General features: G+C 34.4%; 2 protein-coding genes across 7 annotated transcripts; one reads left to right on the top strand and one right to left on the bottom strand.

Annotated features, from left to right (window-relative positions):
* Nucleotides 1-5,759: 5,759 nt before the first annotated feature.
* On the bottom strand, nt 5,760-10,980 carry LOC147406229 (ESCRT-related protein CHMP1B). Of its 3 annotated transcripts, none has more exons than XR_015176367.1 (2): nt 7,171-10,817; nt 5,760-7,098 (listed from the first exon to the last, which is right to left on the bottom strand). XR_015176367.1 is itself a non-coding variant. In XM_086434196.1 (2 exons), the coding sequence occupies exon 2, from the start codon at nt 10,562-10,564 to the stop codon at nt 9,953-9,955; it is 612 nt and encodes a 203-aa protein (XP_086290322.1). In that variant the 5' UTR covers nt 10,565-10,675; nt 10,826-10,980; the 3' UTR covers nt 5,760-9,952. The 3 variants fall into 3 exon arrangements, 2 of the variants coding, with proteins under 2 accessions (XP_086290322.1, XP_086290323.1); XM_086434196.1 differs by adding an exon at nt 10,826-10,980 and having other exon boundaries at nt 5,760-10,675; XM_086434197.1 differs by adding an exon at nt 10,826-10,975 and having other exon boundaries at nt 5,760-10,702.
* Nucleotides 10,981-29,302: 18,322 nt separating this feature from the next.
* On the top strand, nt 29,303-51,831 carry LOC147406228 (2-oxoglutarate (2OG) and Fe(II)-dependent oxygenase superfamily protein). Of its 4 annotated transcripts, XR_015176365.1 has the most exons (10): nt 29,309-29,939; nt 33,945-33,992; nt 37,530-37,706; nt 37,813-37,963; nt 38,062-38,148; nt 43,188-43,312; nt 49,315-49,433; nt 50,274-50,385; nt 51,325-51,498; nt 51,582-51,831. XR_015176365.1 is itself a non-coding variant. In XM_086434193.1 (9 exons), the coding sequence occupies exons 1-9, from the start codon at nt 29,619-29,621 to the stop codon at nt 51,370-51,372; spliced, it is 1,188 nt and encodes a 395-aa protein (XP_086290319.1). In that variant the 5' UTR covers nt 29,309-29,618; the 3' UTR covers nt 51,373-51,831. The 4 variants fall into 4 exon arrangements, 2 of the variants coding, with proteins under 2 accessions (XP_086290320.1, XP_086290319.1); XR_015176366.1 differs by having other exon boundaries at nt 29,303-29,939; nt 49,325-49,433; nt 51,325-51,831; XM_086434193.1 differs by having other exon boundaries at nt 51,325-51,831.
* Nucleotides 51,832-72,089: the final 20,258 nt, after the last annotated feature.

The following is a 72,089-nucleotide window of genomic DNA, read 5'->3' as shown; positions in this document are numbered from 1 at the left end:
GTAAACTATCAAAAGATTTAAGGATGTCAATTTTGGTACAAAAAATTTGAGAGAGAGATTGAAAATGCATATTACAAACCATTTTGTCAGCTAACAAAATGTTATCTTGGATTTTCCTTCTTTTCACAAAAGTAGATTCGTTAGGACTAATAATGCTAGGAAGCCAAATAGATAATCTATTAGCAAATTTTTTTTGAGATAATCCTACATAGGAAATTGCAAAGCGAGATTGGTCTGCACCTTTCGAGGGTGTTGGCATTCAGCTCTTTTGGGATAAAACAAATAAGTGTAGCATTAACCTCTTTCAATAGCTTGCAATGAGTGAAAAATTCAGCACAACGTTTATGACATCCTCCCCAATATGGGGTATAGAATTCAACATGAAACCTGTCTAGGCCAGGGGATTTGTTAATTGAAGAATTGAACACCACATATTTGATTTCCTCCCTAGAAACTGGGGTTGATAAAAAATCAGAGAGATTTTCATCAAGCTTAAATTTGAAAGGGATTTGAGGGCAAGGAGGAGAAGAACGCACCTTAAAAAGATTGGAGAAAAATTTAGAAGCCAGTTTCCCATAAGTTCTTCAATTGTTTAATTGCACCATTGGTCATTGATCAGACTAGTCATTCCATTGATGGCTAAGTTAGACTTGATAGAGGAATAAAAGAATCTTGTGTTACTATCTCCCTCCTTTAGCCACTAAATTATGAATTTCTAACGAAAGAACTCCTCAACGGCTAACTCGTTCTGGTAATTCTTTACTGAAATGTACTCCTGTTGTGCATAATCATAATTTTTGGATCTTGCTTTGAACATCATGAAGACTAGTCAGGACCATGATTTTCCGGTCATTTAAACGCCTAAAAGAATTTCGATTCCAAGTTCTTAAAGCAAATTTCACTAAAAGAAGTGGTTACAATTTTAAACATTGGATTGACAATAACTAGAGTTGACCACACTCTTACAATTAATTCTCTTATCCCAGGTTGCTCAATCCAGGCAACAAAAAAATGTTAAGATCTTAGGACCATTACCTCTACTTTCAGGAAATCTAAATCGAATAGGGGAGTGATCAGAAACTCCAATTGGAAGATAGTCTAGAGTCATGTGTAGGAAAGCAAATAACTAAACCGAATTAATCAAAGCTCTATCCAATCAACTGAGAATCCGCTCTGAAGTTGTAGCCTTGTTACTCCAAGAAAACAAGTCGTCATTAGTTTTGAGATCCATTAAACCACAACTATCAATACAAGAATTAAAAGCATTCATCGCTCATTTGGAAGTCGTGCGTCCACCATTTTTTTGATTCTGGAATTTGAGAATATTGAGATCTCCCAAAACTATCCAAGGTCGATTTGTGTTAATCAGAGAAAAATCCATAAAGAAGTCCGAGCAGAAATTAAATTCTCAACGTATACAAAAGAGGCTTCGAACTCAAATCCATCCCTTAATTTTCTAATAAAATAATGAATCATATGGGAATTTTCATAGAGTTTTTCAAGTTTGAAAATAAGTAGGTTCCAACCAACCTAGACTCTTCCACAGTAATGAGAAGCATAATAATCAACAAAGTACCATTACTTCAAAATAGACTTGTGGAACCTAGAAGATTTGTTAATTTCCACTTTAGTTTCACAAATACCCATCAAATTGATCTTCTCCCATGAAATCAAATCCTTCATTTATTGTCATGGTTAAGACCACCAACATTCCACATAGAGACTTAACATTAATTATGAGAAGGAAGATGGGAGTGGCCCTTCAAATTCGATTTTTTCAACCAGGTAGTTATAGAAGATTCCACAAGAACCATGGCAGTTTTTTTCCTTTAAGCCTTTGATGACTTAATTTTGGCTTGTTTATCTAGTGGACAAGAAGAAGCTTTTGTCGAGGTGTCATCTGGGTTGGATTGGGGTTCAAAATTTGATTTCGTGGACTGATTTCCCATAACAGATTTATCCTTATTTTCTAGGTCATCAATTGGCTTGTTAAAAATCTCCAAATATGCAAAAGGATTATCCATTTTCATAAAGTTCCACAAAGATAGAAACTTCAAGATTTTTACCCTTGAAGGTGGTCAAAACTAACAGTGAAGAAGTTTGTGCATTCAAAGTTGCCACATTATGAGAGAAGAAATCGCACGCACAGATATCTGAACTTGCAGGTATCCCAACAGCTTGCTCTTTTGAAATCTCATCCAACAAAAAGGGATTAGTTGCCTTCGCACCGGAAAACTTGACTTGAGCTGTTACATTATCCAACACCGTATCAGTGTTGCAAGTCTGATCAACAATCGAAGAGGGTGCATCCATCTTATCATGGGAAGTGTCAGTTTGATTAGAAGATGAATGAGAAATTACCAAAATCTGATTAGACTTTTTCCTCCTTAGTAGCTACAAGGGGTTTAGATTTTGGACATTGTGGTCAAATGAAGAGCAATCCTGACATGGAGAAGGTTTCCATTCTTAGATTATTCTTTGTAATGTAAATAAGTTCGTCCATCATCTCTCTCCAAACTCCAAAGAGATAGATTCAGGATAAGTACATGATATGAGCATACCCAAGTCTAGATTTAATCGTTGTTTGGTCATCCATGTGAAGCGGTGTACCAAACGTACTATCAAAACCAGAGTCACCTGAAGTGGATCACCTATTAAAGAAAACAATATAGCAAAAGGGGTAAGAGCATTTGAAGTAAAAAAACGAAAAGAAAAGAAACTAGCACGAAGACATATGGGTAATATGTCTCTTCCTCTTGTGAGAAACAAGAAGATGTGATCCCCTTGGTCCCTTCTTTGAGTTCCTCTCTCTAGAAAAAATGGTAGTTCTTTTTCTTGAAACCCTCAATTTCTTAGGTATATCATGTTAGGTCTAATGGTAAAACCTTCAAGTGTAAGAGAAAATAACGAATTTAGTATCATGTGATATTGATGTAGAATTTATTATTATTAAGGGTTCATGTGTGTTTTTATCCCTCTTTTGAGAAAATATTTTCGATTTGTTCAATTCTAAAAAAGAATAAATTATGAATAATTTGAAAAAATACCAAAAAGTCATGAATGTTTATGAAGAGTTGAATTGGATAGAAGTTTTTATCGTTTCTTATATCATTCAAAAAAAAAAAAAAATTTGTGTATAATTCGTGAATTATTTAAGTAATTACAATGGAGTGGATGCCTTAAACCATTATGTATTTGGCCATGATCACATATGAGTAAGAAAAATGCTCTCCCTACTAAATTAGTATGCGAGTGTTGGATTGTGCATGGAAAATTACATTTTCATGTTTTGATTGGATTTCCCCTTACTATGTAACTTTGTGGCATCCAAAAACATTATCCCATGCCATAGTCTTGTAGAGGACAAAATTCTATATACTCAGAAGAAAGAGAAAGAAATAGTGTCATGTTTCACCAATATTGATTATTTTAAGAAAATATTTCTTTGCAGATGTTTAGTTCATCATTGTTGTGAATGTAATTTTTTTTTAAAACCAATGAATATTCTTAGACATGCAGCCTTATCTCACTTTTGACACTAACCTGAGTATCATGTTGGACAATCCAATCATACAATGATCATAGGGACCAAATTCACAAGATTTTTTTTTCAATTTGAAGTCGTTTATTCTTAATTAAATGACTTGAAATTAAAATATATGGACAATCTATTTAGAAAATAAATGTTGGATCACAACAATTATCAATGTTGGAATTGAATGGTTTTAAAGTGTGAAGTACCTACTATTGAATTTTTTGTAAAATAAATAAAAATAAATTAGAAAATCAAAGATTTTTTTAATTGGATGGGAATAACTTAATAGATCACATTACCAATCATGGGATAATTCCCAAAGAAGTTATAACTCTTTTAACTCTAACCAACGCTTTTAAGGCATTGGTTCAATTTTGCTTATTGGCAGCTCATTTTTTAACACCTCTTTGAAATAATGGGAACTTTTTATTATTTATATATTAGAGTTGATCCAAGTAAATAAAAAACCTTCACTTCTAATTTATTCTCAAGTAAAAATTGTGAGATTCTCGAGTTTAAAAACATCCAATCAATTACGTTTAAATTATTCTCATAATTTATTATTTGTGAGATATATTAAAAGAGAGTACCTAATATTTTTGAGTTCGTTATAAACAGAGATTGGAGTGCTACCCTCTTTATTATAGATTATTATATCTTGGGAGATAGACATTTGCGAACTGTTGACATCGGAACAGGGGTAAAATCTGTTTTAAGGACATCATGTTCAATGTAAAGCCTTGACTTAAGTTTGTTTCTACAAATCGATAAGTTCTTTTAACTTATATATTTTTTTCTCTCCTAATATATAATTAGGATTCGACCTAACTTCTCATTTAATTCTGTACTTAACTTATTTCTTAATAAAACTGATTTGCACCCTATAGATATATCAATGTCGCAGTTCATAACACAAAATTCAAAATATCTTCAGAGCATTTTTTATTTAAGTCGGGATGGATCCTTACTACTCATGTAAAATGCTCGTAAAGAAACATGCAATCCGGCCTTAATAAGAGTGCACTGCAAACACTACACATTACGAGTTGTTCAGTGTATATATATATTAAAGCGCTCTCACCCAACCCAATTATTAACTACTTGGTCACATGCTTTACCACCAACCCCAACTCCATCACCACCCCATAACAAAATCTTATACTTTCACAATTTTAAAAGCCCTGAAGAGAAGAGGGCAGATGACCTTTCGGAATGATTAAAAGTCAGTAAAATTGTTGGGGACTACTTAGTCGTGTTGTATGATAATTCCACCAACACAAGTGCGTGTAGATGGGCACTCTGTACATTGAAGGCATTTCTTCGTTCCACCCTTGGATAAACTTTTCTGTAAATTGTCAGGGTTACTGGAAAAAAAAAACAGGGGCCCACATTTGAATTCTCTAATAAGTTGGTCTATCTGATTAATTAGATTATCAAACCTCTTCTATATATGCATGTGTTGAAATCTTTCCCATTTATCCCTATAAAATGGTATCACATTTTGGGGCTTCCAGTCTTTTTCTTTGGGATCAGATACAAATAATAATTATATATATATGGGATGGGTTCCGTAGACAACATGTTTTGTCCTATATGGTCTAAAAGCTTCGGAATGAGCTGATTTTTTGTGAGGATAGTCTCTATGGTGAGGGGATCATTCTCACAAAAAATCATCCCATTCTGAAATTAATAGCCCCATTTTACAAGTTGATGAATCATGGACCATTCATTTTTACCCTTTAGTTTGTAACCACTTTTCATAGGGTTAGAAGTTTTAGAATCGGCTGATTTTTTGTGAGGATAATGTCATCATCATACAGATCATCCTGACAAAAAATCAGCCCATTGCAAAACCTGTTTGCCATATAGGACAAAACGTTGTCTATGAATGCTACCATATACATAAAAGAAATTCCTGTTTCCATCTGTTCAGGTTTCTTGATAAACAGTCTTATCGATTCCATCTTTGGTTCTTCCAAGCTCTGTATGAGAGTTATTCTCAGCTAACCACACCATGAAAGCATAGCATAGATGGAACTACTTGTGAACCCCAAAGAAAAGTAGTCAAATAGTCCAAAGTGGGAAAAAAGAAACATTATGTTTCTCAACTACATGTTTTTGAGAGAAAGTGAGAAAGAGATATTGTTGATACGAACAAGCACGCTAGTGATCCAGTTTGCTGAGATTTGTCCCAAGTCCAAGACCATATGGGAATGCCTCAGTAGACCAAAATATAAAATCCTTGATTGGACAAATTGTTCCTGTCTAGCAGGCCATTAAAACTTGGGAACTCAACCATAAGAGGGTATCACCCCAACCCAAAAATTCCAAACATCCGTAAACACTTACCCAACAAAACCAATATCCTGAGTAAAAGATTTTTGACGAATAAAACCTCCTGAACTTTTTGTGGAACAGATCTTCCATTTACAAGCATCCTCCAACTCCACATTAGCTAGTGAGAGTCGATGCAAGCGACTAAACTCCCAATCATTGAAAGCTCTACAAAACCCAAATCCCATCTCCACTCCCCTCATCTAAATTGTTTGAAACTGGAGACAAGAAGACCTTTCTTTGTAGAAATGGAGTAAAAGGTCGGGAACTCATCCATTGGAGGGGCAACGACCAGACCAATCGTCCTCCAAAAACCTTACTATTTTCCCTTTTCCTGCCTGAAACTAAATCCTCAATCTGAATAAAGGAAGAACTTTCAAGATCCCTTTCCATACCCCACAGTCGTGCAACTCCCGAGCCTTTCCACTCTGCAACCCAAAGCCATCAGTCCTAAACCTTGCCACAATGATGTTTCTCCAGAGACTACCAACCTCAACCGCAAAGCCACTTCATCAATAAGGAAAAATTCACCAGCCCCAACCTATTAACACCAAGGCCACGCCACCCCTATTATTTGCCTTGGCAATGCACTTCAAGTTCACAAGGTGATGCTTCCTATTTCCCACCTTATCATGCCACTAGAAATCTTGAAAAAACTTATCCAATCTATGTTCCACCTTCCTTGGCATTGAGAACAAAGAAAGAAAATATACCAAAAGGTTAGAAAGCACGCTCTTAATAAAGGTAAGCTTACCGCACTTTTAGAGATAATTCGTTTGCCAGGAAGCCAATCTCCTACCAACTCTCTTCAACAATGGGTCCCAAATGGCCAAGCTTCAATATGGTGCTTCCAGAGGTAATCCATGGTAAGAAGATGGAAACCTGTCCACCTGATGGCCCAAGGAAGCCGCCAAACAATGCCACATTCTAAACCTTCCCAACCGCAAAGACTTTGCTCTTTCTCAAGTTCACCAGGAACCCAAACATTGCTTCAAAACAACATAAAATAACACCTAGCTTTCTCATCTGCTACAAAGATGCATCAAGGAAAAGTAAGGTGTCATTGGTAAACTGCAGGTGCAAGACCATGGGTCCTCTTTTGACCCAACTGCGAAGCCACTTAAGTCCCATTCTCCACCCCTCTCGCCAACAAATGCCCAAGAACCTCTACTGCAATAATGAACAAGAATGGAGAAAGCGGATCCCCTTGCCTCAGGCCCCTTGAATTCCTGAAAAAGCCATAAGGAGTTCCATTAACAAGAATCGAGAAGGAAGGGGAGGAAATGCATTTCATAACTCACTGGATCCATCTCTTCCCAAAACTCATCCTCCCCAACATGTGTTCCAAGAGATCCTTTCCAGACCACCCCCGCCTTCCTTGCTTTCAATCTGGAGTTGAACAATAAGCACCCCATTCAAAATCTATCTACCTTCAATGAAAACTCTTTGACTTGGCCCAATCAACCCATGAAGCACTCCTTTTGAGGCTATTAGTCAGCATTTCTAAAATGATCTTGTAAGTTACACCCACCAAGCTAATGAAAAGGAATCCCTATAAAACTCCTGAACAACCAGCAACAGATCCTCTTTAAAAATCTCCCAACATGCCTAACAGAATTCCATGGAGAAGCCATCAGGTCCAGGGGCTTTGTCGCCTGCCACACCTCATCTTCCTCAAAGATTAGAATTTTTCTCCAAAAAATATGTTCAGTGGTAGCCCCCCTTCAAAGATAAGCTATCAAGCATTTAAAGAATCTTAAATCTTAATGCCAACATCCAACATCATTTGACCTCTTCAGAAAACCAACCAACAGAAACAATTTGGGGCACTGAAAACATATTACCATGCTTGAAGGTTGCAGACATAACAGTTAGGGCTCTTCTTACTCGGCATGTCAGAAATGTACCAATGCCTTACATACACCGATGAGAGGTCAATTTAAATAGGATCAAGGGCTATGTAAGATCATTGGCCCGCTGTAAAATATTTACTTTCCAAAGTCACACATAGATACATTTCAAAACCAGAAACAGAAAGAGACCAACACAGTCACAATATATGTAATATTTGCTGCTTAATCTGCCATGCATAACTGGTGTATAGAAACAGAAAGGATCTCTCCAAGAAATCACAAAAATGTTTCAAAGTTTGAAAGCACAGACCAATCCTATCTAGCCAGAATGTGGAGTGAGTGTAGTTGTGCTTCCAAAATGCTATTGTGGTATCAACACACACAAGTCTTTTACTTATAAAAAATAAAAATAAAAACACACAACTTTAGCGAACTTAGCAAGGTGGCACCTTCAACTTATAATACATAAGCTACTATTTATTATCTAAACAACTATTTGCGATTTAATTTGAACAGGTTCATTGTGGATAATTGAAGAGATGACACATTTTCTCACCGGTTATTGGAACAAAAAGAAGAGAAAAAAAGAAAGAAACATCAGATGCCCAGGGAACCATGTCTAGAGCTGATTCAGGCCAGCATTTCAAAAGCCTCAAAAGAACAAAAACAAGATCTACAGTGGGTATCACCGAGAAGAACCGAACTAAGGGATCCTATATATATAAGAATTGGGAAGTTGTGATATGGTATACAAAACCCAAAGTTCTGCTGGTTTAATGAAATAACACCATCCTCGGTGAGTTATCACTGAAAGGTAAACAAATTTGTTTCTTGGTGTTTGAGGTTGCAAGCAAAGGATGGAAATTTAATTTCACTCTTTTAAGAAATGGAAAGATTTCTTGAGCAATGATGAAGGGGAAAAGTGGTGCTTGTGGACGATGATCTAGAGCCCAGTAATATCTTTTCATCTAATTCAAACAGAGTTTTTTCAATTCTCTTTAACTCATTATCTTAGTTTTTTGTTGTAAAACTGGATTCAGGACCCAAAAAAGAGAAACCTTGAACCTTAGTTTTCTATTTTTTCTCCTTTGGAGTCATTGTAAATGGTTGTCTAATTGGAGAAGGAAAGAACAGCAGGTTGAGGCAAATTGGGAAAGAAAAATTGGGATTGAAAGAACATGTGTTCTGAATGGGAGTGGCATTTCAGAATTTCAAAGTGTATTATAAGCACAGTCACCACTCCTTCAAACCAAATGAGTGGGACCACTGTCCTTGTGGCGATTTCTGATTGTCAATAATAATCAAGCACTCATCCCAGACCAGAATGACATAAGCCAGATAGTTTGAGATAGAGTCAATGACTCCACATCATTTACAAGTTATAACTGATCCAAAGTGAAATATTCACTCTAAGTACTGAGCACACACTTAGAAAGCATTTCACAACCAACCGAGAGGACCAAACATTATCACAAAGTACCTAAGATATGAATATCAAGATTTATTACGGAAATATTAGAAACAATACAAGAAAACCACAAGCCCTACAGGCCAAGATGACCTTCCAAGACTAAGGGAGAATGTACAACAGTCAAACAATAAGTTTCTAAACCCTACACTGTTTAAAAAGAAAAGACCAATTAAATAGCACACTTTCAATATTGATAATTGTAGCTTGTTCACGAGTTTTCTTTCCTTCATGTACCCTTCTATTTCTATACTCGTAGATTGTGTTTATCAAATTGGATCATACAATTATTAGGCAAGGTTTGGTACAAGTTAGGGTCTGAAAAAAACCCAATCCAATAAGATATTAGACTAAATCTGCAAAACACCCACCCTGATCTGATCCAAATCGATCCATGAACAGCCCTAATCACAATACCTCAATCTTGCATCCAACATTCAACATGGTAACATAAAAGAGAGATCTAGAAAAGTTAAACAAAGCATTCAGAAATTACATTCCAATGCCCTAATTTAAAATTGCTGCTAATTAGGAAAAAAAATGAAGGAATTTGAGGATAGCCCTACATTTTTTGAGGAATTCAACAAACATCAAACAATAAATTCGCTAAACCCAATATTTATTTTGCACAAACACTTCATAGATGGAAATCTATTACTATAAATTATCGATAGTTATATCATCCAAATCCAATCCACATAAATCTCCACAGATTATACACATTACATAGAAAATATCCAAAAACCCAAATTCTCAAATTCCTTACCCTCTTGCCTTCAACTCGGCAAGGCGCCTCGACAGATCCTCCTCGTCGGCCTTTTCCGTCGTAGCAGTCGGAATCGAATGCGCTGCCGCCTGCGGAAGTCCCACTGAAACCTCCAACCCGTAATCATCTGCCACCTGTTGCATTAAACTGTTCACCTCTCCTTCAGGCGTAGACAGAGACGTACTTCCAGCCATAGAGCTCTCCATGAACTCGGCCTGAACCTCCATATTAACAAACTGCTTCTCAAACTGATCCATCGTTTCCGACATCTTCTGCAAATTTCCAGTTGTGAGAGACGATTCAAGGGATTTAACGATCGAACCCATGGATTTGCTGATTGTGGTCATCTTAGCTTGCGTGTCGAGACGAGAGACCACGGCATCGAGACGTGATGCAAGGCGGAGGTAGTTCATCTGCTCGCTACGCTTGCGGATAGCGTTCTCTGCGTAGATTCGAGCTCCATCCATGTTTCCCTTCTCGATCGCTTTCTTGACCTTGAGTTTCTCGGATTTCTCTTCTTTCTCGCACTTGCGAGATTGGCGTTGAAGGCTTTTCGAGGTGAATTTGAGTTCCATGATCTGGTTCATGAGCTTCTCTGTGTTTCCCATTGGAGGCAGATTGGATCGGATCGAGCGATTGAAGAGTTTGGGATGCAAATAGCGAGGTGGAATAGATTCACAGGAGTTGCAACTCCAACTCCCAACTGTTTGCGTTTTAACCTTTAGGACATATATAATTATAAAGCCCTAAAAAAGTTAAAACATGATACGATTCCAGCTATAGATTAGAAAGAAAAAATGAAAGAAAATTGGAGAAAGATAAAAACCCTAGATTTCGGGTGGAAAGATACGAGAGATTAGAAGACTAACCTGCTTGGGATTAAGATGGTTTCGAACACACAAAACTGTCTGGAGAAGTGCCTTACTTTAGATTTCTATTCTTTTGTTATGTGGTGCTCTCTGTCTAAGGTACGCGCATATACGCGCAATGCGCGACGTAAAAAAAATGAGTGGCGAATTTTAGGTCAGATAGGGGAATTTTAGGCGTAAGAATTGACGTTTATTCTGTGGAACCCCATTTAACATAACATTTGGCTCCAAAAGTTTAAAAAAATGACAAAAATAAATAACGAGAATGATTGGAATATAATTCGAGTTTACACTTCTGAAAATTTTCAAAAATGTGTTTATAGATATTAAAATTTTCGTAATGCTCGTATACACATGTTGTGAGAATAACCCAATCTTTTTAAGATTGATTATTTTTATATACCATTTTTTTAAAATCACAAACATTAACTTTCATCTTTAAACTTATATAATATTTTGTAAATTAAGTGTGTGATACTTGAATGACTGTTTATCAAATATTTAAGTTTTATTACAAATCAAAGACATTTGGATACTTTTTTTCTTTAATGGGTAAGTTAGATTTGAACCCACGACCTCTAAGTTGTTTTACTATATGTCAAACCAAATGAGCTATAGGTCTAAGCCCCCGAATACTTGGATTTTTACACATATATTTATTATACATTTTAATTCTTATTATAAAATAGTATAGAATAAATTTAAGACTAAGAATATAATGACTTTTTTATGACTAGTAAATTGTATGTGGATATATGTTTTTTTATATGAAGATAAAATTATTTATTTTTATAATTTTTAAAAATATTTTATGACAGCAAATTGAACATTTTATTATACAAAACTTAAATGTTTGAGAAACAGTAATGCTCGTATACACATGTTGGAAGAACAACCCAATTTTTTAATATTGATTATTTTTATGTCTCATTTTTTTAGATCACAAACATTGATTTTTGTAAACATGAAATGTTCACATGAACCTCAATGCTACATTGTTTGGAATCGCCACCATTCTTTTATGAAAATGGGTGTGAATGAGCACCCGAATCAATTTTTTTGAAAATCATTTTTCTCATGGCATTGTAGTAATTCTCATGTTTGGAAAGGGCAAGGTCTACCTAAAATCTAGGTAAGAAAGTCCGATTAGAGGATGGGGAAGGTGTTAGGCATCCCATCCTCTCCACCAAAGGTGGTTACTCTGCTTGGCCATTTTATTTTGTAAAAATTTAAGAAAATAAATACTAAAATGCATAAGAATGCATGACAAGAGTGGTGTGTGCATTAAAGTAAAATGTCCCCCTTTTAAAGGGTTTTGATTTCAAAGTGACATTAAAGGCATTCTATGGAAAAGAATGACCCATGTAGTCACATTAAATTTATGAATATGAATGTAGGTTTGAGCTTTTAGAGAGACCCCATGTTGGAGTTCCATTGAGGCCACAACCTTGATGCATGTATGTATGGCTAAAAACTTAGTGTTTCACCCCATCAAGAAGGCGACACATCTCTTCATCATTGCCATGCATAAGTGAATGTGTGCATTGTGTACAATATGATGCATGAAATTAAAGTAAAAAAAAGGGCTTCAACCCCATCCTTTCGATCGAACTTCAGTCCAATCTACCGGGGATGGGAGAGGGTATGCATTACATCCTAAGGGATTTCTAAAAAAGAAAATAAAATAGAGGGTTAGAAGAAGAATATGCAAGGTTTAAAATAAATAAACTACATCTTAACCCCACCTTGTCCTTTGGTGGTCTTGAACCTTGAGAGGTGGACTTAAGAGTTGAGTGAGATGGTTAAGAGTTGAGTGAGTTGAAATTAAAAAATGAGAGAATGAGTAGGGATTTTGGTAGAGTTTTAGGTTGAAAGATGGGAGCTTGAGAGCATCAATTGTTCATAGAAAATGAGGGTATTTATAGAGTTTTTGGAGAACTTTTTGGGATAAAGTGGTCCAACCCTAAAAATAAAGAAAATAGACATGGGGTTTAAGTTATTTCTTTTTGAATTTTTCATTTGTATGATAGTAAAGATGACATTTGTGAAGAAATGCTAAAAGCATTCTTTGATCTTTGATTTTTTGGTGAATAGAGATGAGAGAACAAAAATACTTTTGGGAAAATAAATAGAGAAGTGACATGTGTAAAAGTGAAGTGGTAGGTGAAAAGTAGACCTTGATTTATTTGTAAATAACTTATAAAGTAAGGTGGAAGGATATTTTTTGAAATTGACCAATGGGATAAATAAAGTACTTTTTGGGAGGGTGAGTAGGAGAATGACATGTGTAAAGGTGAAGTGGTAGGTGAAAAGTAGACCTTGGTTCATTTGTAAATAACACATAAAGCAAGGGTGGAAGTAAAATTTTGAAATGGACTAATGGGAGAACTCCATGTATATACTTGAAGATTCCCACATTTTGAGGGTATGATTGGAAGTTCTATCAACTTTATGAATTATTATCAAAGACCAAAATATCTTTTTGGTTTGACCACACCTTTGAGAAGGGCATTCTTGAGTTTTCACAAAGGAGGAGTTGACTCTCCAATTAGATGATGCATTGGGTATTGGGGGCTTATGAGATATCAACATGTGTCATCTTTTGAATGGGTGTGAGAGAATGGGCTTAGAATGGACTTGGTATTGGGCTTAGGTGATGGACTTGGGTTATGGACTATGGACTATGGACTATGGACTTTAAAAGTGGGTTAAAAAAATGGACTTGAATTTGAGTTAGAAGTTAGACTTTGTCTTGGGCTTAGGTTGGATTAAGAAATGGACTTTAGTTATGGTATGGGTGACGGAGCGGTGAATGGGGAACGGTTATGGATCCGGATTGGATCATAGAGGTGATATGAAATTAGACTGGGTTAAGGACAAGGTTGAGCATGCAAAATTATGTGATATGATGCATGTATGCATGTATGTATGAAATGATGTCACGGGCAATGGGGGTCCGTCAAAGAGCTTGAGTCTAACTCAGAATCAATTCGAGGAAATTTTGATTTTCCTAACGGGTTCGTGCAAATTAAGGTGTCTACAGCTTTCATCTTTAAACTTATATAATCTTTTGTAAATTAAGTGTGTGATACTTCAATGACTTGTTGTATACAGTTTAAATCTGCGCCTGAATCTATTAAAGCTATAAATTTTTTAGAGAATTTTTTATTTTTTATAATTATTGTATTATACCATTTTTGATACTTATATTAAGTAATTGTATTAAGGTATTGATTAGTTTGTTTTTTTGTATCAGAAAAATTTTCTGATTCTTGTGAAAGATTTGAAGACATTTGTAACTCAGAAACTTGTTCTTTCAAGTCTTTAATTTCTTTTTTTTAATTGGTTAATATGTTGTTTTAAACTCAAAAGGGTTATTGAAAAAATAGATTCTTTTGAAGAAATCTTATTTACTCTTGAATAAATATATTTTAAAGAGTATAATTGGGTTGACGTTGAAAAGTTTTGAGCTTTTTTTTTTTTCATTTACAAGCTTATTGTTTTGGTCTTGATTTTTTTATGTTTTCCATTATTTGAATTAGATGTTAATCTATGTCTGGTATTTCATCAAGTATTTTTAACATTAATTTTTCTTTTTTTTTATAATACGTTTAGTTGAAGCATATTTATGAAGAATGAGGTGGATGAGACTGAGTCCAGATGCCATGGGCATCCATAATCATTTTCTGAAGAAATATGAGCTTCATCAGAAGAGGATATTTGTAATTTTTTTTTTTTTTCTTAAAATTTTTAAGATGACATTTGTTTGTTGTATGTCCAAGTTTTCCACATTTGTAACAGATTACTAGTTTAGATTCATTCTCTATTTTTACTTTAGTATTTAAATCTCTTTTTCGTTTTAAAATTTTTCTTTAAAATCTTAGAGGATAATTTGTTGAAGTTCTTTTAAGTTTATTAAAAAATTTAGGTCTTCTTTTTGTTTTATGTGAAGGTGCTCTAAATATTTCTTTTTCAAATTGATAACAGAAATCTCCTAATTCTTTTTTAGATTTTTATTTTTCTAGTTAGTTTTTGAATTTTAATTCTGAGTAGAGTTTTAATCCTACCATATTGATTCTTTGTATAAGCATTCCGAATGAATATCTATAATAGTTTATACTATCCTCATCACCTTTGAGACTTTTTCTTACTTTGTCTACAAATAATTTTGATAAGTCGGATATGAATTTTTCTTTCCAAAATATATCATTGCATCCAGTATTTAAATAATATAATTTGGATAAATATACATCTTTATACCATCTAAAATTAGTTAATGTTGGATATTTCAAATTCATAATATTTCTCTATCCTTTTGTCATAATTCATCTAGCCTTCCATTAAAATGAAGGAAAATTATAAAGATTATGGTTATAAAACTATCTGGTTGTTCTTTTGTCTAATTATGGTTTGCCATGTTCATTTAGTTTAACATGTTTTAAAATCTCATTTTTTTCTTTTTCGCTTTACATATTATTCCACCAACCGTATAATTGATCGGTGAAACCACCAACTACAGTTGTGGTCATATGTTCTACTAATAGGTTATATCGAGTGCAAGCATTATCAAATACTATCATTTGAGATAAAATATTCATAATTTGATAATTTGTTTGTCTGTCAATGTTTCATTCGTATATTTCGTTTCCATTGTAATGTTTAGTTGGATTTATTCTTTCTTCAAATTGGATATCAATTGAGATTGGTCTTCTATGTTAAATTTTAGTTTTATTATAATAATTGGTCTAAAATAATTTGTTCTTGGATATTTAGATTTATTTATTTGAAGATTTTTTATATTTAAGAACTGGGATTTTATGTTTTCTATTGAACTATTTGAATATATGTCAGAAAATTCTTCTTCTTTTTTGTCTCTTTCTTTTATATCTTTCGTATTTAGATTTTATGTTAAAACATTTATTTTTAAATTTTCTTGTAGTTTTTTTTGTTATTTCTTCTAAAAAGAAAGATGTTTCTACAGGAGGTAATCCATGATGCAAATGAAAAGGATTTTTTACCATTGAAAATGATGATGATGATCCTATTGACATTGGTCTTTTTTCATATCTTTTTGCGTATCAGATATTGATCATATCTACTGACCTAACTGGTGGAGATAGGTGTTTGTATAATTATTTTGTTCTATTACATGATAAAGATCATTTTGTGTACATGAATTTTTTTTTTTAAATTGTATTTCTGATTTAAGGGGAGTTGCAATAGATCTCATGGTTTTTATTGCTCTAAAAGGGAGAAATATTGATTCAATTTTTTCATTTTTTGTAGTTTTCCAAATTTGAATTTTCTATTTTAACATGTTTATTGAAAACTTTTTATTTGAATTTGTCTGTGTTTCTAACCATATAAATAGAGGAATATGGGCTTGTTTTTTATTCATTTTTTCAAATCATTTTTTTGTTGTTCTGTATTAGAGAAATTCTTAAAAACCATTTACTTCGGGGATTTTTTAAGATTTCTTGTTTTAATAGTTCTTTGTCTATGATAAAATTATTGTTTTCTATACTTATTGTATTGACTTATCTAGGTGGACTACCAAAGTCAGATTCAGTAGGATTGTATTCTATTTCTGGTTCTTTTTGTTTCGTATAAATTGGATAAGATATGTGAGTTGAAACAACATTGTAAGTTTTATTTGTTATTTGATCAAATAATTTTTTTGATGAACTCGTAGATAGTCTAGAGATCATATAATTCTTTTGACCAATGGTGTCGAAATTAATCTCAACAGTACTGTCAGAATACTCCATTAGGCTTTCTATTTGATCTTCTTCTTTTGGTACTGGTTATTGGGCTCTTCTATTTTTCAAGAGTTGTTTAAATCAATGGTATCCCATTGAATTTATTTTGATGTTATAACCGTATTCCTAAAATTTGTTAGAAATGGAGTGGTTAGTGAAAGCGCCCTCGATCCGCGGGGTGCGCGGATCCGCTTTTGACCCTTGAGGTTTGGGAGTCGCCACCTAGTTATTGTGGTCTAGGAACCAAACTGACTCTAACATGGATAAAAAGAACTAATCTACCATAAAAAAATCTGAATTCGGGGATCAAGTTACGGGGTTGGAAGGTGTTAGGCACCAACCCCGCCCGGCCAAAGCCGGTCTCTACTAAAGTCCCAAGTAAATTACATTGCTAAAACCTAGATAAAATAAATAAATAAAAATAAAAATTTACCTTTCCGATGGCAAGGACTTGGTTCCCTCAGATCTGACAAAAAGAGCTCCTTGTACCGTGCTCCCTTGCTTCGTTCTGTTTCCGAATTTGACTTCGGATCTCCGAGGTAAGGTATCTCCTTATTTTTTGAATCTGAACTCTTCAAATTCGTTGCGGATTTGGGGGTGTTTTTAGAAGGCTTTTGGGTGTTTTCTAGACTAAAATTGAAGGAGGGATGTTAGCTAAGGAGTTGGGGCTCCAAAACTAGGGTTTATGGGGGGCTAGGGGAGCTTCTAGACCTACTTCTCTTAGGGTTTATGATTTGATACGAAAATAGGGTGTGAGCACTCTATTTATAGAATTTTTTTAAGGTTGATTTGGATAGAGTTAGTGTTTAATTAGAGATCTTTTAATTAGAGTTGTGTTTTAGTTAAAATTGTTTTAGGTAGAATTGTGTTTTAATTAGAATTGTTTTAGGTAGAATTGTTTTTAAGTTAGAACTCTATTAGATAGAGTTATTATTTAATTAGAATTCTATTATGACTTTTGGTCTTATTTGATTGACTTTTAATGTTTTGACTTTGGTCTTAATTGATTGACTTTTAATATCTTGACTTCAGTCTTGCTTAATTGACTTTAATTTTGACTTCAGTCTCACTTAATTGACTTTACTACCTTGACTTCAGTCTTGCTTGATTTACTTTTAATTTTTGGAGAACCCCCTTCCATTATTTCTTTAATTCTTTGGACCCCCAAATGGAGGGGTCCTTAAAGAAATATCTCACGAACCCTCAACAATTTTGCCTGAGAGTCCGATTAATCGATTTTTTAGGTTCAAATTTTTAAATTAATTTCATTAATGTTTCACTTTAATTATTTAATGTTTTATTTATTAATTTCGAATTTTTTAATTATGAAAATTATGAAATTACCGTTTTGCCCCCGGAGAGGACTTTTCACGTTTTAAGTCAGTTTTTAATGTTCTAGGATGTTTTAGAATCGGTTTTTCGTAAGGAAATCAATGAGAATGTTGGTTTGTGTCATTTATGAAAAATTTTATGTGAAATGATTGTGAACTTTATGAGGGGCATTTTCGTAATTTTGTCAAATTCTGTTAAAATTGGTGAAATGATTTATTTGGTTCTGATTTGTTATTTTATGTGTTCGAGAGAGTTTTCCTAAGCGTAACGTAGGCTCTAGGGTTGTTTTGATGTCAGGGGTATTTTGGTAATTTGATCAATTTTTAGTGATTTTTATCGTGAAGCTTCTTTTTGGTCTGCAAGATGATGATTTCTATGTTTCTGGGGTTGTGTTTTCCTAGCGTAGCGTGATTTCTAAGGTTTTGTCAATTCGAGATACCTCATCTGGATTTCTGAAACAAATCTGGTAACAAAGTAAAGCAATGGAATACACATCCATCATTGGGAATCCTTGCGATCGGGTTGACGAATTGATTAATCAGGCGGATGCAAAAATGGGGTGTCTACAGTTAGACCTTTGGTTTTACTTTGATAAGCAATATTTGGTATTAGGAACATCATAAATTTGTAATAAATTTTATAAATTATAGTAATATTTTTTGAATTTGACATGTTAAACCCTTTAGTTTGTACTCCTAAAGTTAAGGATTTTGTTATGATTGGTGTGGACATGAGATTTTTCATTTTTTGAATATCTCAACCACTTTGGGGCATTTTGGAGTCGCTACCATTCATATTTGTAAAATGGCGTGAATAGTCACCCAATATTGTATTTTTCAAAAACTATGTTATTTTGGCATTTAGTGACTCTCGCACGGATAAGGTACATTTAGTCAACCTTTGATTCTAGGTAAGGGGAGTCCATGTTAGGGAGTAAGGAAGGTGTTAAGCACTCTACTCCCTCCACCGTTGGTAGTAACCTAGGATTCAGTCGATTTTGAAAATAAAAATAAAATAAAAAAGTATCAGAAAAATATGATATGTGCCCTCAAGTATGAGGGGCTTTGATGTTGATTCAATCTATAGCGGGCACCTTTATTGAAAAAGGGGTCCATCGATGACTCAAATCATTTATGGTATGTTCATAAGGAGAGGAGTAGAAGAGGGAGAGTTGGAGGGGAGGAAGACTGTTTCTCCTATTTTTAGTCTATGTCCTACCTTGTTCTTGTCTTGATCTTCTTTGATCTTCAAAGTTGTATTTTCTTGACTTACTTGAGAAAGAGTTGAGAGTTGAGAGTGAGTTGTGATTTGTGAGTTGAGAGTAGAGTGTTGAGTGTGAGTATTGAGAGAGAAAGTTGAAAGTAGAGGGTTAAGATTGAGAGAATATTTTTCTTAATTTTTTATTAGGTGGTGAGAATTGAGAATGAGGGGGATTTTATAGAGTTTGGGAGTTATTTTTAAGGGTAGAGTTGGGTGGAATGATGAGAAATGATATAATGGTGTAGGGTTTAAGATAGGGGTGTGTGTAAATTAAAGAGTATGGAAGGGTATTTAGAGAATGGGGGTTAAATGGGTTAGTTGTAACCCAAATGGGTTGGATCTTTCATCCCATTTGGGTTGAGTGTTAGGTGGAATAAAATGAATGAGAGTGGTTGAGAGGATGGAAGTGTGTAAGAAGGTAATTTAATTAGATTTTTGGGAGGGTAAGGAAGATGGTGACATGTGTCAAAATGTGTGTAGATTAGAGGTTTGGATGAGTTGATGGGAGAGAAGGAGTGTTTGATTTGAGAGGAGGGGTGTGGATTTTATGAGGGTAGGTTAGGGGGAGGTGTAGGTTGTAAGTATTTGATTTGAGAGAATTGGGGTTTATAAGGAATGATCACTATGTCAAAAAAGCCCAAATTCGGTATTTATTTAGCGTTAAAATCGACAGCCTAAGTTTTTCGTTTGTTTTTCGCTGCCTCAAAGCCCTCGTTTAAAGTCCAAGACAAATTTCGTCGGCCTTAGCCCACAGAGTTGATGTTCATCGTCACTTTCAGACTGACTGTCTTCGAACCAAAAAGCTCACATTGGTGACTGTCTTTTCGTACTTAAGGTTGAATCGAATTTGTTGCAGAAACCCTAAGTACTAGAAGAATTTCGAGGTGAGAGTTGGGAGAAGAACTCATGGATGGACCTCTTTAAATTTGTTGCAAAAACCCTAAGTACAAGAAGAATTTCGAAGGTGAGCGTTGGAAAACCCTAAATAAATCACGGATTTTTTATCCAAACACCCCAATCTTGATTGCTCTCCTATTTTTGATCGACCAATTCGTGTTTTTCGTGCACTTATTTATTGATTTTGGTCGATCCATCCCAGCATTTGAGAACACCGAACGATAACTAGCTATTCGTGCTTGATTTATGGGTTAGAACCTCTTCTAAGTGCTATATCTAGAGGTCATAACTCAAATCGAAGCTTAGTCTCATCAAGCTACCTATCAAACCACTCCAAATCTCATTTGTAAGTTCATCCCTCTAAAAACCCTAAAAAAACAAAAAAAATCATTCAAGATTTTGAATTCAAATTGATTTATGCTAAATTTTCATTTTGATTACTACTAAAATATGTACAAAATCTTCGTTTGATTACTGTTAAATTTTCATTTAATATATTAGGGTTCCATATTGATTGATCAATGCGGACACTCAACTGGCTATCGGACTGTCAATTGGATCGTCTGGTTTCAAAATTAATGACTGAGGAAATTTTATATATGATGAAGAAAATTTATTCTACTTTCCAAATTGATGTTCCTCATTTTGTTGGTATATCTTTGTATATAATTTGGAGGAATCATGATATATTAATGTGATTTTGTAAGTCAAAAACTTTCATAGTGTCTTTTATTTGCTTGTCCAATGGAGCATTAGTACATTATATATTAGCCCCAATTACAATCAGGACTATAAGTAGGGAAATTGTGTTTTCATAGATCCATTCGACATAATTTTAATAGCTTGAAACTTTTGTTTCGAAAAAAGAATGATTTTCATCTACGTTATTAGTGTTGGATATCATGGTCCATTTTATATCAAATTTTGTTGTTTGGGTTCAAAAACTTAATTATGGTCACTTTATTTTAGATTTAGTTTTTGGATTTTTTTCTAGATGTAAATGGTTGAAAGTATTTGGAGGCTTATATTATAATTATGCTTCTGTCTATAGTACATTCAGGATGTTGGGTTCTTTCTTCTTCTGGTGTGTATTACATTGTTTGACTACAAGTATGATCATTAGGTGATATTTATATTCTTTGGAATAAGGCTTTGATGGTGAATATAAATATGATCATTGCATCCCTCATTTACTGGTTTTTATTGAATTTTTTAATGAGATTTCATCATCTTTCCAATAATAGATTTGTTGCTTATAATTCTGTTTATGTTGAGAGGTCCATTGTTTTGGTTTATTTATTGCGTTGAAACATTCCAGGCACCAGTAATAGCAAAACTAGAAGCAGATCCAAAAGTTGTTGCCTCTATCATATTAGGTGGCGAGGTTGGTACACGACTATTTTCCTTTAACTCGAAATTCTAATTTCCAGTTGCATCAACCTTGTACAAGCCAGTAATTAGCCGATAAGTGATAATAGAGAATAAAAATAGTAACTAGACTGAAATTAATATAAACTAGTAAATTAGTTGAGCTAGTGTATTTACTCAACATATTTTGCCTCCATTATGTTTGAATAAAGCATGCTCACAACAAATATATTAGAGTTTTAGATATTGTTCTTTTCTTCTTTTCTATGGTTAAAAAAACGTGTAGGCTGATTTGTTGTTAACGAGAACTTGAGCAGATTCCTGTAAATGAAGGCAATATTAGAATGCTTACTTTATACTGCAGTGATATGGGCATTATCTACTCATAACCAAATGAACAAATGTGGGTGTAGTTCCTTTGTACCATTGGTTGGATCTCAAGTTCAGATAGTGGCAGGGGGTAGTATAGGGGCAACAAAGTCTGATAAGACATGGAATCGATAAGTAATGCTCAAGAAGAGGATTTGTTCTCAAGAAATTTGTAAATAGTGGTAGGGGGTAGTGTAGGGGCTTTGAATGTATTGTTGTGAGATGGGACCAGGATTGATGTTGTTTGATGCCCAAATGGAGCTTGCGCTCTCTGTGCTATGGATAATGAATCATATGAAGTTTCTATATAAATTCTTGACCCAATATCATGCTCCCCATGAGCTTGTGGGATGTGGTCCTCAATCTCTTGCACGTAGCAAACACAATTCTATGACAGTAAATAACTTTACACCAGGGGAGTTTTTTTTTTGGAAACACCACGAAACAGAATTGACCTCATTGACTTCACTATTCTGACTGTTGCAAGTGTTTGAATTGGTGAACATCAGCTCCAACTTCATTAAAGCTGAGATTAGTTTGGGCATAATCTTAGCCAGTATCAACTTGAATTCACATTGCTCTTATCACTTATAGAAGCATCTTTTGTGAGAGAGCCAATTAAGTAGCCCTTCATATATGCATCACATGCTTTAAGGATGTAATAACCATGCCTCCGGAAATGGTCCTTGACTAGCTCTTCAAAATCCTACATCCATGACAAACATAGCTTAGATCTTTCTTATTATTGGTATAGTTTAAAATTACTTGTTAAAAAGATTTGAAACTTATCTAGAAATTTATCAGTACAATTTATACATGGTAGGTGATATTGAGGTAGGCTCTACATAATAAGGAAATGTGGGATTCTTTTGTTCCTTTGTATTGTTTTCTCTTGTTTGGGAGTTTGAAATTCCCTTAATTAATGGTATCCTTCTTTCCTTGTATAAAATTTTTAGCTTTCTTCATAGGGTGTAATGAGTTTCTTTTGTTTTCTAGTTTAGTTTGCTAAGATTTGGTGTTCTGTTTTAAGGTGTATTTGCTAGGTCATATCTTACATGATCTGTAAAAGAAAACGTATGTCTAACATAGATCGCTTTCTTGTAGTGCCTCGGCTTTTCACTCCTGGAATGCTAATAAAGGAATCAAAATTATTAAGGGAACTGTAGCTGTAGGATTTGATTCTAATGCAAATGGAGAGGTTAGTTTCTCAGCATCCAAGCAATTTATATTAACGTTCACTTTTGTTTACAATATTTTTCATAAATAAGTGTTGCTACATTTCAGGTAAAGGTAGTGAAACTGAAGGATGAGAGAGTGTTGGATGCTGACATTGTTGTTGTTGGTGTTGGTGGTAGACCATTTACAACACTATTCAAGGGCCAAATTGAAAAGGATAAAGGTGGAATTAAGGTAGTTTGAACTTCCATTTCCTCTAGTTTTAACTTTTAATTTATAATATAGGAATTTCTTACTTAAGACCTTAAATTTTACTGTTCAATTTTTAATGTTCTCCTTATTCATAGTAATCCCCTCTCACTTGTTTTATTTACCTCCAAATCCAAGCTGTTAAAAGCATTTGTAGCCTCTCTCTAAACCTTCAAATTGAATAATTATCCTCACATTTGTTATACATTCATTCTATGAAGATATCATTTTGTTTGTTTGTCAAAAATGTAGTCAAGAGTGCTTGAAAGCAAAGCTGCATAATCTTACTTGACAATTTAAAACCATGTTCTAAATTGAAATTCCACATTTGGGTATTATTAACTCACAAATTTCAAGCTCTCTTCCTTTAACTAAGAAGGAAAAATTCAATTATTACACAAGTCACTTTGGAAACTCTTCAAATGAGCCAACATTTCCCTCTCCTTAGTTTCACTCTTCTTAGTTTTTAAGGATCTTGGATATGATCTTTCTTATTAACATGGAGCTTAATTTGATAAAAAAAATTAGGTTCAAGCAGTCAAAATTATCAATAAATTGTATTCAGAATGGTAATATATATATATATCAAATAGTTCAAAATTTTGATGATCTACACTTTCTTTTGCAGAGAATCTTAATCAAAAGACTACACATGAAAACTAAAACAAAGAAGTACTTGCAGATAAAACATTCACCTTTTTTCTTGAGCTCGCTGAAGCAACTCAAATTGTCAACCAGAATGTCTATTGGGAGAATGTGGCTTTGGAAGAGTATACAAAGGGCACCTTTAAAACAGTGGGCAGGTAAATGTGAACCCAACATGAAATGAATTGGGACACTTTTTTTGGCAATAATTGAAGGAACTTAGGGCTAATTTTGGTTCATTATTAGGGGTTCCCTAACAAATCTACAGATCACTATTTTTCCTCCCATCTCAGCTGTACGATCGTTACGCTTTATGTTTTGTGCCAATAATAAATAATAAAAAATGATAGATTAAGAATCCTAGAAATACTTACTTGGTAGAGTTAATGTATTTAAGTAACAAAAATGCCCTCAACTTTTATTATAAAAATAATCAACTAATTTCTTTTATTTACTTTCTACTCTCCAACTAACAAAAGATCAGCCCATTTTCCAAACCTAGGGTTTCAACCTTTCCTATCAAGATCTATCGCAAGCGAGTCCGAGTTGAACCTCGACGAAGAAGGCAAAGTCGTCACCGTTGTCGAGCTCCACGTGCTCACCCCATTCAACCTCCATTTCCTTTTCGTTCTCTTGGTCTCCCACAAAAATTAGTAAGTGGGTTTGTTTATAACCACTTGGAGCCTCATACAAATTGTAGGAGAGTCGTTGTTTGTCATTAGAAAGGGGAAGAACACTTCCATTGAGGGTTTCGCAACTAAACCGATTCGTTTGGCATTCAAGTTCCACCAAATTCGATGTTTCAAACAGCCATTCCTTCATTTCCAAGCTAACTTATCGTGTCCAACAACAACAATTAAGTAAGGGACTCTCGATTCTTATTAATAACCGTATATTTCTAAAAATTGCATTTAGGGATGTTTCGAAACTTTTGTATGTTTTAAATTTATAGAATGTCGCTTAATTTACTTCAAATTCATGCTAGAAATAGTTATGTTTGATGTGTTTTAACGTAGTTTAAATATTTAATTCGTTGGTGGTTTATTAGAATAAAAAATGAGTGAAAAACGAAGAAAAAAATGAAAAAATTCATGAATTTCCAGCGTTCTGACGGTGTCACCGTGCACTATTCACGGTGCTACCGTGAAAATCAAAAAATGTCCGAATAATTTTTTATATATTTTTTTTTTGAATTCCTCATACTTTTAACATGCCAAAACAACTATTTATGGCCCCCGTAACTCCTTCAAACGAAACGAGAAAAAAATAAACAAATTTTCGCCACGACGGGAATGTTTTAAGTATCTGCATGATATCTTTTGCATTAGTTTGAATTATGTTACAAAATTACATGGCTCTTCTCATGTTGTCAAGGGCCTTCATTTACAAAAACCCGTTTTCATTTTCGACAATTTTGAAAAATCGAGTTTCCGACACTTACCCAAATTTTCATCGATTTTTCCAATTTTGGCAGTTTGCCTTCGTATACTTATTGGGATCCCATTTTAACAAAAATTGGATAGTTTTTGATCGAATGATAAAAGTGCTTTTGCAAGCTTAAAAAAAAATACTTTGTTTGAAAGGTTGAGAAGTAAAAACACGGTAGAATGGGAAATTGATGAATCGGTAAAACGTCAGAATCATACTGAGGGGTGATGTCTGCATTTTACGTTATATGTTGTATTTAGGTTGGTGAAAAGATATCTAGGTTATTAATGAAAGGGTTGCATGTTTATTTAAATTTATGTTGATGGAGAGGCTCTGAGTACTGTTGTTTATTTTAGGTCGGGTGGCCACAGTTGCATGGTAGGAATTGAATATCCATTTTCAACCCTGTTATATTAATTTCTCTTTTGTTTTAAATGAAAAATAATATATATATGTAGATATTTTGTGAGCTGTTAAAGGGTCTGTGAATGCTTGAAGGGATAATGCATCACATCATCTGGAGGGATGTACTATCCTTGGATGTACGGTAGGGACCACCAAGCTCATACGTGGTATGGGACGCGTATGAGAGTGGAGTCACAACTGGAATCCGGGTCCATTCCTTTCTTATCTTTACCAATGAATGTGTATTGTAAAGGTGGTCGTATATGAGTGGAGTGTTATTTTGGGAATCACATGCACGTCTGATAGGCATAGACGAAGATTAAAATACAATTTCACTAATTTATAGATCTCTTTCTACAATATTGTCTTTTACAGATCCTAATTTCTAATTGGATTTTTTTCTCATTCCTCGCGACGTAGTCCAATGTGATTAACAAAAACAAATTAGTGATTTTTTTAGTGGTTTGTTATTTTTGTTTTTGTTAATCACATTGGACTACGTCGCGAGGAATGAGAAAAAAATTCAATTAGAAATTAGGATCTGTAGAAGACAATATTGTAGAAAGAGATCTATAAATTAGTGAAATTGTATTTTATTTTATTTTATTTTAGAAATATTTTAAATAATTCACGTTTCCCTTTTGAAAACTAAGCAGTCGAAAGATTTTGTGGGATTGTTCTAATATAAATACCAAGTACTTCACTTGCAAAATACCATAAAAATACATAAATGCAAATTATTTGAAACATAAAGTTTTACATTTGCGGATTTTTGCGGTGAAAATAAGCATGGCCATAATTTCAAAGATTTAATCATAATGTTTTCGTTTTCACTAAATAAACATATATTTCAAGTATTTAAGTGAGAAATTCAATGACTGATATGATCCTAGATCATATTGTGATGATCAAATGACAAAATAAAGAACAAAAAGTGAATGAGGTTAGAAATTGATTTGATTAGAGGTAATCAGACCTCTACTGATTTGAGAGGGTCAATCTCCTAAATCCATTATAAACAAAAAGTGAATAAGATTAGAGATTGATTTGATTAGAAGTAGATTAGACTTCTATTGATTCGAGATGGGCAATCTCCTAAATCCTTCCTAAAACAAAAAGTGGATAAGGTTAGGGATTGATGATTAGAGGCGGATCGGACCTCTATTCATTCGAGATGGTCAATCTCCTAAATCTAAAGGGATTTGTTGATTAATTTCTCATTGATACTTTAAAACCAAATACATAAGATATTTCTAGATAAAATCTAATCCTAATTAAATTCAAATTCAAACTAATCTTTATCTATTTCTAATCACTATCTTAATCCTAATATCAACAAACAATGCTACCATGAAACATGACATTATTATACTCCCTAGTGCCAATGTCTAGGATCTTATCAATGGCGAACTTACCACTTATCAAAAGTGATGCGAACTCGCTGCTTTTCTGAAAAAGAATTCTATCAGAATTGTTTTTTTTTTTTTTTGTACGAACAATTCTGAAAAATAAAATCGATTCAATCGTTATGGAGAAGCAAACGGCCACTTAGGGCCTGCTTGATACCGTTTCTAAACGCGGATTTTGATGCGTTTGCGTCAAAAATCTGAGTTTCCGTTACAATTGCGTGTTTGATAACGCTTCCGAAATTCGCGTTTCAAGATTTTTAATGCGTATTTACAAATTTAACCGCTATTTTGAAAAGCGGATGAGAATAGCTTCGCATAACTGCGTTTAAAATTTTAAAGTGAAATGACGAACATACCCTTCGTCATTTATCATATTTCCAATGAATGTCCGCGATAAAATCTGTTGAGTATCGTTCATCCTCATCAATCTCTCTCTCTCTCATCAATTTCGACAGCAGCGGCGAGCCAACTCATTGACGACGACGAGCGTTTTTCCGATCGAACCCATTGAAGACGACGACGTTGTCTTCGTTCAATCGAAACCCATCGACGTCGTTGTCTTCTTCTCTTCAGGTACCCTCATCAACCACAACACCATCCTCACCCACACCAACAATCACACTCGCACTCGCAGTCTCACGCGCACCCAAACCCACACGCGCAACTGCAACAACAACAACAACAAACGCACACACATGTTCAACCGCAGATGTTTTTGCTCCAAATGTCGCAGCGGCCACTACGGCCGAAACGCCTAAAGAAAGGTTTGAACTTGCACCCATTTTCTGGTTTTATTGAATAAGGTCAGGAAATGAAAGTTTTCTACATTTAGGGCTTTCGTTTGTTTGTTTGTTTGAATTCAAATTCAGGGCTTTTGTTGTTTCTTTACGTTTTGTATTACAATGAGTGATGCAGAAAGTTTGAAGAATTTAGTTGCAAAATTAATGTTAGACATTAATTGAATTTCTATTTTATTTTTAGGGCAGACATTTGGTAGTTAGTTTGAGAAGAGTGAAAATCTGGAATTGATTCTAATATTGCTTATATGTTGTTTGGTTATTTATATTACACCTATTATTATTTGTTTTCATGTATAAATCATCATTCTTTTCCGCTTGATTTGCAGAAAATGTTGAGTTTAGAGATTTATTTATCTCTGGTTCAAAGAGATTTATTTTAAGAAGATAGTTTTGTTGGTCTTAAATGTCTAGTCTTTTTGCTCTCTTTACATTGATCACTTTCTAAAATTATATGTTATCAATTCTATAAAAACTGTTCCTTAATTGAATGTTCAAAAAGCCATTCAAGTTGCCAAGTGAACTCGGTCTTCTTTAACTGGGTAATAAGTGAGTTGATTTTCAAGCATATGACCTATACCACTATCCATCCCCTTTCAATTGCAATTTTGGTTCGTGGGGTCCAAAATGTGAGTCTCCAACACACTACCTATCCAACAATATATTTTTAGGTCATTAAATTTTCAAGACCCAAAATAGGTAACTCCACTTAGTTTTACCCATCTTTTTTTAGGGAAAAAATTTAGACTATCAGTTAGAATGCATTCCTCATGGATACCCAAAGTGACGATCCATAAGCACTTGATGACCCATAAATGGGTATGGGTGTGGATATCTCTCTTGGAGTTGCTCTTAAGAATCCCTAACATCCCAACGATCATGTTGATGTTAATGATTAAGGCTAGCATTTTGATGATAAGACTTTGAGATTGTGTTATGTACAATGTGAATTATGCAGGTATTTTGTTTATTAGGAAAATTTCATATGTCCATTTTTAAGAGGAGATGCTGTCGAAATTTCTATAGAATTATAAATTTTTCTATAATTTTTATAGACATTTTAAAATTAAAATAATAATTATTTTAATTTTTATATAATTTTATTATATTTATATATATTTAGTGTAATTATATAATTATAGGGGTATTCTGATAATTTTTAATGTATTATGGGTGCATTATCAACCTTAAGGGTATTTTGGTCATTTTACCCTAATACAGCAAATTTTTGAAGCTGTATCAAGCAGTAATTACCAGATTCTGACAGCAGATTCTGACAGCACAGCACTTTTAGAAAATTCTATCAAGCAAGCTTTTCAGTGTCTCAGATTCTGACAACAGATTCTGGTAGCTGAATCAATCAGGCCCTAAGTGGTGAGTTATTTCGTTGAGAAGTGGTTGGAGAAATTCTTCAAGTTTATGGCTCTGCCAGTAATTTTCTTCCAAACAGAGGGTATTTCTCGGACTCCTCATATCGCAAGTACGTAAACAATCCAACAATCGTCCCCGTTCCCCAAACCCTAACTGCAAACAGTAATCTTTTCGCTCTCTCCTCTCTCTCTCTCAAACCCTAATCTCGATCAATTCTCCCCCCCACCCAAAAAAAAAAAAAAAAAAAAAATGCTTCGGGGACCTGCCATTGCCTCCAACTAGCTGCTCCCGCTGGTTCAATTTATCTGCAAATTCTCTCTGTAAAATTATGTCATTTGATGGCTCTGTGGATCGACGAGAAGAATCTCATACTGGTAATGGTAATGGTAACGGTAACGGTAATGGAAACGGTAACGGTGTTATCACATCGAGCCGTTCTTTGTACTCTAACCAAAGGCTTCGGTTAAATCCAAACACGGATCACAAACCAGAGAACTATGAAGATCTGCAATTGGAGTTCAGTTCTTCTCTTTATAGTTCTCTCGAGCAATACCTACCTCCAAGCATGCTCAATGTTTCTCGAGAAGTTAAGGTTCAGTACATGAGGGAGATCTTATCGCGGTATTTTCCTGAAGGAGAAAGAATCAGAGTAAGTTTTCGAGACTCAGAGATTTCTTCAATTTTTTATTTTGTTTTGTTTTGTTTCATTTTTAATTTAATTTATTTTTTTTTAGGGTTTTTCGTTGTGCAAGATTTACTCTTTTTTCTACTTTTAGTTCGTTTGTTCCCTGCACCATTGACAATGGGTTTCGTTTGAAATGACGGAAATGTCCATACGAAAGATTGAAATGACAATAATACCCTTGCGATGCTACTTGCATGGTACAACGGTAGTGGCTATGATTACTGTGTGCATAGTATTGGAGATTGTTTTGTCGAACTTATTCCTTTTTCATTTGTAAATATATAATAATTTCATTAGTTACTGCGTTAATACCTCTGTTACTTGTCACTTTTGAGAATCGCCATTTGTATCTACAAACCTAAAAATCTTGGTATGTCTATTTGTTTTTTTTTTTTTTTCAGTTTTAGCCATGCTCTCTAAAACACACAAGAGGGAGCAAAGGGTTATGTATTTCCTAAATTTACAGTTTTAACCTTAAGAAATATATTTTTTTAAAACATATTATTTAGTAATATCAAAATCTTTTTTTTATATTTTTTGTTTGTGTTACCATAGACCATGATTTTGAATAAAAAAGAAACATGCATGAGTTTAAATTTTAAATATAAAGATGGTACAATCTTCATGGTGATAGAATTTTTTTTGTGTACAATACCGTTGAACAATCTTTTATAGTTTATAGATTTCGTTAACATGTGCCCTTAGGGCACTTGTTAAACTGCATTAAATACACCTTGGAAATAAGCATTTGAGGGTATTTTTATTTAAAAAAAAATCTTTTGAGGGCACTTTTGGTAGGAAATTCAATTGCCAAGGTGCATTTAATGCAGCTTAACATGTGCCCTTAGGGCACATGTTAACAAAATCCATAAAATATAAAAGATTGTTTAACGGTTTTTGTACAAAAAAAAAAAAAATAATCTGTCACCATGAAGATTGTACCATATTTATATTTAAAAGTTTTAAACTCATGGCATGTTTCGTTTTTATTCACAATCATGATCTATGGCAACACAAACTAAAATACAAAAAAGACTTTGATATTGCTAAATAATTCAAAAAAAATATTTCTTAGTGGTTAAAAATGTAAATTTAAGTAATACAAAACACTATTGCTCCCTCTTGTGTGTTTTAGAGAGCATGGTTAAAACAAATAGACATACCAAGATTTTTAGGTTTGTAGATACAAATGGCATAAGCATTTGAGGGTATTTTTTATTAAAAAAATCTTTTTGAGGGCACTTTTGGTTGGAAATTCAATTGCCAAGGTGTATTTACTGTAGTTTAAAGTGTGCCCTTAGGGCACATATTAACAAAACCCATATTTTATATACTAATAAAATAAATGCTTCTGTGAAGGAGGAATTTGTATCTAAGGGTATGTTTGATTGCATATGGAAAATCAATTTCCATGGAAAATGACATTTTTCAAGTGTTTGATTGCACATGGAAATGGAAATTCATTTTCCACCTCAATCAAAAAGTCCACAAAAACATGAAATTCACTTTCCCACCCATATGGGTGGGAAAGTGAAAGCCACCTATATTTTCCATCCCCAATTCTTTCACACTCATATCTTTTCTTCCCTATCACCACCACTACTATTAGACTAACCTCGCCGTCATCACCATCTCTGGCCACATTCTCTCTCTCTCTCTCTCTTCTCCTTTTCCATCCCTCACTTCCGCCAGCACCACCACCATGTTCTCCCCTCATCTTCCTTATCATCTTCTTCCTCACTTACCTCCGTTGCTACCGTCGCCACCGCCACTGTTGCCACCGCCGCCACTGCATCCTCCCATCTTCATCTTCTTCCTCTCCCCTCCTCTCATCTTCTTTCTCCTCCTCCTCCTCCTCTCCTGCTTCTTCTTTTTCCTCATACAATTTTTCCATGATTTTATCCTAGTAAAATCAAACAATAAAATTTGATTTTCGAACCCTACCTATTTTCCACCACAAATTTTCCATGGATTTCAAATTCCATGGAAAGTCACTTTCCATGCAATCAAACATACCCTAAGTTGAAAAGTAAGGTTTATTACTGTAATTTTTTCTAAATGATGAATAAAATAGAGATTGAGCTTTGATGTTTCCAACAATGGTTTGATGTGAGGCCATTTTGGAATGAGTCCACTACAAGGTAGCATTCTCCTTCTCTATCAATTTCTCTATCGATATATATATATATATATATATATTTACTGGTTTTCCTAACGTTTTTTTCTCCCTCAACCTCCAACTATTTTTCTGTTTTGAGCTTGAAACTCACTATTAAACCCTAGCTGATTTTTTCTTATATCCACTAAAATCCTAGCCGACCCTTTATCCGCCCCAAAATCCCATTGGAATTCCTTTCTCCATTGAAATCTAATCTTAGTATTCATCAAAACCCAACCTGACCCTTCCCAACCTGAATTGCATCACTCCAAATCCCCAGGCCTCACTTGCTGTCCAACACCTTGACAACAACTTGAAACCTAATCACTTGTTTTTTGTTTGTTTGTTTGTTTGTTTATTTGTTTTGTATGTTGTTAAGCTTAAAATTTCTACAAACCTTGTTAACTTGCCGCCCAACATATCAACACTACTTATTTGACTATTTTTGCATTGAAGTTGAGCTTAGAAACCTATATTGAGCATCTAACTGAAATCCTAGGCCAAAGGAATACTTGTCTTCCATTGGAACTTATTGTTAGTACTTGAATTGCTATTACCATAGGACTATGACAATCTTAGGATTTTTTGATTACCTATTAAATCCTCTTCATTATCTATGATTTCGATGAGTTTATGATTTATATTTGCATGGCTTATTTTAATCAAGTATGATCTCTGATTTATCATCCTAAGGTATTTTGCATGGTTTTGCATCAGGTAGTACATAGTCCCGATTTTAATCATCAGACATAGTTGCGAATTCCATCACCTTTTCTAAGAAATGCAATTTCGAGCATCCAATTTCTTAGTTGCCTAGTTTTAAAATTCATAGAGAAGGGAATGGTTGACCAAGTCAACTTGCATGAGTAGGAATCTCCTCCTATTGTATGTGGTATCACTTCCCTATTTTGTAAGCTCCTTGTATATTTTTCTTCTTTTGAAGATCCGGAAATGTTCTATTGCTGGTCAAATTTCTACTTGGTTATTCCATTAGTTCTCAAATTCACTTTCTTTGTTTTCACATATGCAATTGCCACACATTAGAACCCATTGAAGAAGATGACTTGAAGGCTTGATCCTAATTCCTAACATATGGTTCTGCTGGAATTTTGAAGTCAGGATGTGTAGATGCAAGACTACATTTTTTTGGATTAAGATTCAATGTGACTACATGAGGTTGCCTCTGGTTTTGTTTTGATAGTTACACAAGGTGCCTGCTTAGAGTCTTTTGGTTGTTCCAACTTCCATTTTCTCAAGCAATGAGGACGGTCTTCCTAAATTTACCTCTTACCACAAGTTGACGCTTTCTTTCTCTCAATCTTAGAGCTTATGTTGGAGATTTTAGGCTTCCTTGAACAATAAGCGATTGACATTTGTAAGTTTGTCTCTTGGCACTAGTTGATGGGTGATTCCTACTGCGAGCTATTGATGGAGATACTTACCCTTCATTTTGTGCCTGTGTATATATGAGAAGATTTGTTGGATTGCTAATTTAACCACTGAAAACATGTACAGGTTTTTATGCTGCTTGACATGATTTTCTCTCTTGTAACACGTTTAAGTCATTTTTAATGTATTTTTTGCATCATCTAATTAGGTCCTCACGTTATGAGCCTCAGTTTTTTTTTTTTTTTATCTGTAAAAAGTTAATATTTTTAGTCGAAGAAGAGCCAAAATCAAATAAAAAAAGCAAAAGAATTTGAGCCTCAGTTTTCGTATAGAAAAGATCAAAATATATCCTAGTTTTATCTGGAGGAGAACAAAGTTACTGCTAAACAATTCATAACAGTCGGTTGCCATTCATGTATCAGGTTCAGAGGCATAGAGAATACAGGCAGCAAATAACATCACGTTATCAGGTACGTTGTACATTATGCTTCTGTTGAGTTGAGATTTCTGTGCTAATGTGATTATACTGGGGAAATTGCTGGCTGGACAATGAAAATGCTGCAGCATTGCACAGTGTGTGAAGATATTTCTATATTTTAGTAAAACAAAAAATATTTTTCTATAATTTCTTTGGATACACCCTAACTAAAGTCGGGCTGTAAAACTAAAAAGTGAGACTTAGCTACCTGAGTAATAATGATATGATATATCTATTATATATCATTATTGTTATAAGATAATGTTTGGGTTACTTATAAAAAAAGAGAGATAATTTTTGGACTTGGGTTAAAATTTTAATCTTTTTTTTTTTTTTGGGTATTGCATTAATAGTTCTCAGCCTCAAATTGGACTCTAAATAAAATATAAAACTAAAAACTAAAAACTAAAAATTAGGGCCCTCTAACAAGGGCCCATCATTCTGGTGTCACCATCATAAACATCATTAGAACCTGTTGGAAATCCAGTTACAGCCACCCTAATCCTGAAACCAGCCACCAAAGCCCTTCCTAAACCTAATCGCAGCCTCAATTATCCCCATAAACCTTCCTAACCCTCCCCATACTGCTGCCAAATCACACTAAACCCTCATATATTGTTGCCACACCCCTGCAACAGATCCGTACTATTGCCAAACCAGTCCGAAACCTATTTTTCCCTATTCCAATCTTCTAACAACCCTCTTGGCCATCAATCCTAGACCTTGCCAAACACATCACTTAAAGCCTATTTCACTTCTTATTTTGAAATCGCTTTCAAAAATTGCTGGAATTTTATTTGAACTAATTTTGTTTATGCATAATCTGATCTCTACACACCATTATTTATTATTGGCTAAACATTTGAGCCTTGTCATATCTTGAAATCCTTAATTGGATCAAGACAACTCAACTCACATTGGTTAGTGAACTGAGATTGTAAGCTAGTGGAGTCCAATCTTCCGTTGGCATTCCTCCTCTTCATATTTGAGGGATCCAACTTTGTGGGATTATGTTTGCCTTTGAACTTGATTTAATTGCCTACTACTACTACTTGGCTTTCTATCATCTTATGGTTGAATGAGTGCTAGTTTGTGTTCGTACTTGTCTTTAGTGATCTATCTTTGATCTCATATTCATTAATTAGGTTATGCATTACAATCCTGCATCAATATTTTTTTGAAAAGTGCATCAATATTTGTCGAGATACATTACTTATCAAAAAAAAAAAAAAAAATTCGAGATACATTGACTTACAACCTTTTTATCCAATCCCCATTTTTAGTGCTTTATTTAGGGACTAATATTGATTAATATCCTCTATTTGTTGGAATTTCTTTTTAATTAGGGTTTCTTTCTATTTTGGCTTATTGTAGTTTTCTATAAATTCACTTAGGGCTCTTGTAGTAGCTTCAAATTTTTCAGTAAGCTCTTTTCTTTTCATGGTATTTGATTTATTATTCTTTTCTTTTTAAGCTAAATTTACATTTATCTGTGTTGAAACTAGATAAATGCTCTTAATGGTCTGTAGCAACTTAATTGGTTACATATGACCAAATTTTCCTCAGCACAAGCACAATAGACAACACGATGGATACTAGATAATTACACTCTCTTATAGGGAGGTGGGCTGTTCGTTTTCCATTTATATGAAAAAAGTTGGTCATGTTCGTACTTGAATCCATTCAATCTATTGGAACAATTGGGTTTACCTTGTCTCATCAGGCTTCTCTCTTTATTTTCCAAGTCTTTGGGAAAGCTGCATTGGTTATGGATCCTCTCAAGGATTCTGACAGAATGGCCATTAAGTGGAATGCTTTATTCCATAAGACGGCTTGAATACTGGTTTCTACCACTGAGAATGCAGTTGGCAACACATGGGTTTTCTACAGAATTAAGTACACCACATTGCTAGCATGGTCTAGCGGTATGAACCTTGATCAAACAACTTGTCTTGGTTGGAATGATGCATTTGGTTGCAGTTTTCTGTTGATGGCCTGAGCACCAGGTTGATGTCAGTAATGCTTAAGTCAATCGCATTGTTGATCACACGGACCATATGTTGCATTCTTTGAGTTGATTTACTAAGGATTGTAACAGCTTTGCATGTAATTAAACATACTGCTCTATGGTCTGAAATAGGCTGCTTCTGGAGCTCGATCGGTTGTTTTGCAACACCATTCTGGATCCAATGCCAGTTGGTGAAGAGTTGTCTATTCTGATCATTTTTGGGGACTCCAGGGTCTTATTTTTTTTACTAATATCTGTTAGTGACACAATCTTAATGCTCAACATAAGTACTGTATATGCGTAACTTCAGCTTCTGCTCTTACTGAGTATTTTTCTCAGGAAAAATAAACTAAAAAATCTTCTTCGACGGGCTAGTATATTGGATGGAAATCTTTGTTGGTTCCCCTTATTGTTGACAAGGTTCAAGTATTGCAAAATTCCCTTATCTATCACATGTTGGTGTCTTGTGGTATGCTTCCTTAACATGTCTTCATGCATTGAGTTTGATTTCTTGGTTGATGCATCTCCCAATTAACATTCATTTCCCATCTATAAAGGGGAATCCCACAATATGTAAAAGGTACTCCTTATCTTTAACTTCTTGTTTATAGATGAATTCATCCGTATCTTTGAATCTTATCTAAAGTGGTTGGGCTGGTTGTGCTTAAGAGTCTTGGTTCAGTGTTGTGTGTGTGTGTGCAAACTTTTGTGGAGACTTTGGTCGTTTTATGCTTTTAGATAAAACTATCAAGTTACCTATCCTAAAAAAAAACTACCAAGTTTGACTACCTATTCATCCATGAGAAGTCTGCTCTTGGTTATTTTTTTCCCTTGTTTATTTCATATCGGAAAGGGGTTACAATAATAAGAATGAAAGGCTTTATAGTCTGGGATTGAGCGTGTAAATTCGTTGAATCGTGTGATCAGGGCTTAAGTATGGAGAGGTAGGGTATGGATGGGAGAGTGCATCGGTCATTTCATCTTATGGGTGTAGTCTTTGGATTGGGATTCAGAATGTCTTGCCTGAGTTTAGGAAATGGGTAGTTTAAAGAGTAGGAAAAGGAGATAAGGTTTGATTTTGGAGAATTGCTGGTGCAGGCAATCTTCCCATCAAAAACCAGTTTGGAGATGTTTATGCCATTTCAAACAAGAAGTATTTTCCAATTTAAAATTACATTGATTGGGTTGATGGGGAAAGATTTTGATTTTGGGAGGATCAGTGTTGGGAGGTTGACTTGGTTGTTTCTCTCATCAAGTTGGTAGTTGAATTGCTTGTGATATTGCATAACCCAACTTGAAGGGAGTGTCAAGGACCAGGAATCCCTTTAAAAGGCCAATAACTTGTACTGGCCTTTTCTTTTGTTTTCTGTGATTTTATGCTGACGTAACTTAACAGTGTTCATTTGATTAGAAAAGACATGTGGTGTATTTTTATTGTTCCATATTCCACTATCCTGTATATTATGTAGGTATTATTGACAATTTCAGATGATCATTTTAATAAATCTCTCTTCCTTTCAGCCCTTACATAGAGAATTATACAGTATGCACGCTGCTACTTTCTTCGTTCCATCGTTTATCAACGCAATCACAGAGACTACCGAGGAGAGTTTAAGAAGTATAATATCTGAACCCTCACCAGGAGTGTATACATTTGAAATGCTTCAACCAAGTTTCTGTGAATTGTTGTTATCTGAGGTATCATAAATATTCTGTTGGTTGTCTAAGATGGTTGATTCAATATCCGCTTGTAGTATTGTCTTCTCCATTTAAGGTACTCACCTCAGGTTTTCTGATTTCTTAGTTGGAAAATTTTGAAAAGTGGGTTCAGGAAGCAAAATTCAGAATCATGCGACCAAATACAATGAATAAATATGGTGCTGTTCTTGATGATTTTGGTTTGGAAACCATGCTTGACAAGCTTATGGACGATTTTGTACGTCCTATATCTAAAGGTGATGTGTTTGGCTTTGTGAAGTTAATGCAAAACAACACCACTTATTGACTTAAACAATTTTAACATTGACTGGAATGGAATTTTAATTATGTGCAGTGTTCTTTCCTGAAGTTGGTGGATCCACACTGGATTCTCATCATGGTTTTGTTGTTGAATATGGAAAAGACAGAGATGTTGAATTGGGTAAGTCTTGCTGAAGCTTTTCTTTTGCTCATAAGGCCTCAACACTAGTACATACTGATGTTTCCATGTTATGACATGTCCTTTTGTAACCTTCTAGCTATAACAAACGAATTAGTTTTATTGGGTCTTCACAAGTTTTCATCATGAGAGCAGATTTAGTTCCATCTCCTATGAGGGGTTTCTTTTCTATTCTTGAAATGTACAATCGGCTAGGATGCTCATATAATAGTATGATTAAGCAGGTTCTGTAACCTTTGGATGCTCATATATTAGTATGATTAAGAAGATTTGGTTTCTTGAAGTACAGTTGTCAATTTATTTTTGCAAGTTTGCTGCCCCCAACCCATCCTTTGGCGTACACATATATCCCACACCGAAAAGTTGAAATCTATTGGAAAAAAGGAGGGAAATAAAACTACAAACAAATCCGTCTGAGGGGGAAACTATAAACTGGGCATCTTGTTCAAATGGCTAAAAAAGTCTGGACACCTTTTCATCAGTCAGGCTTGTCTGTTAAAGGACACCCATACCCATGAATGTTAGAAATAAATCCTATGACTTGTCTGAGCATATATATATATATATATATATATATATATATATATTTGTTGATAGGTAATTACAAAAATATATTAGAAGGTGGTCGATGACCAACGAAGGTAAATTACAATAAAGCCAGATAACTGAACCTATGAGGGATCAATTCTACAAACCCCACTCCCATTTTCCCGTGAAATCCTCAAAAAAGATTAAACTCTTTTAACAATTTACACAAAAAAATGAAAAAACCTTAACAGACATAATCACATCCTTGGTGGAAAGCTCTTTGCTATCGAAAATCCACCGATACCTTTCTGTCCAAATACCCTAGCAAATGTTGAATGGAGTGATAGACCATCAAATCCTCTTTGTCAACCTGAAAACAATTGGCACATACATCCAAGACACTAACAAATATCGTATAGACTCCGGATAACAAGTCGAAAAACCAAATAAATGTAGGAAGTAATCCACACCTCACTGGCAAACAAACAATGGATGAGAATGTGATTCATCGATTCTCTCTTCTTTTTGCAAAGGTTGTTGAAATTAGGCAAACTTTCAGTCCCCAAATTGCCGCTGCCAGAAACAGCATTCCATCCACATGGTGAAGAGAGTGGTAAAAGGAACGATCTATCCCTAAGAATAATGTGCTGTAATCGTATTGCGTGGAAGACTGTGGTGCCCATTTTTGCCGTTGTATTTGAACCCTAGCATTGGTAACCTTGTGTTAATGGGCCTCATTTGGATCCCAGGGTACTGGGCTTTTAGTAATGGAAACCCAAAAAATAGAGTTTTTCGTTTGGTCTGCAATACCCATCTTTTATTGAAGTTTTTTAAGTCATCTCCTCAGTCAGCTGAACTCCTCAATTTTGTGTCCAGAAGTGCTGAATCCAAAGGGAAAAACTTTGATCTCGTCTGAATCAACATTATTTGATCATCCTCTCAAGAGAATGATATTAGCATTAGTGTGTTCCACCTTCTTGTGAGTTAAGGATTGGGTTAGAGATATTAGATGCTGTCCCGGTCTTCAGTCAGCTGTGCCAAGGAGGGAATCAGTTTTCAGGTGGCTGTGGATCCTACAAATGTGTGTTTCTAAAGGGTTCTTTGTTGTTGGGGCATTCCCAAGGTAGACTGCAAGTTCCGTAATTTTCTTTGCACCATAGCTTCTATAAGGGGTTTAAGATTCTAAGAGACTCCCTTCGGAGCAAGAAAATGTATGTGGTCCAATTCTTCTGTTGATTTGTATTATTCTTTCTTTCATCCATGTCTGTTTGGACTTGCTTGCCTTTTTGTCTTCCTTTTCATTTGAGAGCTGTCCATGATTTCTTAGTTGCTCAGCAACTGTTAGCCCTATTGATGTCCCCTCTTCGGAAAATTCTTTTTGGATGAATGGTCCAGGAGCAATGGCGAGATGTATTGATGGGATCAGTGTTAGCCCTGGGTGTTTCTGATCATGCTGTGGTGGGGGATTCCGAGCTAAACTATTCCTATCTAGTGGTCTAAGGTAAGTCAGTATGAGTGATGGAGAAGAAAATAAAGTTTGGTATTAATGGTTCCAAGAGGAAAGAATTGATTCTAGAGATAATGATTGCTTACTTGATCATATATATATATGTATATATATGGGTCTTAGTGGGTTTTTCGGTTTTGAAAACTCAGGCGAGGTGAGGTTTCTGAACAAAATAATCCTGGCAAATTAGAGGGATATGTTTGTGATACTCGGTAATAAGAATTTTGATATGCTTCATAATATATCTCCAATCCTTCAAGCTGATCAAATGTGTGATGCTTCTGCTGCTAGTGTCAAGGAGGACAAAGGTGTTGGTTTTCTGCAATATCTAGGGAAAGGCTATGCAGGAACATAAGCCGGATGGGGTTTAGATTTGTAGTTGGCTCAAAGAAGAAAGTTCAATTAAGAATTGTTAAGGAAATTGAGAACGTAGAGAAGAACCTTCTTAATTTCTTTGAAAGCAACAGCACTGAAGAAAAGTAAGTATTGTTAGTGGCTATAGTGATTATTAAAATCTTTTCATGGAATGTTAGGAGGTTAGGTGATAAAGCTAGAAGAGTGGCAACGAAGTCCATGGTTAGATTTAAAGGCTTACACGATGTAGCGCCCTGCTAAAGGTCAAACTTGGTTCTGTCAATGATAGGGGCTTGTGGAAGTGTGGGGACCGAGGGATAAAGAGTGGGGTGCTTTCTTGATTATTGGAACTTCGGGGGGAGGTTATTGTGATGCGAAATAAAAAATTTATGCAACTCTTGAATCACACAATCAATTTAATGAGCCGTTCTCTTGGGCTTTGCCTGAAATTTATGGATCAACTATGTTTACATCTAAGAGAACAATAAAAATGTGTTTTTACATTTTAAACACAATAAATTCGATTATTGTTTTTCTGAAGTTGTCCTTGCTGTTTTAAACTGTTTACTGACTTGGTGACTGCATATATATATATATATGTATGTATGTATGTATGTATGTATGTCTGTATTGTCTCCATTCAATTTAAAGTTGAAAAAAGCATCGATGTGGCTATTTTTATGTATCGATGTTAGTCTCTGCATTCTATTTAGGAGTTTTTGGGCACGATGATTGTGGAATATTACCACATATCATAATTAGTATTTAATGGGTATTTAACAACATGGTCATCACCAGAACCTGACAGAAAAGCAATCATTTTTGTAAAAACTAGTTTTGAACCATATTAACAGATTCAGCACGCCTAATTAATTTTGCATTATGTAATCCATGTAAACCAAGGAATATCATCCACAAAATTAAGCAGGCACAAAATTTTACTATGATGAGGGAGGGACATAACAATTATACCCATCTTCCCTTCATTAGCTCATTATCCAGAATGTTCAAAACATTTGCAACCTTCAAAGCAAATTTAACTTGCTAACTGCAGCTGGTTTGGATGATGGCAATACCTTTTCTTGTTCAACGAAAAAGTACGCTGTTTCATTATACTAATTGCACTATGTTCACTAAGGCCTTTGGATTCATAGCACTATCATACATTTATGCACTGATACACAAAATTTTAATGTTCCTGAATATTTAACTCCAAATATAGTTTCAAAAGTTATGAAACAAGTTGCCGTGAGCTGGGATTTTATTTTTTATTTTCTTTCCTTTATATTTCCTTTTTTTTTTTTGATTCATTTATAAATATGCCATGTAATTCCTTTGAACATCTAAGAAATGGGTTTTAGAAATTTAGGATCACACTTTACTATTCTGAACTGGGGGACCGTCAGACTGGGAAACATTCATGAAACACATTGCATAGGAACACTGTTAACAACCATGTGGTTATCTCCTAGTAGTTGTAATCTTCTACCCAGATTGCTACTCCCTCTCCAATTTCGGCCCATTTCCGCTCCTGTTTCTGATCATAAAATAGTTCAATTTCAAGTTTTTGGCGAATCTCCTGCTCCCAACATAGAGCAGCTTCTAGCACTTCTGTAAACTAATGGTTTCCTAATTACATTATGGTTTATAATTATTTTGAGTTTGATCCTTTGAGGGCATGGAGGGTGACACTCCCATTGTGATCTTTCAGTTGATGTTCAATTATTATTATTTTTAATCCCTCTCTCTCTCTCTCTCAATCGAGACGGCTTGTGTTCAAAACTCACTGTTCTGTCGATTAAAAATCATGGGTTTAACACTGCTTTTCTCATTGTGAAGTCTGTGAGTGTTGATACCACAACTTGTGTTCAAAAACCACCTGCCTTCTCCCACTAATTACTAACCACTAACCGATTAGCTTATAATTTTTTATTTTATTTTTGACTGTTCTACATTGACAAATTTATGTTCTGCAGTGGTAAATGGTTATTGTCAGGCTATTATGCATTTCTGGCTACAATAATGAACTTTATTTTCATTTTTGTACCGGATATAAAATTGATTTGGATTGATACCTAACACTAGAAATTTCTAAGATTCATCAATGTGATTAACTTCGAAACTTTTGCCGTGTTTTTTAATCGTAGTTGTTCTTTATAGCTAACTAGTTGTTTATAATTTTGATAAGTCTGTGCTGTTCCATACTTGATTAAAAGGTTTAGGTTTGAAAATATTTTTTGTTCAATTAAAGAAAAATAGTTCTGCTATTTGGAAGCATTGTTTGACATCATGGTTTGTTCATGACAATGCGACTGGATCAGACATGGACATTGCTGTAATTTGCTTCCTAACATCTTATCTTCTGGATCAATTTTGTGGTACTTTTTGGTCGATCATGATCCATGTTGAGTGATGCTTGTGTCATTTTCTGTCTCCCTTTTTAGGATTTTTTTTATGCCGCCTTCATTGTTTATTTAAGAACCGTGTCTGGGTTTGTTGTCTTCTCACTTCTGTTTTAATTTTTTTTTTCCTCTCAGTCATGATCCCTTTCTAACATTTTCCGACAATAGCGGAACTTGGGGATGCATTTGTCTTTTTTTCCCCTTGAGTCTCAACAGTTTTACATTTTTAGGTTTCCACGTGGATGACTCAGAAGTCACTTTGAATGTGTGCTTGGGTAAGCAATTTTCTGGTGGAGAGTTGTTCTTTCGAGGCATCCGCTGTGACAAACACGTGAATACTGAAACTCAACCAGAGGTATGTTAGTCTCTTAAGTGTTTCAGCATATTGTTCAACCATTTTCAAAGGCAAAGATTGCGTAGTCTATATTCTGTTGTTATAATTAATTAGTTTAGTTTTGATATTTGTTTTTCTTTTTTCCTTGCTTTTGATAAGTTTTGTATTTTGGGGTCATCTGGACCCCATTTTCTCTGTTCAATTAAATTTCAACTTATATAAAAAAAAAGATATTCGTTTTTGATTAATTATCTGAGTCATGTATTGGAGCTAATCCTAAGAAGAATTATGCTATTAAATTTGGAACTCACCACTTATCATCTACATAATTTTTTTCTTACAAAATTCAATCGAGAAAGAATCCTACCAATACATCCATGCTTAAACTGAGTTTGCGTTTTTTTCTTTCTGGAAGATTTTTTTTTTAAATGTTTTCTGAAGAGGTTTTTTCTAGAAAACTTACCTTAAGGTGCCCTATTCTAAAAATGATTGTTTGGAATATACAATATTGCAAAATCCCCTTTTCTCCCCTTGTTGGGCTTCTCCGATCTGAGCAACGAGTGAGGTGTTGAACGTGTGGGAGTTGTGTTTTGTTGTTTATTCTCCATTAAACCTGCAAAATAAGAATAGTATTTTTCTGGCTGAAAGGTACTGTGAAGTGTTTTTCATAAGAGGACTTTTTGGCAAGAAATCTTTTGAAATTAGTACTTCTCAGAACTAGGTTTACAAAAAATTGAAACCTGCAAAGTTTTGTTTAGTCTTCCGTTTGATTAAGTCTTGTCCCATGAACCTTGTAAGCAGTGACATAATCAAAATTGGAGGTGATAGGAGTTCACAATCACAAAATCCCTCATGTAGAGAAAGCTAGGGCTTGATGGTTAAATTTATCTAATTCTAAGAATGGAGTTTAAAACATAGAGCATAAGGTTGTTTCGGAGTACTTTAATATTACTAGGGGTATTTGGTAGAAAATCACAAACAAAATATAAAATCAAAAAATCTTATTTAAGGTTTACTTTTAGGGACCAGTGTTTGGGTCAACTAATGGACAATGGATCATGGATGGACCCAACCCCGGTTGGAAGCTTTCAAGTCTTATATATATATATATATATATAGGTTGGGTTCTGTTGACTCAAGAAATGACACAAGATCTTCACCGTGTAAACACAAAACCCAATGGTTGAAAGTTATCATCGGGATATGTATTGTTGAGATACGTATAAAATCTCAACTGTTGGATTTTGTGTTTACATGCTCAGGTTCTTGTCTCATTTCAACGGAACCCGACCCTATATATACTAGAGTTCGCTTGTGCTTACGACGTGGGCATCCTCTTTGGGATTAAGGGGTTAAAAGCGGGAAAAAAAATGGGGGATATTATTGAAGTTTTTTTAGATTAAGGGGTAAAAGACGAAAAACAATAAAATGGGTTAAAGGAGTAAAAGAGGAAATATAGTATAGTTAGAGGGGTGAAGAGGAAATGCAATAAAGTGGGCCCTACAAAAACTCTAATTGGATGGGATGTTTATCTCAGCTATTTGAAAGTTTCCTCCCCCCAAAATTGGGCCCTATCCTTTGTGTTTTATTATGTAGATATACTAGAGTTCGGTCGTGCCTGCGGCACGAGCATCCTCTTTGGGGTAAAAGTGGAAAAAATTAAAGTTGGAACGGTATTGTTAAATTTTTTTAAGGTTAAGAGGGTGTAATAGATGGATGAGGTGATGTTACAAGTATGGTTTCCTCTGTCTTAAATAACATTAGGTTAAGACTCCATCGCTAGGTTTTGCCATAAGGTGCTGCCATCTCATCATGGAGAATCAATCCACGTAGATGCCACAAATCCGCCACATCGCCAGAGAGGATAGGGCCATGCTAGTGCCCCAAACCGTTAGTACGGTCTCTATCGCAAGTCATATTCCTCGTTCATGGCTCTTTCTTCATGTAATGATGTGGAGACACCTGCCTTTCTTGTCCCCTTATATTTAGGATGCTCCTCCAATAATGTAATAAACTCTAGCCATGCGCATTTCCTCTAACGACTTCACGTGCCCCAATAATTAGATGCCACATAAATACTGAGCCTAAGGACGATGATCGTGCAACATGTGTCCAATCAGTAATTAACTCCATCAATGCCTGACACGTGTCCCCTTAGTAGTTTAGGCCATCAACAAAGGGTAAAAAATGAAAAACAATAAAGTGAGACCTACAATTATGAAGTTGATGGGACGTTTATCCACCCACAAAATTGTAGCTGAGGGGATGTTTATCCCCCCTCCTTTCAACACACAAAATTGTAGTTGCTCGGTTGTGTTTTATTATATAGATACATATATGTATATGCATGTATGGATCTAAGTGAAAGCCCATAAAAGTTTAGGGTCAAAACCAACTCATTAAGATCAAAAGGTATATTGGGCATGCTTATTTTAATTAATTGTTAGTGTTATGAGGGTATAAATATATTAATATTTTAGAGGAATTAGTTTAGGTCAAAGTTAGGGATTGAAAATAAATCATGGAGGGGGGGGGGGGGATACCACATGTAGAAGATTTTGGGAAGAAATTTAGGGGGATTAAAAGATCTCCCAAATAATCTTAACCCTTTGATCTAAATCTAGGGTATACAAATTGAGCTAAATCAAACTTTCTAAGTAAGTTTAAAAAAAGGATTTTAGATATTTTAGAGAAGTCTCGACCAAAGCAATAGGGTTAATGGATGTTATTATTATTATTATCAGAGATTTGGTATATATGCTTTTGAGTTTCAAAAAGGGTTTTAAAATTTTAATTTGGCCTAATGGTGAAGGGTTTGGTATTTGACCTAAAATATAATATAAAGAAAAGGAGATGAAGAATTAGAAAAATATTAAAAAATATAGAAGAGTTATCTTGGAATCACACCAAGGGTTCTTGGCATCACACGGTATCCAATCACTAGAGAAATCTCAAAGAGAGAGTTGTAAAAACAAATGTATTCCACAAATTGTGTGAAATTAATTATAGTAGCCATACTCCAATACAAAAAAATAGCCATATATATAGTTCTCACATGTTAGACTCAAATCCTAATCCTATCATGACTTAAACTTTGACTTTGAGACGCAAATCCTTGTAAAACTGATATCTTATCAGTATTTTGGTATTAACTTTTTCAAAACTCATCAGAGTTGCAAAATCTTGTCCTTGTTGGATACATAAGTGAATAATCTTTAAACTGACACAAAAATCAACCTAATACGACAAATTTTGGCCCCAAAAAAGATGGCTTAAAGAAAAGTGATGTGAATAATACTTATACTGATATTGGACTCCTAAAATAACCCTCACCCCCATAAAAAGAAAAAGAAAAAGAACACTCAAAATTAGAATGCAATAAATCTAACTAATTCAAAAATTAACTCTTACAAAAATAAAAGTGATAAAAAATAAATCTAGATCCAAACAAGTGAAAATCCAATAATTACAAAATTGCCATTTGAAGTTGTGACTGTTGGCTTGATTTGCGTCTTGTGTTAAATATGTTGTCTTTATAAACCAGTTAACAACTCAAAAGGAGAGTTGTTACTTTGTTGAGCCCATAAAAAGGAAAATGAAATCTATACTAGTTATTTGGAGGCTTTGGTTGGCACTAAGAATGGTGTGTATGGTTTTTTGTTTTGTGCTATCGATTTGCAATCTGACACAAAATTTATTTAGGCGCCTTTTTAGGCCAATACTATTTTGTTGCGACCAAAATGATCACTGAGATTATGCATATCCATGTGATTGAAATATCAAAATTTTAGGATACAAATGGTGTGGTCGTATGGGATATCTAAGTTACCCAAGCACTTCAATGGATGTTGTATATGTATAGGATGCTTCATTTTTTAACTTCAAATTTCATGTCTATGACATACCCTGGCCATCTCTTCTGCCTATTGAGTCCGCAAATGCATAATAGACTTAAGAAATTTAAACCATATTCTCTCCAATTCCAAAAGTCTTTCCAACTCTTCTCTTGACTTTTGCTTGAAGCTCAAGTAGAAATGAAATTGATGATGATAGTGAATGGAACAATATGGGTGAAGGTGTCACCTTGGTGAGGTGTGTGTATGGTAGTATCACAGAACTGATATCAAAACCTCCCTTTATCACTTAAAACTTCATCTTCATTTGAGCCCTCTTAAATCTATTAAAAAAAGGAACAATACTGGTAGTGATAGGCATTGGACAATGGTGAAGAAAGGGGTTTAGGGTGATTGATTGATCAGGCTCGATGGGAGCACATGAGTGACGACAAGAGGGAGTGGACTCTTAACAAAAGGAAGACCTTTTCTGTTAATTTTTTTTGCATCAGAGTTGGTTAACTCAAGTAGATCTGTCATCCATTTTTCAGTTGACCTGATTTGGGGTTCCAAGATCCTTTCCAAGGTGCATTTTTTTTGGTTGGCTAGCTGTGCTCAATATATTTTCTACGCCTGATCTTTTGATTCTAAGGAGTTTTGTGTCTCCAAACTTTTGTTTTCTTTTTAAATTGTTTGGGGAACCTGTGGATCATATTCTTTTGCATTGTAATCTTTCCTTCGCTATTTGGATCCATTTCTACGGCCTTTTTAAAGTGAGTTGGGTCCTTCCAAACTCTGTTTCCGCTTTATTTCAAGGTTGGGACTCAAACTTTCTTTCAGGGAGAATGAAAACTTGTGGATGTTATTACCTTTTACAATCTTTTGAGGACTTTGGCTGGAAAGGAATAAGAGGGTCTTCAAAGATGAAGAGGCGAACTTTCCTGACAGTGTGATCAATTATTGGGTTGCTGTTTTTCTGGAGCAAGTTAAACCCTGACTTTTTTTTTTTTTTGATTGATGAGATAGAAAAGAAGGATACAAAGAGAGAGAGAGAGAGAGAGGGGGGGGGGGGGTCGAGATGACCCTCCCAAAGAAGAAACAAGCACCATAAAACGAAAAGAACAAAAACTACAAAGGCGGTACAATATTACAAACAAAATCCCATCGAGTCAAAATGTCCTCGAAACCACCCCCCCCCACAAACTCCTTGAATATTTTGCACCAAAAGAAAAGAAATCCAAGAATTGATCTAATCATCTTTTCTATTGACTTCAAGTTTCCTTAGAAAGTTCTAGCATTTCGTTCAAGCCAAATACCCCAAAGGATCGCGAATGGCATTGAAATCCAAATTAATTTCTTAGCATGGCGAAAACCCAACCCCATCTGAAGCCATTCCTCAAAAATACCTCTAATTTTGCCTGGGGCACAACGATCCACCCCAAACATAGAGAAAATATGATTCCAAACCTTGCAATCTCACAATGAACTAAATGGTGATTGGCGGATTCCGTATTAGATAACCACATGCAACATCTGTTTGGTCTACAAAAACCTCTTTTCCTAAGGTCTTGTGTTTGAATTCTTTGCCAAACTGCTGTCCAGAAAAAAAAAAAAAAACACAACTTTGGAGGGTACCCTTGGGACCCAAACCAACGTGAGGGAAGGACAACTCTCCTCTATTGTTTTCAAAGTATGTGGGAAACTACCAACAAGGTTGTCATGATGGTGCTTGTGGGAAGTTACGACTCAAGTTCTTAGACTTGGCTCGCCTTGTTTGTACATCGTTTTTTATTCGCTTCTACCTGTTTTCACCAAAAAGCATCCCTATAGGACGACTTTGATACGCACTTTTAAGAGAATATAAAATAAAATTTGTATGTCAAATATTCTAGTTTTCACCATTTATCAAAATAAAATTATAGTTTTTACCTTTGATTTGCAAGAAATGTTGTAGCACAAATGTTATGCAATCGCATGAATCATCAGCATCCATGTCTTGTACCAAACATTCTGATTGGCTTGCAATCGCTTAAAGGAGTTACAAATTTATGATATATCGAACTTTGCACTGTTTTTCAAAGTTCGAACTGTGGAGCCTTAATATATGGTAGTTTCAACATATTATTGTCCCCAGAAAATTCAGTGCAAGTGGTTTCACACTTTTGATGGAGGTTTCTGTTACATGATTAGGAAATCTTAGATTATTCTCATGTCCCGGGACAAGCCGTGCTTCATCGTGGTCGCCATAGGCATGGCGCCAGGGCTACAACATCTGGGCATAGGATCAACCTACTCCTTTGGTGCAGAAGGTATTTTGTATCCTCTCGGTATATTATCCTTTATTTGAGAGCTTCTCACATAAGACAATAACCATTTGAAACACTTAGGCATCAAAAGTCAATGAGCAAATCATTTTAAGTATCTGGATAAACATCAGCTTTAATATATTGATAAGTACCGCCTATCAAAAAAAATATCTTGATAAATACCAGGTTTAACTCGAGGGAGATTGTTCTCGCAAACAAGGTCTAAAATCTTGTATCGAGGCAATGCTTTGGTTATGAGAATAACTGAGATGGTCTTGATCAAAACATTCCGAGCCATTGTTTTGGGATCAATGTTTCTTTCTGATTTCAGTGGAAACTTGAATGTTCCACTGAAACATTTTGAAGCAGAATGAAACTTTGAACCATAGTTACTAAATCCCCCCCACCCAAGAGTTGTGGTCACGCATGCACCTAAATAGCCTGAGTGATGTTTTCTAGCCATTGGATCTACTTGTTTGTTATTTCAACCAAAATTGTGGGTTAAAAAACATAATGGCTTCAATCCCTTTATGAAAATGACTAAGTCCAATGATTAGAAGTCATGTTTGTGATACATATATGATACATGTGCGAGCGCCCCGTGGGGGGGGGGGGGGGAGGGTGTAGTTAATGCCAATATTGGGATCATGTTCTTCTACCATCTTTATTTTATTTAGCTTCAAGGTGAAGCATCTTTGTTTAACTCACTGTAAGGAGATGATCCAAATTATTGGTTTATTTTCTTATCAGCTAAGGATTGTTTTGCATGCAAGTATTAGACATCAAACAAATCCCTAACCCCCATATGTTGGTTCAATTTGCTTGCACAACTTCTCTTTACAGTTCAGCGTTTAGAGAGTTGAAGAAGTATCAGAAAGATTTTTCTAGCTGGTGCGGAGAGTGCCAACGGGAAAAGAAAGAAAGGGAGAATCTGTCAGTCGCCGCTGCCAAACTGGTAAATGCATCTGAGCTTATCTGTGATATCAAAAACTACTGGAGTAGTAGGGATGCAACTTGGTGGGTTGGGCTGAGTTGGGGAAAATGCTCAACCTGAGCCCAACCCAAATAGGGTTGGCTCATTCCTCATTAATTCGAGATAATTTAGTAATAATAATGACTTATATAAAGATAAGTAGTATGGAAAACAAATATAAAATCTACGACTATTTATCCTAAAAAAGATGATGATGATTAACTAAAGTTTGAAAAATGACTTGTGAATGAAAAAGATACGAAGATATTTAAAAATATTTTTAAATTATAACCATAATAAGTTCGGGTTCGGGAAAATCCGGCAAAGTTCGGGTTGTTGAGTTTATATTTTCCTCCATATTCATAATTCTCCCCCTCTCCAACAGATCAGTCTTTTGGTGTAGTTGGTTGGTTAACATGGTATCAAAGTGCTAGGTTCGTAAAGGTCACGGGTTTGATTTTTGCCACCCTTATGGGTGAGGGGGATTGTCGGGTGTATATTTTCCTCCGTGTCATACCCCAATTAAGCCACGTGACCCCCTTATATTCATAATTTCTCCCCCTCCCACAGATCGGCATAGTGACAAAGTCGCAATTCAGGAATAATTCGGCTAAGAAAAACTTCGAAAAAAATCGGGAAAACATCTGAGAGAAGTTACTTTTTAGACACCCCTTATTCTTTACTTCTTTTAGAATTATATATTAACCAAAAAAAAATCCGATGTCTATGCCTGGACCTAACCTGGTTGGATTCGGACAATTTTTTTTCCCCAAACCCGAGCTTGGACCCTAGCTACTTGTGCCCAAACCTGACCCAAGGTCGGGTTGAATCCATCAGGTTCAGGTTTGACCCGCCCAAGTTGCAGCCCTATGGAATAGTACTATTACATTTGATATTTTCTGTGTAATGGCTTTTCTATAGGAACTATTCAGGAGAGAAAGGGGAATCCATGAATTGAACTCTGGATGATTGTAAAATAACAAGTTCTCATCCTTCCCAAGTCACAAAAAGCATTAGCGTTGGTAGTGCAAACGAGGAATTGTTCGTCTTTGGCATGGTTCATCCATCTTCGAAATGGTGGTTAGAATATCTGAGGTAAATTTGTTCTATTATATGTGGGGTTGAAATTTGTTGGTTTTTATTGCCTATTTAATCATAGTTTGTTCCTGCTGTAACAGAATGGTGAAAACTCCAAATAGGGTGTTTGTAATGACAACACCCTTTCAGCTGTTGTTATGGATTGTGATATAATTTAGGCTTGTTCATAATGCAAATGTTCATCACTGTGCTAATTTTTTTTTTGAAAAAAAAACTTATTTGATTGGTGTTGTACTGAACAAATGATACTTTTCATGTGTATAATGTATTAATTCATACATGTAGCTGGCTGTTATATATGGTATGATGGGGGTAAAGCAACTCATTTCATTGTGGTCTTCAAGAGGAAATCTTTATGGATCCAGAGGTCCATTGTCCTCAGGTAAGGATTTGTTGTGGGGATTGTTCTTTTCTCCAAACATGTATATATGAATTTTCTTTGAACGAGGTATACGATCACTAAGAAAACTTACTCTCCGAGAGGTTTCTCATTGTGGCCTTTGCTACCACTTAAACTGCAGTTTCTCTAGAATATGGATTTTCATGGAGTTACTTTTTAGTTTCAGAGTTGTTGGTAATTGCAAGCACGTAACATTAGGATTTTTTCGTGGTAATGAGAGTTGTTTTTATTGGGTTTGGGTTTGAGTGTGAAGCCAAAATGTGAATTTTACTTGGCGAAAAATGTTTTATTGTAAAATGCATCACACTTGAGGAAATCATCCCAACACCCTTTTTGCACTATATGATGGAATAATAATTTAGGGAAAATTACTTAGGCCCTGGTGGAGGGTTATCTTTTTTGAGGGTTGTCTTTTTTGATAGTCCTTGAATTCTTGGCGGTAGCTTGATAAGTCCATTTAGTGATTTTTTATTTATTTTTAATGGTCTCGTTATTGTCAAATTCACCACTTTTTGTTTATTGTCGAAATCACCATTTATTATTGTCGAGCTCACCACTTTTTATTTGTAGTCGAGGTTGCTGTTTTTTATCATTGAGTTAGATAATTTTTATTGTTGACCTCAACAATTTTAAAAATTATGCTGTAAAACCCATCTGTTTTCATTTTTTCGATTAAGATACATGAAAAGATCAATTAAAAACTTGCGGAACAACTTGTCTTGACAATTTCAAACCAAAAGAACCATCTGATCAATCTTCATCTAAAAACAAAGTAGAAAAATTGAACAAAGTTTAATTTTTTGCATGTATGTTTAAAATGCTTGAAAAAAGTTTTCCTTCTCAAGTCCCTAATGATAGAATGAAGTCTCCTAAATTCGTTTGGGATGCCTAAAATCAAATATTTTGGATGAAAATTGTGGGTTTGAATTGTTGGGACACATTCGGTGAGGCTTAAGGACCGATTATGAAGAAAAGTTTTACTAGATCGACTAAAAAGTTAGGGCCTATTTGGATACCAGAAGCAGAACTACTGTTCTAAAGAACAGGAGCGGAAGTACTCTATGGAGGAGTTGGAAAAGTAATTCTGTGCAGAAATGGCGTTTGGCAATTAACTCTGTGAAGTACTAGCAGAAGTGTTTTTGTGCTGGAAGTCTGTTTGGAAACCATACTGACTTCTCAGGATTTCTAGAAAAAAGATCAGAATACCTTTATACCAGTTACTATTTTTTGTCTTTTAGTGTCATAATATGCTTTTAAACTATATTGTTTTTGACATTTTAACTATAAATATTAATATAATATAATATGATATAATATTTTAAATATTAAGTATTAAAATAATGTGTTTAAATCCATTATATTCAAAATTAAAAAAAAAATTGACAGATTGTTTTTTAGTGTCATAATATGCCTTCAAACTATATTGTTTTTGACATTTTAATTATAAATATTAATATAATATAATATAATAAATATTAATATAATATAATATAATATTTTAAATATTAAATATTAATATAATGTGTTTAAATCCATTATATTCAAAATTAAATTTTTTTTTTTAAATATTAATAAGGGTTTCTTTCGCTTGATTTAAGGGCAAATGAATTAAGAATATTTTCATAGAAAATTAATAAAATTAAGGGTATTTTGGTAAAACGAACCGTTAGATTTTGACTCCCCACAAGATGAGTTTTGAGAAATAGGTTTTCTTGACTTCTTCGCAAAGAGTAATTTCTTACTCTTGCACGGAGTAACTCTTCGAAGGAGTTGTTCATTCAAACGCATCCAAACGACTTCTAACTCCCCGCAAGAGTCAGAAGTAGCCAAGGAGTCTTATCCAAACGCCTACTTAGAGACTTCAGAAAGAAGTTCCTCAGCTAGGGATGTTTAAGTAATTTTCTTTTCTTTTATGGTATTTTTAATGTCCAAGCTTTTGGAGAAAGAGAAAGATGTATAGCTCGGACTGCCATGTTGGTTTAAACGACTCCTAGAATCTATGTTCTAAAATAAGTTTGAAATTAAAAAAGAGAATTTCTATTGTCACACCAATTTCTACTAATGCCACATCAATTCTTATATGAATCTGCACAAAATTGCATGCAGTTGGTGTGGTGTTAGTAAAAATTGGTGTGGCAAAATCAATTCTATAAAAAAAACAATCTTTTAATCTCACCATGGAAAGCTCAACTCTCACTCATGGGGAAGGCTAAGGGTTTAATCTTTATAGAAGTCAACTCCAACTCCAAAAGTTGTATTTTAGAAGAAGTAGAAGTTCCTGAAAAGTTACATCTAGTAGAAGTTTATTCGTTACATAAGCATATAAGTCAGAAATTAATGTTCGTTTGATAGTTTTTTATTGTTTGATTATGGTAAAATGATCAGAATATCCTTAATGTTGATAATGCATTTAGAATGCATAAAAAATGATTAGAATACCTTAATAAATATATAATTACATTAAATATATATATTTTATAATTCTATGAAAATTTTGGTAGTATATCTTCTTAAAAATGGGCATATCAAAGATTTTTTTATAAAGAAAATACATGTATAATAAACAATCCAACATCCACATAACATCCCATACACATTAACATTTAAGCAAATACATAATACATACATCAACATGTTTTAAACCATTATATTTCATCATCGTTGAAGGAGAAATGCTATTACTAACATTGTAATTAAAATCAAAATAACTACTATAAGTAAGATATTGCATCCTATCAATGCATATATAATATTCTTCTCTTTTTCTAGGTCATGCATAAGTTTTTTAACCACTGCATTATCTAAGACATGCTCAATTACTTTCTCTATCTATAAAAATGCATCATTGTGTTTCTGAAAACAAATAATCGATCTATCAATGAATTTTTTTTGTAAAGAAACTTAAATTGTATTAAACTAGATCAAACTAATTTACCTGTTATGATAGACATCTATAAAACACTTTCCCATTATTTTCCTTTGTATGAGTGAAAGCGCTTTCGATCCGCGGGGTGCGCGGATCCGCTTTTGACCCTTGAGGTTTGGGAGTCGCCACCTAGTTATTACGGTCTAGGAACCAAATTGACCCTACAATGGATAAAAAGAACTAATCTACTATAGAAATCTGAATCCGGGGATCATGTTACGGGGTTGGAAGGTGTTAGGCACCAACCCCGCCCGGCCAATGCCGGTCTCTACTTATCCCAAATAGATCTACATTGCTAATGATAAACCTAGATTAAAAAAAATAAAAAAAAATTTACCTTTGATCTGCAAAAGTGTTATTCCCTCAGATCTGGTGAGAATGGCTCCTTGTACCGTATTCCTTACTTCGTTCTATCTCCGGATCTGATTCCTGATCTCCGAGGTAAAGTATCTCTTTCTTGGATCTGGGTACTTCGAATTTGTTGTGAATTTTTAGGATGTTTTTGAGATGTTTTTGGGTGTTTTTTAGGCTAAAATCGGAGTAGGGGTGTTAGGGAAGGAGTTGGGGCTCCAAAATTAGGGTTTTGGAGGGGTTGTGGAGGCTTCTTCACCTACTTTTCCTAGGGTTTTTTCTTTGATACGAAAATAGAGTGTGAGGCGCTCCTATTTATAAAGTTTTTAGAAGCATTAGGGTTTGATTAGGGTTTCTTTTAGGGTTTCAATTAGGGTTTTGACTTAGTCTTTAGGGTTTTAGGGTTTTGACTTTAGTCTTATGAGATTGACTTGATTAGTTTAGATTAGGGTTTGGATTTAGGGTTTTGACCTTAGTCTTATGAGATTGACTTGATTAGTTTAGATTAGGGTTTTGATTTAGAGTTTTGACCTTAGTCTTATGAGATTGACTCGATTAGCTTAGATTAGGGTTTTGACTTTAGTCTTGCTTAATTGACTTTAATACCTTGACTTCAGTCTTGCTTGATTTACTTTTAATTTTTGGAGAACCCCCCTCTAAAATATCTTTAATTCTTTGGACCCCCAAATGGAGGGGTCCTTAAAGAAATATCCCACGAACCCTCAACAATTTTGCCTGAGAGTCCAATTAATCGATTTTTGAGGTTCAAAGTTTTGAATTAATTAATGTTTCACATTAAATATTTGATGTTTTTTTATTAATTTCGAATTTTTTAATTATGAAAAGTGTGAAATTACCGTTTTGCCCCCAGAGAGGACTTTTCACGTTTCAAGTCGGTTTTTAATGTTCTAGGATGTTTTAGAGTCGATTTTTTCGTAAGGAATTCAATGAGAATGTTGGTTTGTGTCATTTATGAAAATTTTTATGTGAAATTATTGTGAACTTTATGAGGGGCTTTTCGTAATTTTGTCAAATTCTGTTAAAATTGGTGAAATGATTTATTTGGTTCCGATTGTTATTTTATGTGTTCGAGAGAGTTATCCTAAGCGTAACGTAGGCTCTAGGGTTGTTTTGAGGTTAGGGGTATTTTGATAATTTAATCATTTTTAGTGATTTTTATCGTGAAGCTTCTTTTTGGTTTGCATGATGATGATTTCTATGTTTCTGGGGTCGTATTTTCCTAGCGTAGCGTGGTTTCTAAGTTTTGTTAGTTCGAGATACCTCATCCGGATTTCTGAAACATATCTGGTAACAAAATAAAGCATTGGAATAGACATCCATCATTGGGAACCTTTGCGATCGGGTTGACGACTTGATTAATCAGGCGGATGCAAAAATGGGGTGTCTACAATGAGTAATAAATTGTTGTATCATTAGGCCACAAGAACAACGAGAATAAAAATATTGTGTCATAAATATTTTAAACACACCACATTTTATCAAATAAAAAATGTTGCAATGTCATACAAAAAAAGAAATATAATTTTCATTAAGAACAAATAAAAAATAGATGAAAACTCTTAAGATTTATCATAAAAATCATATAATGCATTAATTATTCTACTCCTTGTCCTCTTCATGATAACACGAGATCGATGATCTACAAAGTCATCATTATTATCATGTTCAGGTGCACTTCATTCATTTTTCACAATTTGTTTTTCTTCGAAACATAAAATTTTTTCATTTGCAACTGCATGCCTTATAAAGTTATGGAGTGTCATGTAAGTCAATGTAATCTTTCGTTGTGTTTGAAATTTGTAACGTGTCATTTACTTCAAAATTGTTCGTTTTACCTTCAAAACTCCAAAACATCGTTCAATGACATTCCTAAGTGAAGAATATATACATTTAAACAATATTTTATCTGTTCTTGGACTCGACTTTCTTCTAAAATCTTGTAAATGATATGTTATACCCCGATAAGGTGCGGGATAGCCTTCCATCAATGGATATCCTTATTGTTAACAGAATTGTAATACACCACTACATGTTTTTAGCTTAATCCATCAAACCCAAATACATTTTGTTTTATCCCAATGATTCTTGTTGTTTCTTAGTGTAACTAAGCCTTGTCGTTATCTGAAATTGCTTGATTAGAGATGAATACCTCGATATATTCAATGAAGTACTGAGTCTTTTTTCATTCTTAACTAATTCCACACATATATTAACCCAAATCTTATGAAGACAAGGTGTCTATCTTGCGGAATCAATATTTGACTATATTATTTTTTGTCTCGCCATCTAACAATTTGATTGTTCATTTAAAAAAAATGGAAAAAATAATAAATAATGAATAATCAAGAAATTTTAGCAAATCAAAAAAATTATTGAAACAAATTATATCTAAAAGTGACAAGAAATCTAGTCCATAAATTCATAAAGCAAATAACTAAACATGATTGGAAAAAAAAATCTCTTTTAGTAGAGATAGTCATTTTTTTTTTCTTTTTCTTAATAGTAAAATGGTTAGGATTGAGAAGGCAAAGATGGGTTCAATGATATTTGAACCCAGGGCATGTGAACAATACTTCAGGCATCTTACCTACATGGTAATATGTACAAGTTGACACATATTCTTGTTCTATGCAACATGTCAACAAAATGGGTTATGTGTCTAGACCCCCATAACCAGAACCACATAGTTTGCAAAATTGTTTCAAAATTTGTAAGGTCCCTAAAGAATTTGCTAATTTCCTTAATAAAACATAACGATGTAAGAGAATATCGTATAACATAAATTATGTGTGATGGATGTTTTTTTATATAATTATTCTCCATAGATTTCAAAACTACCTAAAAATATTAGTTCTATCATGTGTGATGAATAAACATATTTGCCACTTTTGATTAGACGATTTTGACCATTAAATTACAATCTTCACTTAATTCGAAGGATAGTTCTTACTTCTGATGAGAAAGAAAGGAAACATAATCAAGTATACAATTTGCATCAGCCTTTAGATTTGATAGTCAAGTCACATAAGATAGTCAGATATCAACATACGCAAACTAGTCATTCGATTCGTAACAAAATACATGATTCCATGATTTATGTATCCAAAAAGATAATTACACATTCAACCCAATAAAATAAAGTTAGTGATTAAAAAAATCTTTTATTTAGCAAAAAAATAAAAATAATAAGAAGAAAAAATGGGAATTGACCTTGATCGCATCGATGGCGTATTCAACAGAGATTTTAATCGATCTTTTGCTTGATCGAATTTATCTTGATCGCGTTGATGACGTATTCAACTGAAAAATTACAAGAAATCAAGGTTTTGCTTCAATGGAGATTGTAATCAATCGGCTTTAGAGGATTAGAAAGGCGAAGTCGTCGTGAGAAGGACCAGAGAGGAGAGGTAGCGCAAGGAGTATTAGAGAAGCGAGGTTGATCATTCGGCTTTAAGCTTCTGTGCTGAAAATCGAAAAAATGAAACAAGGTTTTAGGTTAAAATTTTGGTTGAAAATTAGAATAAAGATGAAGAGTATTTTAGTAATTACACATAAGTCATTTTGCGGTATTTGGCTTTGAGAAAAAGTCAAATAGAAAAGCCTCTCTTGGATGACTTTCGTTAGGAGCTAGTTTTGGGCTTTAGTTCAAATCCGTGGGAGCCAAAAAAGTCCAAATGAACATCATTCATTTGACTTTTTTGACTTAAAAGCAAAAAAAATCAGAAAAAGTCAGCTCTAAAAGCCCAAATGATCAGCCCTAAATCTTTTTCACATCCTCAACCCTTATCTATTTGGAGTTTGCTTACCCCCCAATAACCATATACAAATCAAATACCTATTGATCAGAACAACAATAGGCACCCAACTAGAAAAGTGCTTCTGGCCTAAGGATGTCTCTTAATAGAGAGTTCCCCCCCCCCCCCAGTGTATGTTTGCCATATATCGGGGTGGAAGATTTAATTAGGACGATTGACCACAGAGCTTAATGCAACCTCGATATGGGTGGAATTCATATTTCAATTTAAAAGAGAGAGGTATTACTATTCTAAATTCACTAAAAAGTTCAAAAGGAGAAACTTCTATCTCATGTTTTAGGGCTTTGAAAATGGATTACCATTGTACTATCTAATTTAAAATTAAAATTGAATGTTGAAAAAATGTCTTACTTTTTAGTTATTTTTATAGAATTCTTAAAATTTAATACTTTACATTCATGAGACATTAGATTTTGTTTTTTGATGCCACATAGATTATTGGCTTTTTGTATGGGGCCCATCTAGATTATAGGTTTTTAGTCCATTGTTATCGACACAAATGTATCTTTGAGGTTAAGGGTGTAAAAGAGAAAAAAACAGTTAAATATGAAGAGTATTTGTGAAAGCAAAGAAGAGAAAAAATAATAAAGTTGGAGGAGTAGAGGAAAAGAAATATATAAAGTCGAGGGGTAATTCTTTGAGGAGTGGGGCAGAAAAAGAAAGGTAATAAAGTTAGGGGAATATTCTTGGAAATGGTAGAAGTTTATGACTAAAGCGCGGAGTGGGAGCAAAAAGGTGGGAGGGCTAACTTTAAAAATATCTTAAGTTGTAAGGTGCCTTTGTTATGTATTATTGAATAATATATAGTGTTTTCAAATATCAATTTCGTTGTTGTATGTTTCATTTACTTTTCTAAATCCATTGTTACTTCCTTTTTCTTTTGAAAAAATTACTTATTTTACAATTTGGAATTAATATTTTTTTTAAGAAAATAAATATACTTTATTTAATAAATTTTGAATGATTCACTATGGTTGATAGTTATATATTCACGCCCTTATATCCAAGGTTTGGCTTGCATTTTTTTGTATTATTCACATAGCTTGACTATATCACTAGTGTAACTATGTTATTCACCACCTCCAATTCACATACCATGTGAATCAATATATTCGATAAGAATTAAGATATTTTATTTAATAGAACACTCAAAATTAATTTAAATCAATAGATTCAATTGATAAACAAACAATAGGTTGAAAGGAATAAAACATAAATTTCAAAAATAATTAAGAAAGAAAAGATAATTGAATTGATTGATTATTATTACTTTTTGCATTTAAAGTTCCTTATATAGATAACTTCATCATAACAACTTAGAATATTTCTAAAACACTAAAAATTAACATTTCTAACCTAATCATAACATAATATCAACTTTCTAAACCTTTTATAATTCTATTTGGATACTTCTAAGCACTTCTAATTATAGTTTATATAATAAAAACGAATATTATAACAAATTAGAAACTAATAAGGAATTGTACTCCTAAAATAACTATGAAATATAAATCCTTCTAAAATTAGAAAATAAAAATTCTAATAGAACTAGAAAATATAAACAAATCCTAATATATATATATATGGGGGCGGTTCAAGGGATGTTTGAAAAACCCCATTGGAAACCCATGTTTTCCAGTCGTTGGACTTGGACAGTTAAACGGCTCGAATTTCATCTGTTAAACAACTAGAAAACAAACACTTTTTTGTAAAAGAGTTTATAAATTTTCAAAAAACTCTCTCAATTTTTAACTCATTAAAATTAAATCTAGGTCTCAATATCAGTATGTTCTCTCTACAAAAATAATACACACAAGAGACGTTCGAACCCTTCAAACCCTTCGAACACCTTTGAATCGTCTCTCTCACGAATCTATCAACAGGGATGTGTAGACACCTCATTTTTGCACTCGCTTGATTAATCAACTCGTCAACCCGATCTCAATGATTCCCAATGATGGATGTTTATTCCATTGCTTTATTTTGTTACCAGATATGTTTCAGAAATCCGGATGAGGTATATCGAATTGACGAAACCTTAGAAACCACGCTACGCTTGGAAAATACGACTCCAGAAACATAGAAATCATCATCTTGCAGACCTAAAAAGAAGCTTCATGATAAAAATCACTAAAAATTGATCAAATTATCAAAATACCCCTAACATCAAAACGACCCTAGAGCCTACGTTACGCTTACGAAAACTCTCTCAAACACATAAAATAACAAATCGAAATCAAATAAATCATTTCGCCAATTTTTACAGAATTCGACAAAATTACGAAAATGCCCCTCATAAAGTTCACGATCATTTCACACAAAAAATTTCATAAATGACACAAACTAATATTTCCATTGAATTCCTTACGAAAAATCGATTCTAAAACATCCTAGAACATTAAAAACCGACTTAAAACGCGAAAGGTCATCTCCGAGGGTAAAACGGTAATTTCACAATTTTCATAATTAAAAATTTCAAAATTAATAAATAAAACATTAAATAATTAAATTGAAACATTAATGAAATTAATTTAAAAATTTTGAACTAAAAAAATCGATTAATCGGGCTCTCATGAAAAGTTGTTGAAGGTTCGTGAGATATTTCTTTAAGGACCCCTCCATTTAGGGGTCCAAAGAATTAAAGATATAATAGAGGGGGGTTCTCCAAAAAATCAAAGTTGACCAAGTAAGACTAAAGTCAAGGTATTAAAGTCAATCAAGTAAGACTAAAGTCAAAATTAAAGTCAATTAAGCAAGACTAAAGTCAAGATCTTAAAAGTCAATCAATTAAGACTAAAGTCAAAATATTAAAAGTCAAAATCCTAATAGAGTTGTAATTAAATAATAACTCTATTTAATAGAGTTCTAACTAAAATACAACTCTACCTAAAACAATTCTAATTAAAACACAACTCTACCTAAAACAATTCTAACTAAAATAAAACTCTAACTAAAAGAACTCTAATTAAACACTAATTCTATCTAAATCAATCATTAAAAAAATCTATAAATAGAGGTCCTCACACCCTATTTTCGTATCAAAGAAAAAATCCTAGGAAAAGTAGGTAAAGAAGCCTCTACAACCTCACCAAAATCCTAATTTTGGAGCCCCAACTCCTTACCTAACACCCCTACTTCGATTTTAGCCTGAAAACACCTAGAAACCTTTCAAAAACACCCAAAAATCCACAACAAATTCGAAGCACCCAGATCCAAGAAGGAGATATCTTGCTTCGGAGATCAGAAATCAAATCCGGAGACAGAACGAAGCAAGGAGTACAATACAAGAAGCAATTTTTGTCAGATCTGAGGGAACAAGGTCTTTGCTATCGGAAAGGTATAATTTCTTACTTTTTTATTATCTAGGTTTTTTAGCAATGTAATTTATTTGAGAAATTAGTAGAGACCGACTTTGGCCGGGCAGGGTTGGTGCCTAACACCTTCCAACCCCGTAACATGATCCTCGAATTTAATTTTTTTTTTCTGTTCTAGATTAGTTCTTTATCCGTTTAGAGTCATTGATCGGTTCCTAGACCGTAATAACTAGGTGGCGACTCCCAAACCTCAAGGGTCAAAAGCGGATCCGTGCATCCCGCGGATCGAGGGCGCTTTCAGTGGCGACTCCGCTGGGCACCATTGAGGATCAAACTTGAAAAGCCCCAAGTATGGGAGCATTGTCAAAATGACCTAGTTATTTTTAGTTTGTTTTTATTTTTAGTCGTTTGTTTATCTATTTATTTTTTGTTTTATTATTCTTGTTGGTTCAATTAGTGATCATTTGTTTGGACTTTAAATATTTGATTTTGGCATGTAACTTTATGTGGTTCAATCAAGGGTCATTTGGAATGATCCTAAAAAATTCAAGATTTTAAAAGATTAGTTTTACTAAGGATGGATTAATGACTCTTGAAATATGGAAAGTTTTTTTTTTTTTAAGTTTGTTTTTTTCTTATTTCTTTTTTTTGTTGGCGTGTGGTTGATCTGTCCTTTTACAGTATTATATTCCTTTTTTAAAAAAAAAATAAAAAATAAAAACTTCTTACTTTTATTTATTTCTTTTTAGTATGCGCGTTGATCTGGCCTGTGACAGCAAAGTGAAAATTTTTAACGCTGTTAGCAAAGAAAAAAAGCGAAAAAAGAAAAGAGGGAGCTGATGTTTTTAATTTGATTTTATGAATGGGGTGTCTTTAGTAAAGACATTTTTTTTTCTTCTCTTTCTTCAAACCCTTATTTGTTTCAATCTGATATTTTTTAGTAACATCGTTTTAACAGAGATCGATTTAATTTCACAGTCCGATCGGTTTAGAACTTCTAACAGAATCGCCGATGTTTCTTGATACGGGAGCTTGGAGTCATTAATTCCTCTCGAAACCGACCCGAGTTTGAACGATTTTTACCAAAAGGAAATTGATATTTCTTGCCTCTGTCGAAGAAAATTGCAGCGTTTGGATGGTTCAGATAGGTAGGCAACCTTTGGTTCAAAGCGAAATGGGAGGACCTCAATTGAAAAACCCTTTTCAAAAATGCAGTTTACGTTGGTTTTTTTTTTTTTTTCCAAAATCTGAATTGTTTCTACTATTTAAGGTATATTTTGGATTTCACTTGAAGCTTTAATTCAAAGAGAAAGATCAGATCTCGTGATTCCGAGACATAAATCACTGCGAATTGTTCGAAATGAACCCAATCTTGATTGATTTATTTTTCATTTAAAAAAAAACCAAAATTTTTGGACGGAAGTTTCAGGGATTTTTCTTTCAGATTATTAGAAAACCCATTTTTTTTTTTCTTAAAAAGAAAGGTTAAAATGCCGATTTTTATTTGTTTGGGAGAGAGAGACGTGAGAGAAATTAGAGAGATTGATACAAAGTCGAGAATCGAATTTCTGAAAGAAAATAGAGATGCTCAGTTTGATTATCATCTTCTTCGTTTTGTTTTCTCCTAGCCAATCTCATTGGTTTGAATGTCCGGTTTGCGATAGTGTTTTCAGAATTCAAGCATCATTCGTCATGATTTTGATTAGTTTTACAAGAAAACCAATCTCTCTCTCTCTCTCTCTCTCTCTCTGATATTAGAGCTTTAGTAATGGCGACAGCAGTCATAATAGAGGCTAAGCAGGCATAAGGAGAGGAGATAATGAGAGTTGAGGAATTGGGAGATGATATGGTATTTCTTGGCCCGTATGGATCGTTTACCTTTTTTATGAGATAAAATCAAGAGATGGAAAATAAAGTTTTTGTTACTGCTCATAGGTCAGTTGGCCACATATTAATTAGTAAAAAAGAAAAAAAAGAGAGCACTAAGTGCTAGTTGGCAGCAACACATTTTTTATATTTTTATTTTCACTTAATTTATGTTATGTTAAGTGTGGTGCATTATGGTGTGACAAAAAAAAAAAAAAAAAAAGTTGAGTGTTGCTGTTATCAACATTAACAAAAAAAAAAAAAAAAAATTGAGTTTGGAACTTATTTTTTGAGCCATGCTATCATGACTTACTAAATATTACTAAGTATTATTGGGTCCACGTGGAATATCAAATTAGAAATCTAATGCCGCAGCCTTTTAGATTTCATGAGAAAAAAACTCAGAATTTTTATAAAACAATTTGACCCTAATCTTCAATGTTGAAAGTGGATGGCTATAATCTTCAAATTTGAAAATTGAAATCCAACGGTGAAAATTTATCATCTTTCAAAATTATTAGAATTTTATCCTTTATAGTTGTATACTTCATCGTAGAATTTTGATTCCAAACTTGGGATTTCGATAGAATTTATTAGTGACCCATTTTCAAAATCTTGGATCAAATTATTATTATTTTTTAAAATTTTAACCTCGGATCCACATTTTGTCCATCAAATCTAAAAAGGCTATGATATTAGATTACCGATGCAACGACCCATGTTGGCCTAATGATTCTTAGTTAAAGTCGAAATCTTATGAGTTTGTCAAATTAGTCTTTGTCCTAAAAGGATTTGCCTTGCATGTTCTAAAAAATAAAAAAATAAAAGAAAAGAGAGTCATCACTCCTTACCTCCACCACAATCATTCTATCTTCAATTCAATTTTCGTTGAAATCTTGATTTATTTAGGATCACCCAAAGCAACCCTTGATTGGACCATAAAGTTACAAAAATTGTGTCTATTGCAATGATTGGATCTAATTGATTATTATATGCTGTACTCATTGATTGGTCTACCATAATTGATGTATGCAGGAGATGTGCATGTTTAAATCTTAAATTGAACTATATGAATATGTTTTTTATTAATGTATGCCTGCACTTGTATGATTTAATATCCTCTCTTGTATGGTTTAATTGGACCCATGACTTAATCTGTTTAAAAAAGGCCCCGGGCACACCCCACCCTATTTTGCACACACCACATGCACGTTTACTACGTTGCACACTTACACGTCCCATATAGCCAACGTGGCAGTAGTGCGTGGTCCGGTCTCTTCGGAGATGCGACGTCATTCATGAAAACCACAACTCCAGTCACGTACCTTAGGGTATATCAAACTGGGGCATCAATACCGTCTGATCAGGTGATTCTGAGAGGTATATTGATACACCCAGGCTGGAGCGACCTGAGCCTTTGACCTATTGTGAGCTACACAGTCACATGTCCCGATTGCCAACGTAGTACTAGTACGTGGTCGGTCCCCTCGTGGGATGCCAAACCATTTATGAAAGCTATAACTCTTGACTAGTACTCGTAGGTATATAAAAGATAATCCTACTATATCAATTGCACTTCTTGGTCAAAATCGGTGCCTAAGCGAGATCCTGCCCCGCTGTACCCTACTGTACGAGAGAGATAGATTACATCTATTCTAGACGAGAGGTATTTAAGTGGGCCCTTGCTCAGCATTGTGCGCCACCTCTTAACTGGGGATAAAACTGGCTGTTTTTGGCTTCAAAGAAGTGAGTTGAGGTTTTAGATTATCACCTATATGGTATATCAAACCAAGTCACCACGTACTGTCTGATTGAGTACGCTTGAGAGGTATATAGGTGTACTTGGGCAAGGGTGGCCAGATAAAAATGCATTGCATATAGTAAGCTTAGAGTCTAGAAACCTCCCCTGTAGGCCACGACTCGAACTTATCGTGGGTGTTCCCGGGTTGCTCTATTTAATCCAACCCAAAAGGTAAGTGGGTGAACCGGTCCACACCGCTCCAATCAAACCCGCAATATCGGTTCAACCCAATAAATTTAATTGATGAGACATACTGGTCAATATCAAGTTAAACCAATTAGTCCCATTGGTAAATGGATCTTATGGATCAACAGATGAATCGGTTGAACTAATTGGCTTAAATATTAGATCAAGTGATGCAAGTGGAATATTCAGATCCATTGGGTCGAACCGACCCAAACTCAAATGGGTACATAATCCCAATCACCTTGCATCAGCCAGTTTAATTTAATGGACTGAATATCTCATACTTAACAAAATCAATAAATCATATCCATGTAATATTTCTTAATCGAAATATTTCATTGGTTAGAGATTTGAATCTAGGGGTTAACTTAACCCATGCTATCAAGAGAAACCTCTATTTATTAAAAGTCTACTCTAGGATCCATAACTAGTAATCCACCTTTGATGAGGTTTTCAGGGTTATCATTGCACCCAAACTCAAGCGTCCACCTCCTAGTTGGAGTCGTAAGTCCAGTCGGTTAGAACGAACGTTGGTACCAAGTCAACAGGCAGAAATGGCTTCAGAATTTGAGCTTATGGAAATCCGTAAGATTTTGGCAGCCTTTGCCAATGATATCAACAGTATAAAGGGCAAAGTGGAAGTCTTAGAACAGATTTCAGAATCAATTGGCAATCCCATAGATGATCCTAAAGGAAAAATGGTAGAAGAAAATACAGCGAGACGTGCCCATGAAGTCTTCGAACTCGATGGAGACGAAGAGTATGCTGATGAGAATCCAGTGTTAGCCAATAGAATGTCTCAACTGGGGTCAGCTATGAAGAGTATAAAGGGTATCGATGAAATTACAGCGAACATTGAAGTCCTGAACCGTATCCCTAGAATTCATCTACCAGAGAAGTTTGTGATGCCTGAAATGGACAAGTTCAGTGGGGTAGGTTGTGCAAAAACGCATCTTAAAGTGTATGTTACTAACATACGCATTATGAGACTTAGCGATGAACATATGACATTACTGTTTCAACGAACTCTGTCAGGATTAGCTCTACGATGGCTGATGTCTCAAGATCCAGCTACAGTAGGTACATAGGAGAATATGTCAAAGGCTTTCTAGTATCAGTACAAATACAGTACCGAAATTGAAACTTCAAAAAGGGACTTGGAGTCAACTAAACAGAAGAATGGGGAAATATTTACTGACTTCATCGGTCGTTGGAGGGCCAAGGCTGCACAAATGTGAGATAGACCTTCAGAGAAAGAACAAGTGGTTATTATCTTAAAAAGCCTCTCGCAAGGGTATGCCCGACATCTAGTCTCCCAATACCTTCTTACATTCGAGTTTCTATTGCAAGCTGGTAGCCAATTGGAAGATGCTTTTACTTCCGGAATCCTTTCCAATCCTTCGGACAATAAGTTCAAAAAGCCTTTCACCAATTCCAAGTCTAGCGCTGATCACGCCTATGTAGCCAATACGTCTACTACACCCGTCCAATCTACTATCTTGCCTAGTAACCAAGTTAACCCTAGTCAACCTCGACCACGTAGGAAATTTACCAATCTTGGTATGCCTTTGAGCATTGTCTTTCAGAAACTATTAATTAAAGGGCTCATTGCACCTCTCCAACCTCGACCTTTACCAAATCCACTCCCCACTTCTCATAATCCCAACCTATTTTGTGATTTTCACCAAAATTCCGATCATCTCACTGATCGTTGTGTTGCTCTTCGTCATACAGTTCAAGACCTCATTGACGCCAAAAAAGTTACTGTTCCTGCCCCTGAGGAGCCAAATGTTACTACCAACCCTCTACCCATTTACCAATCTCCTTAGACTTTGAACATGGCAATCAATAGTCAACTCTCGTTTGACCCAATCCTTCTCATCCGATCAGTTAATCATAAACCTCCTAGCCACCTCTTACCAGAGTGACAGTTCCTAATGAGGTTTTCACCACTAAACGCAATCTTGGCCAAGAGAGAAGAAGTAAGTCTGAAGAATGCAAAGAATCTGAAGAAGAAGACTCAGTCCAACCACTTAGAAATAGTTTCTCGAGTCTTCAGTTTGTAATCAAGCCCGTTGTGGGTAATTGTCTTTAGTTGTTTATGAGTCTTGAGTCTAGTTCTTTTTATCAATTCAGTAATCAAGTCTGTATTTTTATTTCTTATTTTGTTCTAGTCAAGTTAGTTTGTCGAGTCTGCAATGGTGTCAGTCGCCCTATCTAAATTTAATTGAATAAAGAAAATTTTTGAATACCTTGAGCGCATTAACGAGTTAACTAATAACTGGCTTCAAAGAAAAATTCCTCTAATAAGGAACCCCCTTTTGAATGAGAAGATAAATGTCTTGCTTGAGGAACTAAAGGTCATTGACCTCGGAACAAAAATAATTCCCAAGAAATTCAGATTGGAACTAACTTATCCCTAGAGGAGCACAAAGAGATGATGAATTTATTCAGAAAATTCAAAAGACTTGCTTACATGGTCCTATGAGGATATGTCGGTTAAATTTGGAGTGTTGTTCAACATGAAATATTACCCATCTTGTGAGAACACCACATATACAAACCAGAATTGACTGACATAGTCAGAGGAGGGATTATAAAATGTATCAGTGCTGGAATTTTAAAATCGATGGAATAGTTGAAGCAGCCAGTAAAAATCTCAAGACAATCATCGTGAAAATGTGTCAATCACACATCATACCGGGATTGGCCAGAGAAGTTACCATTCGCATTATGGACATATTATACTTCAATACAGTCTTCTACTAGAGTCACTCTAGTATGATATGGAAGCAATCTTATCGGTTAAAAGGGAAAATCCTGTATCTCAAGGTCTTGATGGAAGTTAATTGTTAGAAACAGATTGGGTCTATCAATGGAGAGGAGTCACTAGCATATTTGACAAGAAAGTCAAAGTTCATCACTTATAAGTCAAGGATTTAAGCATCAGACTACCTAAAATTTTTTTTGAGTACTCTTCCTCGATTATAGAAAGTTTGAACTCAATTGGAGAGATTCAATCATTAAGGAAATATTATCTAGAAAAACTGTTAGACTTCAAGATCATGATGGAATCGAACTACCAGAGTCAACCAACCTTGACCGGATCAAATGGTACTACATTTAAAGAGGCCATCTTTGGCCGAATCAATTTTTATGCTACCCAGTTCATTATCTCCTTTCTCAGCCCTTTGCAGCCTTTTAAAAAAAAATGATGCCTTTTTCTTTCTCAGCCTGATTACCTAACCTAGGGGAGGGAAAATTTGAACTACGTTTTGGTCTGATCCCAAAATTCTGGGGTACGTAGGCAACCTGAGAAATTACTTCAGGCTCGACCACATCAAAATAAAAAAAATAAAAATAGATTCCCCGACAAAGAAAAAATCTAAAAAGAAAAAAAATTCAAAAGAAAAAAATTGTCAAAGTAGGAAGAAAATTCAAAAAGAAAATAATTTAAAAGGAAATGCCACACAAGGGGCATTTGGGTTTTTGAGCCTCAAGATTCCTTTCTTTTTATACCCAGTCCTAAGCTTACCCATGAAAGTCCTCCTAAGTACCGTGCAAAAAGTCAAGGAAGATAGCAAAGCGTGATTAGACAGCAACTCCAGAAGTTCAGACAGAAAAAAAAAGAGCCTGCTAGGTTGAAAATCCAAAAGGGCAGCTTAGGCAAAAATTAAGGCAATCTCACAAGGTTGAAAATCCGAAAGGACAACTTTGGCAACAATCAGAGCAAAGAAAAAAGAAAACTCGCTAGATTGAAAACCTGAAAAGGCGATCTAAGCAAAAGTTAGAGCAACAAAGCAAAACAAAAGAAAAGCTAAGAGCAGTCCAAGCTGAAATATCAGAAGTCCAAATAATCAAATTCAATACTTAGCTTAAACTAGGCACCGACTCAGAAGCCACAAGTATCTCGTCTTTGATTGATCTGAAAAGTTTCATGTCCCTAGGCGAACTGACGGGGAGAAAGAACAAATTCTATGATGAATTTCAGAAAGAAATATTTTGTTTCAATTTCTTTGAGCCTGACTCAAAATCTTCAATATAAAAAGTCAAAATTAAAAGTTAAACCTTTATTGCGCTTGCGGTAATCAAAGATTTTAAACTTTCATAACAAGGGCACTTCCTTTTCTAAAGAGTACAGTTTCATCTTTACACTAGGGGCATTTGTTTTCAAATTATATTCAATTATCCCCAGTGGAACGTTTCCTGTCAAACTAGGGGCATTTTGGTTCTGAAACCTGGTCAATTCCAACCCCAAAGGATAAGGTTAACTTTGAATTAAAGGTTACCCTCTTGATAGCAATTTTGAAAACTCCTAAGATTCAAAGAGAGTTAAAATGTTTATCGAACCTTCATAAAATCCAACTTTTTATTTAAAAAAAATCAAATGCGAGGTTAATCCCCCGTTTGTTCCCAAAAAAATTAGTTCATTACTCTTTTACCCTAGGCAGGTAGAGTAGGACTCTCAAAAAGCTTAGTTCATTACTCTTTCACTCCGAGTAGGTAGAGTAGAACTTCCAAAAAAAAATTAGTTCATTACTCTTTCACTCCGAATAGGTAGAGTAGAACTTCCAAAAAAAAAAAAAAATAGTTCATTACTCTTTCACCCTGGGCAGGTAGAGTAGGATTCCTAAAAAATTTAGTTCATTACTCTTTCACTCCGAGTAGGTAGAGTAGAACTTCCCAAAATAATTAGTTCATTACTCTTTCACCCTGGGCAGGTAGAGTAGGACTCCCAAAAAAATTAGTTCATTACTTTTTCACTCCGAGTAGGTAGAGTAGAACTTCCCAAAATAATTAGTTCATTACTTTTTCACTCCGAGTAGGTAGAGTAGAACTTCCCAAAATAATTAGTTCATTACTCTTTCACCCTGGGCAGGTAGAGTAGGACTCCCAAAAGCTTAGTTCATTACTCTTTCACTCAGAGTAGGTATAGTAGAACTTCCCAAAAAAAAAAAAAATTAGTTCATTACTCTTTCACCCTGAGAAGGTAGAGTAGGACTCCCAAAAAAATTAGTTCATTACTCTTTCACTCCAAGTAGGTAGAGTAGAACTTCCCGAAAAAATTAGTTTATTACTCTTTCACCCTAGGCACGTAGAGTAGGACTTTCACAAAATTAGTTTATTACTCGTTCACCTAGGGTAGGTAGAAGAAGACATTCAAATTTTGCTCAGATTATGCTCACATTGCTCAGATTATGCTCAGTTTATGCTTAGTTTTTTTTCTCAATCTTTACTCAATTTCACACAGTACACACACTCACACTTGTACTTTTTAGTCAGGGAGAATTCTTTAAAATTCAAGGATCTGACACTGTCAGTGAGAGTTCACACTCAAGGACCTGACAACTTTTTAGTTCAGGGAGAGTTTTACGCTCAAGGATCCTGTAGACACCCCATTTTTGCACTCTCCGGATTAATCAACTCGTCAACCCGATCGCAAAGGTTCCCAATGATGGATGTCTATTCCAATGCTTTATTTTGTTACCAGATATGTTTCAGAAATTCGGATGAGGTATTTCGAACTGACAAAACTTAGAAACCACGCTACGCTAGGAAAATACTACCCCAGAAACATAGAAATCATCATCCTGCAAACCAAAAAGAAGCTTCAAGATAAAAATCACTAAAAATGACCAAATTACCAAAATACCCGTAACATCAAAACAACCTTAGAGCCTACATTACGCTTAGGAAAATCCGTTCAAATACATAAAACGACAAATCGAAACCAAATAAATCATTTCGTCAATTTTCACAAAAATTTGACAAAATTACGAAAATACCCCTCATAAAATTCACGAACATTTCACACAAAAAATTTCATAAATGACAAAAACCAACATTTCCATTGAATTCCTTACAAAAAACTGATTTCAAAATATTCTGGAACATTGAAAAACGACTT

This window comes from Akebia trifoliata, chromosome 3 (assembly GCF_017979445.1).
Source record: "Akebia trifoliata isolate Shusen 1 chromosome 3, ASM1797944v1, whole genome shotgun sequence".
Classification (NCBI taxonomy): Eukaryota; Viridiplantae; Streptophyta; class Magnoliopsida; order Ranunculales; family Lardizabalaceae; genus Akebia; species Akebia trifoliata.
Note: the sequence above shows the minus strand (reverse complement) of the source record. Positions and strands in the feature narration are given on the sequence as shown.

What these genes read in the sequence shown, in the direction of transcription:
- LOC147406229 (XM_086434196.1), bottom strand. Translation starts at nt 10,564, where the DNA reads ATGGGAAACACAGAGAAGCTCATGAACCAGATCATGGAACTCAAATTC.
- LOC147406228 (XM_086434193.1), top strand. Translation starts at nt 29,619, where the DNA reads ATGTCATTTGATGGCTCTGTGGATCGACGAGAAGAATCTCATACTGGT. An exon ending in GTGAATTGTTGTTATCTGAG is followed by an intron (nt 37,707 to 37,812) that starts GTATCATAAATA and finishes CTGATTTCTTAG; the next exon opens with TTGGAAAATTTTGAAAAGTG. An exon ending in CAGTCGCCGCTGCCAAACTG is followed by an intron (nt 50,386 to 51,324) that starts GTAAATGCATCT and finishes GCTTTTCTATAG; the next exon opens with GAACTATTCAGGAGAGAAAG.